At 48.2% G+C, this 70957-nt stretch overlaps 4 protein-coding genes across 4 annotated transcripts in view; all 4 read left to right on the top strand.

Moving 5' to 3' along the window:
• The first annotated feature begins 11047 nt into the window (after window positions 1–11047).
• Window positions 11048–23110, top strand: LOC149350791 (uncharacterized). The gene is made up of 9 exons (XM_089576933.1): window positions 11048–11264; window positions 12267–12390; window positions 13244–13386; window positions 14155–14341; window positions 14644–14822; window positions 16040–16169; window positions 18133–18272; window positions 21044–21255; window positions 22673–23110. The coding sequence occupies exons 1-9, from the start codon at window positions 11048–11050 to the stop codon at window positions 23108–23110; spliced, it is 1770 nt and encodes a 589-aa protein (XP_089433059.1).
• A 5630-nt stretch (window positions 23111–28740) lies between these two features.
• LOC149350790 (uncharacterized) lies at window positions 28741–48415 on the top strand. Its single transcript, XM_089575565.1, has 16 exons — window positions 28741–28840; window positions 30571–30679; window positions 31087–31229; window positions 31314–31473; window positions 32090–32268; window positions 32345–32459; window positions 33980–34342; window positions 38872–39026; window positions 39103–39232; window positions 40125–40264; window positions 41093–41207; window positions 41285–41445; window positions 42678–42840; window positions 43901–44079; window positions 44893–45031; window positions 48199–48415. The coding sequence occupies exons 1-16, from the start codon at window positions 28741–28743 to the stop codon at window positions 48413–48415; spliced, it is 2568 nt and encodes an 855-aa protein (XP_089431691.1).
• A 1217-nt stretch (window positions 48416–49632) lies between these two features.
• Window positions 49633–61409, top strand: LOC149350789 (uncharacterized). Its single transcript, XM_089576934.1, has 7 exons — window positions 49633–49720; window positions 51727–51841; window positions 55514–55656; window positions 56307–56436; window positions 56581–56729; window positions 57523–57658; window positions 61268–61409. Exons 1-7 carry the CDS (start codon window positions 49633–49635, stop codon window positions 61407–61409), a joined length of 903 nt encoding a protein of 300 aa, XP_089433060.1.
• An 8574-nt stretch (window positions 61410–69983) lies between these two features.
• The window catches only part of LOC149350788 (uncharacterized), an 18665-nt gene continuing 17691 nt past the window's right edge, over window positions 69984–70957 (top strand). The window contains exon 1 of the mRNA XM_089576932.1: window positions 69984–70050. Coding sequence (XP_089433058.1) covers window positions 69999–70050 — 52 coding nt within the window. The 5' untranslated portion in view covers window positions 69984–69998. The remainder of the gene's footprint in view (window positions 70051–70957) is intronic.

Raw genomic sequence — 70957 nt, 5'->3', positions numbered from 1 at the left:
AAAAAAACATCACAAGCTTTTGCGGGAAAAAAGAGCGCAAAAGACGTTTTTTCTTCGATTTCGTCTCATACCACCGCAAATCGCGGCCTCCCCTGGAAGCTGCCGATGCGACGTGAAAACACTACACCCTGCTCCCGCACGAGAGATTCAAATCGCTACACGACCGTGGTGGACGGCTATACCTCTCTGTGTACACGCTTTGTCTAACTCTCCACTTTCCCTCGGTTCATTGTGGAAATGAAGCATTCAGTGCGGCGAAACAAACAGACAAACTACTGCTACGCCCATGACCCTAACAACATCTTGAATCGATACACAGGTTCGCATCCGTTTTTGAGAGATGAGAAGCCCCGAAGACTGTGAAAGCGTGCTGCGCAGCCATCCCGGTTAAACTGAACGCCTTTGATTGGTGAATTATTTCGGAGTTCGGAGCTTTTAACCCGACGGTGTAATGCATCCATGTCGGAAAAAAATTGTCTGGCGTCGGCGTTGGCGATCGTTTGAAGCCCCGTAGCTGTAGCAGCCGGAGCACGCAGATGGAATGTGGCGCCTGCCATATAAGTCACGTGACCTTCTCACGTCATCACAACTTGCCCGCCATGGCAGGTGACGACCTGCCCACCATATTGGCGCAGTGAAATCAATGATTGATCGCGAGGGAAAGAACAACCTGGGTCGAACAATCCCCATCGGTGGCTGTGCTTTAAACCGCCACCTGCCGGGGCAGTGGCGCATCGCTTAACCACTGCACCACTGCGCCAGGAGTGGTATGAGGAACCACAGCGGCCTATGAATATAACGCAGACAATGAGAAATTCCGCATATATGGGCATTAATCCATTAACTCTATCCCGTCATACCCTTAAGGCGGAACTTTAGCGTCCCCTCCAGTTTTTTTTCTCCGCTTGGATTGCGCACCTAGTGGTGCTGCGTTTAGAATGCTTGCAAATGGCGCCCGGAAGACAACGCCCAAAGCCTGGTGCTGCTCTATTGGTCTTCTGAAGAAAACACAAAGCAGAGAGGACCAGGTACGCGTTTCAGATGAGGAGGGGAAGGTAGGTTGCCGTGTTGTGTTACTCAGGCAGCGCTAAGAAAGAAAAGTGCGTTTTAACGGGTATAACGCGCATAGCAGTAAATAAATGCCGATTCATTGCTGCGATTTGTCACTGCCGGCGGTTAGACCCTGGTCCGCAACAATACGGCAAATTTCTTGTTGTTGCCCCAGTCTTGTACATGCCGCATAGTAAGACTGCTGAGCTGAAAGGACAACGATGCTGCCCGAAAGAGAGGCTCATTACTCATATCTGGGCTTATGCGCTACTACCGTGAGAAAGCACAGTGCTTAGCTTACTGTAATGCTTGATTCAACGAAGCGTTGAGTTGTGTGCGTTCGCATTCTCGTTCGCTTAGCCCCGTGTAGCGCTTAGCCCTCCATGGACAGTACAGTGAACGATTACCGGTGCTCTCGCATTCGGGTTTGCTAACTGGCAAGAAATTGCAGTTTCCCCCCGTTCCCGAGCGGTGTGAGGCGGTAAACGTTGGGTGATCTTCCAATCGTGCAGGACGACACAAAGCGACGAACGGTCTATTGACGCTTTGGTAGAGCCGTAATGGGTGCCTTTCTGTCTCAACTCCACACGTGAACCCGTGTGCACAGCGCCTGACGTTACGTTATTTTAACCGATGGCGCCACTGTAGTTAAAGCATGCGAATTAAAAAGATTCGAGGTGTGGCTAGCCCGGACATGTCTGACCGGCAAGTCCACTGCCCTCGCTTGTTCGTCGTCGCTAACGGCTCGTAGCCATGAGTCCTTGATTTCTTTTATGCCCATCAGTGAAAAGACATGATCGTCAAAGACGTATTCCTCGCCTGTGTAAGTAATTTTGACGTTTCATGTTACACAGCTGCGCGACGGCGCGCTTCAAATACCACAGCTTGCCACCAGCCCGAAATCGGTGTTATTACGTCACACTCTTCGCGTCGCGTTTGATGATCCGGCTTGATACGCACTCATAAAATGTGAAAAATAAAACAATCAACTAAAAAATACGCAAAGTGGTGACACGGTTTTTCATTTTCAGAGTTTTCTTCAAATTCCAAATTCTGCTTCAGTACCACTTTAAACCATACAATTTATAATTTACAGCTGCTGCTTCCTCTTCTGTCGAATGGGTATTCATCTGCTTGGAATGTAATGCTACAAATACTTTTACCGCTGTGTTCTACCATCCACCCGGCACGTATGATGGGTTTTCAGCTGCATTTCATCGCATACTGGCCAATGTGTGCACGTGTTATCATAATCCTGTCTTGTTAATCTTAGGCGATTTTAACCTTTCAAGTATGAAATGGGACACTGTTCGTCTCAGCAAGAGACAAGAATGCGCAAGTCTTCCTGCAGGCTTAACCAGATTTTTCGCCTAATTAGCTCATCAAAAAGCACACATGATCCGTGGCTAGCACTGCTAACAATCTATATTTAATTTTATCCATAACCTTGAAGCATGTTTTGAAATAAAGTAATCTTAATGGTCTTTCTGACCGTTACGTTACTACTGGACGTATCACACATTTTTTAAACGAAAGACCTCCAGACAGATAAGGTCATACAACAGACCTGCTTTCGACTGAATTAACCCCGAATTAACCTCGAATAAACCTCTTTTTGTACGTGGTTCTTGGCTGAATGTGCTGTTCGCTGCGTGGAAGAGAACCGAACATTTTTTTAAAACCACCCCAAATAACCTTATTAAAAACACGTACCTGTTATCAAGTCAGGTGCAGTAAAACCGTGCCTTGGTTCTGTCAGCGGCGACGAAGAGCTATAAAGAATAAACATCATGTAGGCAAACCATTGCTAATTGTTATCCAGCTTCATGGGAAACGTACAACAAAGTGACAAAGAATTTCAAAAAATGCTTAACGACTGGTCGTCTGTTTTAGAGTAACGTCTATGCAACTATGCCAGCAAATAGGTACCCCCGAAGATTCTGGCTCATAACATATCCGATTCACGCATTTATTCTGATGATATCCAACTTCATGACGCCGGTTCGACGCAACAGCTTAATCACGCTTTCTCATCTGTATTCAGGCATAAAGGCATTACTTCTTTTACGGTCCTTAACGGACATAACTAATTTTCTATCCCTCCAGCGCTCATTAGTGAAGCCTGCATTCTTTCTTTGCTATCTAACCTCTACATTACAACCAGCTCTCATCTTCTTGACTTTAGTAACAAGATACTCGAAAACACGTCTCAGAGCATTTAGGAATTATTGCCCGCACTCTTTCCTCGGTCCTTATCGTCTGGTTTAATTCCTCAAGACTGGTGTGTAGCCCAACTAATACCCATATGCAAAACTGGTGGTCGCTTTCATCCCTTCAACTATCGACCTCATTCATTGACTTGGACCACCTCTAAGTTCCTTACTTCAACAAGCTATGGTATGCAAAATGGCGCTTCGTTTCTTCATTTTTCCAATGCCTTTCACCGAGTTTCTTACGACAAGCTTCTGCCTAAGACAACGCTCTTAATATTCACACTCGCCTTCTAGCATATATTAAGGTGGCGGTTCCACTGCCGCCATCTTGCGAGTAGTTCATATTCTGCCACCAGGCTACGACACTGATCCATCACTGAGAAAGTGTCTACCCGTCTTGCCCCCAGCGACCCGAGACTGGTTTTGGTTGAGATGTTGAGATACGTGTCCGGTCCTTTCTTGACCCGTGCACCCGTGCTGCGTGAAGGCTTTTCTTTTGTTGCTGCGCCTGCCTTCAGAGGATTACAAACGAACCATGGAAAGCCCGGCTGCTAGTCCCCGTCGTGCGTGGGGGGAGGTGTTGGTGGGGTGGTTCCGCATGCTTCTTTCTCTGCCTGTCCCTCGCCAAAGCCAAAGAGAGTGGGGCTTCCTTTATTCGGTCTATGGTTCCGGAAGGGTGAAGGGAAAAAGTTGGAGAGCCGGGGCAAAGAGGGTACCGTCTTTGTCCAAACGGCGTCAGAGGTGAGGTGATCCTTGTTCGGGATAAGGATGCCAGCACGGGAACAGAGGACCGTTTCCTTCTCTCTCTTGTTTAGCCTTGGCTAAATAGCCGCAGAAAGCTGTACCGTCGATGTTACTATCTGGAGGGCCTCCATTGAGGGAACGTGTCGTTTCGTTCTTGAGTTTTACGCGACTACAGACTTTCCAGTTTTCAATGTCGTGACATATATTAGTGGGAGCAAAGAAAAAGAAAAAAATAATGCTGCCCAGCCCGCATCGCAAAAGGCACAACGTCGACACAGTGGAAACCTGGGAGAGTTAGTGATAATTGTCGACATAATTGCACAGAGCAAATTAGTAAGTAAGCGAAAAGAGGAAGCGGACGCCAAAAATAAGGAAGGTGTGAAATAAAGAAAATTAATTATGTTTATGTCCCATGTATATATTTCTAGCGTTCTTTTTTTTCAATGAACCTTATAGTTGAAATCGGTGCCCTTCTTGTGTCCTTCCTTCTGCCCTCGTCTTTTGCGCGTTCAATCGCTTCGTCACTGTTGATGCATAGTAATATTAGTAGTAGTCGGAACACTCCTGGTCTAGAGTGTAACCTGCTAACTATAGCGCTGAAAAAAATATATTTTTTTATCAAATGATATTGCATCTATGATAAGAAAACTATAACAAAGACAGCTATACAATTTAGTCAACGCTCAGCGTATGCCTGTCCAACCTTATAAACTATGGTTGGTAAAGAAAAAGGCAGAGAGAAGTGGGCAATTGTCAATTTCTGTTTACCCTTGAGATGAATCGACATTGCGCAAGAGACGTGAAATTGCTATTGAGAGGGTTAGCACCGCAGGGTGTCGGAATGTGTTTACCTCAGAAGCAAATATTCGTCGTACATGCGGCGGCACCTTGCAACCAATTCCGATCAACTTCGACGGAATTTTGCCAAGGCTCACAAAAATGCAGAATACAGATGCATACCATTCACGAGGCGGACTCGAGACTTTTTTATAGACATTGTACGAAGAAGAACGGGGGGGGGGGGGGGGGGGGGGGGCGAGGTGTGCAGGAATGCTGCCGAAAAAAAGGGGTCGGCTACAAAGCGATAGTTCTGTAGGCACTTAGGGCGACCCCCTCCCCTCTCTCCTTTGGACCCTCAACTGCGTGCTCTTATTCATTTTAGACGTACGTCTTTCTTGTATCCAGTTTGCATCATTAGGTTGCTTATTCCCTCCAGAATTTTCCATCGCGTGCTGAAATGTATATCTTTCTAACCTTGCGTCGATTTGCCTCGATTTGGTTGGATCAAAGATTGAAAAAGTGCGCCCGCGTATGTGTGTGTGTATGCGTGCGTGTCCACGCGCGCGTACCTGGAAACTGTAGGAACAGCTGCTATTTTCACACCGTCTATTGTCAGGAAACTATAGCCTCGTTTACATGAACCCGACTTCGGCGGGTCGAGCCAGGAGATCGAGTTGAGCAAGGTCAGCCCAACTTGACTGCATGTTTACATGAACTCGATTTTAGCGAGTCGCGACCGGTTCAACAGCAGTGGCACCAAGCGCCGAACGGCGCAGCGGGAAAGGGCAGTGGCAGCCGGGAAGATTGCGGCATGCACGGCTGCCTCGCAGGCGCTACGGCGCAAGCGAATAACAGGTTCGCATTTATCACCCCTCCTTCCACTAACCCGACTCAGACCGGTTTACGTGCTATCTGCTGTTGGGGTCGAGTGAGTCAACCCACCCCCTGCAGCGGAGTTGACTGGACTCGCTCCCTCGACTCCCGGACCCGACTCGTTTACATGAACCCAGTAACCGGTTTTCAGCTCAAATCCTCCACTCAACCCGTCATGTAAACACCGCTTATAACGTGCTTGTAATCATTTTCCGAGAATTCCTTTTCCTGCGGCGCTAGTCTACCCCGCCTGCAGGAGGGGCGCGCAGCAAGGGGAGGGGGCGGTCCTTTGTGCCAGTTCCTGAAAAGGGGACTTCTCAGCACTATAGTCGGTTACAACAAAAGAACGAAGCGGCACACGCAACTCAGACGGAGCTCTCCAGCCAATCACGTCGATTTGTGTGGCTGTGCATGCAGCCAAGTCTGCGAAAGAGAACGAAGGAGTCGGCGCTGTGTCCCCGTGTCGCCGACGGTGGATGTCCTTTGTTCGGGATAAGGCTAAAAGAATAATAACGCAAAAAGAAAGGAAAAGATTTTGCTGCCCCGGCATCCGCCATCGTCTTTAGGAGCACCTGAGAGCAGGAGCAGGGGAAAAGACAGGGAGAAAGGCGAAGGTACTAGTAGGTGTGGTGCCCCCGTTTATTGTCTCAGCTACACTGGCCACTAAAGGGGGAGGGGGGGGAGAGGGCTGGGCTGCTCACCTTTCGCATAGATCCGCGCGAGAGCGTCTTTTTCGCAAAAGCGCTGAATGTTACAGGTGGGGTCATATTCGGCAACAGACGGTCGTGGCAGCTTCAGTCTCCACTGCTGTCGCGGCGCACCTGTGGAGACCGAACAGAAAACTGTTCGGTCGACGCGCTTGGCTGGGCGGTCTCCTTTGATGGGCATGTGCTGCTTCATTCTTGAGTTGTACCCGACTTATATACCACATGAATTCATTTCAGCGGTGGAACATGGCGCCCTCTGAACCACGGCATTCGTTTGAAAGAAGTGCGAGTCTAGTTCAGGAAAACCTGCTCCATGGTTAGTGCTGATATAGTGCAGCTGCAGCCGCCATGGAAGCAGATGATGGTTTGCGGGTTGTGATAAACGGCGGAGACTCAAGTAACTTTCACTCGTCGACAAGCTAGAACGCTGCTCGAGTTCTCCAAAGAAACGGATCGAGGCTGGTTCATGGCAACATGTTATTGTGATGTGCGGTTTGCACATTTCTTCATGAGGTACGAGAGGTTGGCTGCCGCTGATGTAGGCTGTAAACAGCTGGCTACAATTCATTGGCATCTCAAAGGCTAGCGACGGCCAGGCCTGCACTCGACCATCCGTTTTGGAAGCAGACAGTGCCAAACTGCGCTCAAAGTGCCGGAACTAGCGGTACACACCCGCCGCTGCCGCAGAACTTTGCCGAACTGGTGCATTGAGTGAAGGCGAATCGAGCGCTCTCCAACTCCCCTCCACAGCGCTAGCCGGAACAACGAACAACCGGCAGCACGAGGCGAAAGCCTGTCTCTTCCCTTTCCTGTCGCTTTAGCAATGCCAAAGTTGTCCTCGAAAAATAATACGACGCCCAGAATGCGTTTCGTAGCGTCAGGTGAAAAAAATTGGCAGTGGCTTAGCTCTGCTATGCCTGGGTATACGTAGCGTAAAGTGATCCGGTGTTTCGGCCGCACGTTTCGCCTTGGCTGCTCGACAGCAAACTGCCAGGCGACAACCTCGGGATCGGAAGAATTTACATTTTCCAGTCTTCTGCGCCGTTTGGCAGCGGCTCGACTCTCCTTAGCTTACCAGAGCTTACATGTTGAGCGCGACCGTCATTTCTCCGCGCACCCTCCTCGCTCATGCGCAGTAGCGCGCGGCGCAACTGTCGTAAACACGAGGTCACGCGTCGGAGAGGAGCGCACGCCGGTGGCGCCGGCAGCGAGGTGGCGACGCATCTGCGGACCTGCGCCTCTCGTGATGTCACGCGGTTCTCGCGAATGCGCATAACACTCGCGCAAAACTCGGCTCTGACCCGTGCAGTTTGGCTTTACTAGCTTTACGCTACAAAACAATCCAGCAAAGCAATATGACGGAAATCTGCTTGGAAGTTCGACACACACTACATAGGGCAAAATCGAGGGAAACGTGCGAACATCGTAGAGGTATCGTTCCCTCTCGTGAACACCTCCTGATTGGAAATGTTTAGCAGCGCCACACTCGTTATTTTTTTGAACTGTGATTATTTAGTACACGTGCATGTGTGTAGATGGCGCTACTTACTAAATTTATCTACATTTATCGCATGTCGCTGCGTTATTGCTATTATTGTTTGTATTCTGTGGACTTTGTTCTTGGCAATTGTTAGAAGTTGATTAAAGGAATGAGAGACCGACATTTTAAGAGTATATTTGCCAGAAAAAAAGAAGCCGTGGTACGTTTCAAGAGCTTGTGTCCTTCATGAGGAGAACAAAAATGTAGCTAAAATCAACTAGACATTGCGCATTCCCCAAAAGCCGTAGAGTAAAGGCGATGCTTAGCCGCGTAGAGCGAAGTATTAAGTTTATTCACGCAAAATCTCAAAACTGCCACGCGCTGGTTACCTGAACAGTTTTGCATTCCGTTTTTAACTATTTCGAAAAAACGCTAACTTTGATCATGAATAACTTTTAAACTAAACAAGGCAGACGGATGAAATTTTCAGAATGGAAGGGCAATTAGACGGTCTCAAACTGTGCAAAAAAGCGCCGCAGTGCAATGCATATCCCAAAAGTTATTGCAGATTACATTGTTCTGTTTTCTATGCTTTTCAAACATGCGTGGCTAATAAACTAATCTATACACGTACTTCTAAATGCTTAAATATGTTGATTAGCATCCGATCTCAAAGTATCTCGAAAGATATTTCTCTAGGTGCAAGAGGTTTTTCACAATTTTGCATTTCCTGAGACAAGTTGAGCTCAACTGCCAGTTTTCATCTTTGCGTTTTCTTTTACAGTTGAAACAAATTTGCAGCTACCGTTAAACAAAATGCATCTTTTGAAAGCAGAGAAAAGTAGCTTTTCGGAGATATCTGAACCATATTTATGAAGTGAACGAGCGAGGTACAGTCGACGTACAAATATCACCAAAAATGGTTCCGGCTCACCGTCAGAGTGGGACCGCCACCTTAATGTCTTCTTCTCATCTCGCGTGTAGTTCACCTCCATTAATGATTCTAGATATTCCATCGCTCAAGTCACGTCTGGCGTACCAGAGGGTAGTGTGCTTGGTTCCGTGCTCTTTCTAATGTTTATTGATGACTTACCCAATTGCATGATGTTCGCTATAGACTATTTGAGCGACGACTCTTTAATACATTGCACCATAATTAGCGACACTGACCGCTAATCCTTACAAACTTACCTGAATTAGATCAAACATTTGGTGTCCATCGTGGCTGATGGCATCATGGCTAGTGGAAGTAATAAAGCACAGAATCTTGTCACGCAGTGCATAAGGTGCTACAAAATTTGCCGGCTGTCTTCACCTTGGGATGAAGTTGCACAACGCGTAAAGCCCAATCACTCACGTAACACAAGGACGCGCATTTTACGGTGGAACTGCGTTAAAGGGGCTGCGAAACACTGCCTGGGGGAATACCGGCTATACTTCAGGTGGGTTCTTTATGTCACACAGATGCTGACTTAAAAAGAATTACAGGAATCGATGCACAGGAACGGGAGTTTTTCAGTGAAGAAATTTCAAAATACAAGCAAACAAAACGCTGCCCTCAACTCGATTTTGGCGGGGCTTCCCACTCCTATTTCGCTCTCCCAATGACGGCACGTGGCGCAACCAATCAAAACAGCCAGCCAGAGCACGTCGCGGAAGTTTGTACTCCATGGTTGCCTGCTCTCTGTGAGACTGGCAGCGTTGTTTCCATGCCAGAGCGCCCCTGGTGGTGTATTTTTATTTTACTTGCCTTGCAGGGCTTTTATCTAAGACAAACAAATTGTCTTTGTTGATATAATATAAAACGCAGACAGGTGACAAAATGTTTCTCTATTTATTCACACAATTTGCAGTATATTTACTGTTTGTCCGGTCATCAAGCTCGCGCAAGGTGATGTCATATCCGCTGCTAAAAACCCGCCACTGTGTGGCGACACCATCAGAGCCATGAAGTTGTTTTTGGGAGGACATTAAAATATTAAAAAACGGAATATACGCGGTGTTACCGACGCTAATAGCACCATTATAACTCACTGTATGCAATCAACAGGCAAAACAGTTAACTAAGATTGTGTTTATGGGCCCCTTTAAGGTCGGCGGAACCGAAACACAACAACTGTAGCTGCCCTAACGCTTTAGCTCAATCCTGAAATCCTCCTTGTTTCCCATTTCTTGCTGAGGCGTGCAGCGCCTTTCTCTCCTCGACTCGGGGCGCCACCATTTCCTTATTTTCTTTAATACACGAGTGTGCAATTAGATTAAAGTGCAGAAAGGGCAATGCGGATGTAGGACCTGAGAAGTTTTAAGAAGGAATGCACCACAGTTTCAAGAACAACGTCGCAGATAGTCTACTTATTAGTTGTCCAATGTGCACTTCCTAAAGGCCTGGTTCCAGCACAATTCATCCTCTCAGAGGGAGCGCATACGCGCAGAAACCTTCGCTGGACACACGTGCAACGGGGGTCGCACACTACAGATGTCCGGTGAGGCGCTATGATGTAACTTGCCAGTTGGTAGAACATCTATTTGTCGGTAGGAAATGTCACATCGGAAGCGCAGCCGTTCAACAAGAATTTTCTACGGCCGATTTAGAAACCCGAATCCTTTAGCACTGCCAGCAGTGCGAAGCCACTGGGTTTTTGAAAGCGGGAAAAGCTGCTTGAGCTGCGCCTGGTTCTCCCCGTATCTGACTGTATCCGTCGTTTTGTTCGCCTGGCGTGTTTAATGTAGGTATGACCTAGAAGGCGGCGCTCCTGCGACAGCGCCGCCTTCTTCTTCTTCCTCCTCTTTGTAATGGCACATACCCACGTGGGTAGATTGGCCAAGGTATAGTGGTATAAATAAGAAAATTTCCATAGGATTACGACAAAATATCGGAGCCAAACGCGCAAATCCTAAATGCACTGTATGCAACAAAAAAAAAGTCAGATGTAAAGGAAATTTGCGCGCCTTGCAAGGCAACCTCCTCCTCCTTCTCTTCGGGGAGTCTAGAATAACTAAAAGGCCGAATCTAGAAGCACCGCTGAAAAGTGCCACGCCACCGCATGCTTTGGTTCACTGCAGTCATCATCATTATGAGGCGCGGTCAACGCGCCCTAGCGCGCTCGCTTGAGCACCAGCGCACGAGCACGTGAGACCGAGCTCGCGCAGCCGTCCGTGGAATCACAGCTTCTGACGACCGGGCTCCTTCCACCGGCACCATGTTGTTCAGCCTGGTCGGCCCCCGGAGAACCGGGCTGGTCTTGCTACTTCTCGTGGCTCTGGCGACCGCCCGCAGGCCCTACCGTAGCACCGAGGACGACGACGAAGATGAGGAGGAAGACCAGGGCTGGGGTGGCGACCGCGGGGAGCGCCGTCGCCATGATCCCAAGCCGGCCCAAGAAAGCAGCGGCCACTCGGGGTTCAGCTACGAGGACCGTAAGTGTTGCCAGCATGTCACACAGCCGGGCGGCCCCAGGGCGCTGGCTAGTGGCGCGCCTCAGTGCTACGCAGTAGTGGCCCTGCACCGCGCACACGGCGCCGCGATTGTTGGATTCTTTGTCAGCGGTTACAGCCGCTTGTGTCCGCCTAAACGTGACAACATTCTGCGGGAGGAGAGAGAAGAGTCTCGTTCACAGAGTTCTGCATACTGCGCCCGCTGTAGCTCAGCTACGCAGATGCACGCCAATGGCGCGGACTCATGCGTCGAACGATGGCACGTAGGTCTGCTAAACCGCCACGCTGAAGGCAGCGCCTCTTGCCAGCTAGAATATGCTCTACGACGCTTCTGTCCATGCGAGAGTTTTAACGCAGCTTAACTGCGGCCGAGCATTACTCGGTGAGATTGCGACCGCAGCCTTCCGCTCTCGAGTAATATGGTTTAATCTCCGTGGGACTTGCCTGATGGCTCAAGTGCACCCTTACTTCCCCTCGAGAATTTGGCACGCAACATGCACTCGTGTTACTTACAACCTTTCAGCATGATTTCCAGTACCAAATAACTCGCACCAAGAAAAAAAAACGTGGGCCTAGCCCACAAAGCCTGCGGTTGTATGTTCACTCCGAGACATGTCGGCTCGATAGTGCTGGACCATGGCGGTGGCCTACGAGAGTACGAAAGAATAACAATGGCGCACACTGATCACATGGAAAAAAAAAATTAATCCTCCCCCTCTCCCTCATTATTTCTTTTTGAGTCTAACTTTACATCTGACTTTTTTTGTTGCATATAGTGCATTTAGGATTTGCGAATTTCAATTCACGCAACCATCCTAATCTAAGTCGTACCGTACTCAATAATGTGGTGCCAAAGGAAACAAAACTGGCGAAGAGTCACCAAAGGAAGCGACCTGGAAACTGTATGTGCCGACAGAGCGCGGCGCTAGCAGAAGCATGATCTGTAAGTCTGAAACACTATTCTTTGCCCACCGCTCTCCCCAGAAGACCAGTCCCCACCCAAGGCAGAGTGTGAGGTGGACAGCTTCCGGAGGGGCCAATCCGAGTGTGACCGCATCTTGCGAATGAACCTCCCTCATCATCACGGCAGCCACGACTACGTTTGCTAGTGAGTCTCTCGCTCTGCTTGCCTTTTTGTTGTTTTTCTCTTTAATTCAGAGCGCCACGTACATGGAGTCTTCCCAGAAAAACTTCTCGACTGCGTTTTCTTGACCACCAAAAGAGTCTACATCAAATAACTAAAAAAAAGTAATCCTTAGTCCTATTATTTTACTTTTTCGCCTCCATGGTTTGGAAATTACTCGCCAAAAGGAAAAGGGGCGATGGAGGTTGCTCGCGACAAAGCGATGCTACAAAACCCGCATACTAGCGTACACATCCCCCCGTTTATCGTTCACTGTTGTCCGCTATCGAGTGGCAAATGTTTTCGGGGTCCCCACCGTTTCTTCACTCCCCATCAAGTTTGCTTGCTGCTTGGCGTGAGTCCCTGGTGCCGGTTATCCTTTTTGAATGAAGCTTATCTAGAAGGGCCCATGTGCGTGCTCTGGGCCGCGAGAGCAGAGGAGGCAACTCCGGCAATGTGGCCGTGCGTGCTCACATTAAGCCTGTCTCGAACCAGGCGTAATCGCCGGATGTCGCACGTGCTATCCGGAGGAGGCAGCTCGGGTGCTTTAGACAAGTGTTATGCCCTCTGTACTTCCACGCTACGGTAAAATGAAGTGAATTAGCTCGCGAATAGCATAAAGTAACGTTTTGATAGTGTTGAAAGGGAAGGGGAACAATCCATCAGCCGTGCATGTTTTCTACTGTGATAGCTCAAGAAAATGTTTCTTAAGAGTGCCGCCGTGCAGTCAGAATAAACTTGATATTACAAAATGCGGTATCCGCATGCACGCCTCGGAAATGCCTAGTCTGGCAGTGAGTTTCCAATAAAAATATCGGCGTTTTTGTTTGCTTGCTAGCTCCTTGCGCAAGTACAAGATGTGCGTTGCCAGTGTGATGATCCAGTCGAGTTGCTACGAAAGGACATTCATATCTCAAGAGCTGCACAAGATTCGCGGCATCATACAAGGCTACAGCGTCGACTGCTTCAACATAACAAAAGGTATGACTGTCGCTATACGCGCATTTAGCGCTTCAAAAACATGTCCTGTTAGGTCTTTACGGAAATAAATCGCTGTAAAGGGAAAGACCGCTAGACACCCCCGCTTTGCATGACGCCTTACGAGCAGCGTAATCGAGCCGGCTGATGTTTTAAAATAATGGCAGCCCTGCAGCAGGACCACCTGCTACCTTTAGCAAGGCCGCTGAGCGAACAGTCACGCCACTCAGTAACAGGCTCTACAGAAGCTGCGTAAACCTCGTTCAAAACCTCACTTCCAAGCGATTGACTGCGATGCCAGCCCACGACTTGAGCAAAAAATTTTGTGAAAGGTAGCGCGCAAGTTCCGGCATCGTGGCATACACGCAGCCATCCTGAAACATCAGTCACTCTCCTCATTGCAGCTGAACGTAGGAAGCGAAATGTTGTTTACTCGGATTCTGTACACCTAACAATTCGTCGGACTGCAGGTTTTTGTTGGTCTTGTTCAGCGCTCGGTTTCCTTCCTTCCGTTTATTTGCCACTTGGCCTGATGACAGTGATGAAGTGCGAAAGAGCAGCTCTTATGGGTATGGGCAGCTATGTAGGTCCGTCATCTGGTGTTCATCCTCAAGAACACGGCTTGAAGTGCAGTGAGCCTGTACTCTGCCTCATGAAGGCCGATCAGCGCTATGAAATCCACAGCAGGCGTCGGCTGTATGGCGGGGTCATTTTCGCGTGGTAGCTGTACACGTCCACTGCCCCTGACGCGCGCTGACGTTCTCGGCGCAGAGACCAACCGGCGAGGTCTGAAAGTACGCCGCCTCCGGTTCCGCATGGCCAAAGTGAAGCTCTCGTCGGAATGCAGCCCCGCCGCTGCCTGGGCCGTGGAACTGACATGCACCAAGGACTTTGAGCACGACATGAAGGCCCTCGGGCAGCTCAACGAGCCGTCCAGAGCCGTCAAAAAATCATGCAGGTGAGAGATCTTTCTTATGGCCTATCTTCACGGAAACTTGAGGCTTTTTCTAATATGCAGCAAAATATCGTGCCATCTAGAGTAACACTCAATAATTTTGCCCTCTCTCATTCATTTTCCTGGTTTCGAAGCAATTCGCCAAACTTTTGGAGAGCGAAACCTTGCTTGGGTCTTCACTGGCTTGAGCCGGCGCACAGACATGTTATTCGCAACGCCTACAGAGGCAAAAGCTAAAGTGTTCACAAATCACAAATCGATCATTTTAACTAAGATGCACGAACTTGTTTCCTTTGATGTTTCAGAACCATCCTTCGCTACTATCACTGTTTGACACCTGTGACGGAATCAACTAGTTGCCAGAAAAATCCCGAATTCATCAAGCATTTGGAGTATTTCCCGAAAGCCATCACTGCCCGATACAAAGAAGTGTGTCTCAAGGAGCTTGACATCAGCCCATCTCTTTTCAAGGAGAAAGTGAACAGTAAGCACATTTGAAACGATACTGCTGCCGTTTACACACTCTTGCGTATGACACAAGAAAGCTCTGGTATCTGAAACCATGAATGCTGACATTTAGGGCTGCGACCAGAAACCAAACAGGCGTCTGCTAGCTATGCTGGAGGAAAGGGGTGTCACAGAACAAAGGCGTGCTAAAGCATCCACATCAGCTGTTTACTTTTATCCCTGACACTATGCATCCTCCAGATTCCTTAGCACCCATTTCTCCGAATTTTTCGCAGATTGTGTGTAACTGCCCAGTGTTCCCACGAGCTACGATGTTTTCATTGAGCCAGCTCATCTGGGAGTAAGCGCAGCCTAGACCACTCCTTTGACAGTTAACTAGCATTGCATTCATAATACTATAATCACGTGGAAGAGAGGTGTATTTCACATAAACAGTGGATGACGATTGCTAAACGTACGAAAAAAAATCGCAGCACGATCACCGCTGTGTAACGCGAGATTATGCGGTAGTGGGGAGGTGTTTTCATTTCACGATATATTGAGGTTAAGAATTTGAGAGCAACATAGATATATTTATAGTTATAGAGCATTCTTCTTAGTTTTGCACTACTACTACCGCTACTACCATTACTACTACTACGACTACTACTACTACTACTACCACCACCACCACCACTACTACTACTACTACTACTACTACTACTACTACTACTACTACTACTACTACTACTACTACTACTACTACTACTACTACTGCCACTACAACTACTGCTACTACTACTACTACTACTACCACTACTAGTACTACTACTACTACTACCACCACCTCCACTACTAGTACTAGTACTACTACTACCACCACCACTACTACCACTAATAATATACTACTACTGCTACTATCACTACTACTGCTACTACCATTACCACTATACTGCTGCTACTACTACTACTACTACTAATACTACAACGACGACCATGCCGATGCGAAACCCAGTTAACGGGCATTTTACAGCTCTCTCTATAAAAATAAAATGCGCTGATCGACGCATCGAAAGTTATTGGCAGAGAAACCTATCTGCGCTGAACTGCTGCCTGTGACCATGAATCAATAACGGCAAAGCAGGCAGTCGCGTTATTTCTAGCATTTATGGAGAACGCAAGCTATGGTGCTCCAACGCAAGAAGTACGCAAGAAAGGGCTTCGAAATAAATCCCTCGTCTTCTTCGTCAACAGCTTCAATGGCCGCTGTAAAACAACAGTCCGATGGGTGCAAGGAGGAAGAGGCATCTCGGGAGTTCTTGGCATGCGCCTTGGTCTTCAACGAAGTAGTATCGCACTCAGCGGATAAGTTCCCACAGTGCGAGTAAGTGCTTCACCTTGTTATTCCCGAGCGCGCTGACGCGTCCGGAAAGAAGCAAACAGAGCACGATTCGTGGTTCTGACCGTATTTACACCCGATTTAGCAGGAATTCGCAACGTATCGCGCGTTCACGTTAAACCGCATTAACAATGTTGCCATGTGTCCACACATCAAACCTTCCATATTTAGCTCGAGCCCATGATTGCGGTTACGAAGCCACAACGTTGTTGGTTTACGCCTGCCTACGTGTAGGCATGTTGTCGTTCCTGCGCTATGCCATCTACTTTGCTCTACTTCTCTTTTTTGATCTTGTTTTTGTCATCGACAGTTTTACTGCACCACGCCGACAGCGTACAGCTCACTGAGAGCAAAGCCGTCTAACTTTTAAACTAGCCATCGCACTATCCTAAGGGCTACACCTGAATCATTAACCGAGTAAATTAATACCTGTGCACAAGTGCAAAGACGCAAAACCGGGTACAGGCTGTAAAAAATTACTCTAGCCGTTACAGAAAATGACTGCCGCGCAAAAAAAAAAAGAAATTAAATACTGAGCATGAGCAGAGGAATGGGCGAGTGCTGAATTCCCAACATACTGTCCGCGTCTCTGCTGCGTCTTTCGTCCGTTTTTTTTTTTTCGCGCTGCAGTCATTATTCTTTTGTCATCCACAAACACGCCAAATCTGCCACATTAGTCAAGTCTGCGCTCTAATTTAATGTCATAGCGGGACAGATGCCGGAACTTTTAATCTCATAGGGACAGTCGACTTGCTCTTCTCACTGCTTTTCCTTTCTGTCTGCAGAGGCATATTTAATATACCGGACTTTGCAGCACCGCGTCTGGCGCAACACAAAGCTGAATCTGCAAAACTGATTTTGCACGGGATGCATCGAATTGCAATGGCTAAGCGATAAAAGCACATCCGTTATTTGGGGAGGGGGGGCGTTTTCAGAAGATAGATTGCTGTTAAGGCGAAAGGGCGAAGAGAAGCCGCGATAATGAAACATTAGGCATTACGGGGGTACCACAGGTATGAAGTACTGAGAGGTATTCCGAAAGGAATAATGGCGCCGGGGCTTACTTTCTGGAGTGCCGTTTTGTGCCTAAGGGTAGAAATTCAGTCGAGACCAGAAATAAAACATAACTATTGGAATGCAAGCGCAAGGTGCTCAAGGCAAAACCACAAAGGAGGCAATAAAGGGAGATATGGTCTGGACATCAGTTAAGTCCTTTCTCCTTACTCCAAGTGACCATGTTTGCTTTACCTGTTTTTATTGTATATGTACTGATGTTATGTCAACCAGACGAGTGAATTGTAGTTGACTGTTTTCTCTTGCCTGAATGCAGATAACTGTGTATGTGTTTTTATTTTTATTTATTCAGTTGATTTGTCCTACCATTGTATTCTGCCTTATATCACGATAATATCGATGTTCTATCCACTCTCTGAGTGTGGCATTTCATTTATCAGGGTGTATCATGCACTGTATTATATTGTATTTACTTCAACTAAGTAATACCGCCGTACCGCTGTCTAGTGCATGGGGGCCTGCGGCTCTGTCAAGCTGTCATTTATGACAGCTTTTACTGCCGGCCTCTAGTGTTGTGCACCCTATATGACACAAATAAAGGCATTATTATTATTATTATTATTATTATTATTATTATTATTATTATTATTATTATTATTATTATTATTATTATTATTATTATTATTATTATTATTATTATTATTATTATTATTATTATTATTATTATTATTATTATTATTATTATTATTATTATTATTATTATTATTATTATTAGGGAAACGGAGCATCGTCTTTTGCCGGTAGTGCGTTTTGGAAGAAAAAACAAAACGAGTTGCATCATGTTAGAAGAACGAACCAAAGCAAGCGTGCCAGTAATTGGAGCTCGAATAACAAGGTAATACATTTTAATTTTGTGTTCTTGTTTGCCTCGCAGGGCTTACAAGAACTTCATACAATGCACAGAGATGATCGCCAAAACCCTTAACTGTGGACAAAACTCGGAGTTCCATTACCACGCCGTGCACGTACTGCAGGTCCTCCTCTACGATTACCAGGAGAAGTGCAAGAGCCGATGTATGTCTACTTTACTGCTTTATTCGGGGAGAATGAGCATGGTTCGGGGATGAGCACCGTCGCGAAACGAGCGCACGCTACCTAGTCCGAGCATCCGTTTCGGGAAGTCGTCCTGCTTCGAAAGGAGTGCTCACTGAAAGCGCCGATTTCTCTATTTCTTGCGCTTATTTCTCTCTCTCTTCCGGTTGTCGCTCCTGTAATTCCCACTCGCTCTACTGTACCACCGTGGACAATCGCGTCATTTTTTAAAGGGCAACTGCATAGGCATCAGAAATCAACGAGCTTATAAAGGTATAATGTGTGAAACTTGCAGGTAAAGCATGCGAAGTCTTTTTGGGCGAGCATTTAAAATAGAATGTAATCGCCAATTAAAATCGCGACGTCCTTCAAGCTTCTCCGCAGCGCACAACGCCGAGTGGGGGGCGCATGGTGACGTCATCGAAGGTATGCGTACATTTTCAACACATAAACACCTGCTTTGAAGGAAAAAAACCAATGCCCCCGAAGACAAATCCCGCCGAGCGTTGTTTGGCAGCGTCCAACGAGGCACGGCAGGGTGTGGCTGACGACAGCGGCAGTTTGAAATCCTACCTTCCGTGACGTCACACAGAACTTCCCGCAGTCCTACGGTGCTTTTAAGAGAAGCTCAAAATTCAATCGTCGATTACGTCACTATTTTAAATGGTAGTGCAGAAACACTTGGCATGCTTTACCTACAGCCTATATAGATTTGAATCCTTGAATATCGCGAAATTCTCGAAAAGTGGTGCAGTTGCCCTTTAGGGCGAAAACCTTTAATGGCTCATGCTCGCGGCCATGACTCTGTCCGTCCGTCCGTTACATCTGAAGTGAAAATCATAACTAGTCATTACTAGTCACAAGTCATTAACCAGACTAACTAGTCATTAACCTAACTAGTCATTAACCAGAAAAAAAAAATCCTAAAATATTGTGCATGGCGAGAATCCAGCCACCATCCTTCCGTTCCACAGCCGAGCGTGCCAACGACTATGCTACGCCGACTTCCTCCTAACGCATATGCAGTTCTCTTGTCTAGTGTAAGGACGCTGGAGAGCGTTAATTGCGGGAAAGGCTTTCGCCTCATCGCGGTTTAGACCACCAAAGTGCCCCCTAGAAATTTTTGCCTTCGCCACCACCAATTTTCTAAAGCTGCTAACCCGGTAGCAGGATCAACCGGAGTAACGGTACGCACCGAGCACCTGGATTTGCTCGCTAGGACGTTCGACACTGGATGCTTACGCCCTCATGATAGAAGGCTGCCCACAATGGATAAATATTTACTCATTCTAGTCGCGACGTTTATTTCCACGCAATATGATAATCTAAATTTGGTATCTCAGAAGAATGACGAGAACTGCAGGCTGCCACATCAAAGTGCGAAGTTCAATGACACTATGTGCAACGGTGTGATTGTAGCAATGCGTCCTCGAAGCAGCATAATGGGCGTTCGATCCACGATCTAGGCCACTAAATGAATGCGAAGTTCAGCCAGCCAGGGATTAAGCACCGATGCCTGTTTTCCGTAATATTCTTGCGCGCATCTTTGAAAACACCGCGTTTTTAACTTGATCTGTCGAAAGAACCGCAGCGCGAATGCCATCCCTGTTCCTTTGTCTGGCTGGACACCTTACCTGCTGGAGGAAACTCCAGATAAGCCAGCGAAAGCACGACTGATTGCACGTGACATTTGGAAGGATGCAACAGTCAGACGTGTTCCGAGTGAGGTGTTATACTTGTTGCACATCTTATGTTAAATATTTCTTCCACGCGTTATGAGTAATGAGCTGCCAGAGGTGCTGCTATCTGGCTACAAGAATTTTTCCGCGATGTGTGCTCACTTCGGGTATGAAACACGTTCCCTGCATTATCTAGTTTATCCAGTGTTCTATTGAAAGGCCTTGACACTTTCCTAGAGCAGTGCTCCGAGATGTGCGTTCATTTTTAATATAAACTATGCAGTCTAGTTTATGTACACATCGAGGGACAACGTTCTAGCACCGAAGCACTGCCTTTGAAAAATCATTACTGATAACGCGCTACAGAAATGGGTAGCATAAGATGTGCAACAGATGTAACATTTGACACAGCATACTTAAACAGCCGACTGCTGCTTCTTTCCAAATGTCGCTCGCGATCGGTGTTGCTTTAATCGGCCTTCATGGCATTTCATTCAGGAAACATTGCACTTTCTACGGACGGCGCGCAGGGGACACGACCGACTCGAAGGACGCCATATTTGCGAGTCGCGGCGCACCACTTCTCAGGTGGCCTCAGCAGAGCTGTGTCCATGCTGGCTTTCTCTGTTAATTTAATCAGTGATTGAAACGAACGCTGTATTTGAAAAAAGCCAGCCCGAACTACCTTACTGTATTAACTGTTCGAAAATCGCTCCACACTGTTAAGATATTCGAGGGTCTATTTGCTGCGTTCCTTCAGCCCTGATTGGACGACAAATCTGTAGGCTCCACGATGCAGCACAGTGGCGCAGGGAGAGGCGTCCATATATGTTAGCTTCGCCCTTCAGTCAGCCTGTCAGGAAGCCAAAAACGCAAGCAACTTAATGCGTTGAAGGAAGTCACCGGGGCGCGTTGTGGGGCGCTCCACTGCAGCCCTGATGCCTATTATGCGGAACGCCACTTATGTCATTTTTTTACAGATAAGATTCGTGAGTGTATGACAGGCGTACGCGGAGTGTGTATAGCCCCTTATTCGACTGACCTGTCACCTGGTCACATCCGCGCCTTCTGCAGTGAAGCGCGGGAGGAGCAACGAAAGACAGATTCCCAGCGGCGAAGGGCGCCCCAGTGACTCGGACAACAGCGGTCGAGGGGGCGGCGCAGGCGGACGCTCGTCCGACGAACGGCCGAGCGGCAATCGCTACGCATCGACAGACCGCCCGCCGCAACCTGAAGGGGTCTACACGCGTCGAAGGTTCTTCAAGCACACAGAACAAGTCTTCAGGGTACGGCAGTTCATCACTCGCCACACCTTGCGGCTAGAATGAGGCGTGGTGCTGTAAACACCTCATGCCTAAACCACGCACAGCTTCTTGGAAAGACATTGTTGCGCACAACGTACCCCAATTGAACTCGCGCCTGTACAGCCGGCGATCTGCTGAGTGTGACGGATATGTTACCAATGGAAAGAATGCTGTTCGCAAGTCTGAGCTCAATGTAGATATCCCCTTTTGTTCGTCAATAAGTGGGTACGGTGTGGTGCAGTCTCATTACAGCTCCCTCTAGGAATGCAAGATACTTTGTTTTCATTCTTCTTAGCTGCAGCATAACTTCGGCTCGTTATTATGCTCATTTTAGAAATGGGGTTTGCGTTAATCATAGACGGAATACGTAGGAGACGATGGCCAACAGCTGTTTACTCTTACAGACGCTCACATATACATATAGGCCACATCAATGGTCAAAGAAAGCATCGGTAACGCTAATTCCAATAAGAGATATGAGACACGCATTCAAGTATCAGGCTCGGCTGTACAAACAGTTGTCGTAGTGATCGAAATTTCCGGAGCCCTTCACTACGGCGTCTCTCATAACCTCAGTCGCTTTGGGACGTTAAACCCCAATAAACCAAACCAACCAAACCAGTTATTTTTTTTAATTTGGGAAGCTTTTTATTAAAAACAGCCGCGCGTGTTGATTTCTCTGTCTGTCAAAACACATTTTCCGTCATTATGGTACACAACCACAAGACTTAACATGTCATTAAATATGTACCTCTGTCTCTTTTAGCGTTTCGAGCATACTCTCCCAGTCTCTTGTCGACGCATCGCCCAGTGAACCCTATATGCATTGTCCGGCGGGAGAGTGGAGTGGCGAACACCGCTTGAGTGGAATACTTGCCGCGGGGGCTCTCGTGGTTCTTCTGGCAGCCAACGCTTACTGTCATCGCTAATCTGGGGGCGAGGCTTTGCAAGCTTGCTAGATGCACAAACCGGAACGCCAGAGGAAGGACAGCATGTCTGCTTGTAGCTGTCTTCGGGTGATTTGTTCGAGTGTCGTTTCCTTTCGAGTTGTTTCGAGATGCCAACACTGACATAGAGAAACCCGCTGCCGAGGAAAACTCCCGCAGCTATTTAGTGCTACTTCACAAGCATTGCGGGGTGGTAATTGTCTTGTATTCTAGCATCATTATGGTCAGGCCGAGGAACCGCAAGGCCATAAGCTGCACCGGTAACATGGTCTGTGATGGGCTTGGATTCAGTTCTTGCCCTGTCCTTGACGACTGCTGCGTTTGTGGGAGCTCAGAACTTGGAACCATCCAGATGCGCGCTGCCACAAACGGCTGTTTGCTAAAATGCCTCCACTTTGCAACCGCTTAGGACCACTAAAATCAATGTTCGAAATGATTTTTTTTTTTCGCAGATAACCACCGAAAACCCATTCTACCCTCCACTACGCAAACTGCCGTTCGAGCCCCGCGTTCCTCAGGCTGAGGACTACCCCCGAAGCCACGGCGAGTCCGGCGTGGAGTTGGAGCGAAACCGGCCGCAAAGCGAGAACGACGACGAGCGTGGCGGTCGGAACAACAGGCGAGCCAAGCCCGGACGGAGAGGGGGCTCGCGCCACGCCGGCGATGAAGAAAGCGACAACGGCCAAGGAGGTGCCAGGACTGCCTACAGGGACTCCCAGGGTGACAGCGGAGGCCACCGCAACCGGTTCAACAACCGGAACATCAAGAGAGACGAGCCGGAGAAGAAAGATGATGGCTACCAGCCTGACCCCAACGATGGCTTTCTTGAAGACTCCGAGGACGTAGAAGCCATCCGGCGGCGCAAAAAGAAGCTGATTGAACGGCTCTGAATTCTTCCCTTTGGAACAACCTCTCGATCTTACTCTTTCTTTTCCTTCCTAAGATTTTCCACCTTGTATGTACTTTTATTTTCAGTGTGAAATGAAGCTGTGTGTTCTAAAGATGTTGCCGAAGATGGGCAAGACCAATGCGAAAATAGCGAACTAGGAAAGCCGGTTGGTTTATTGGTTTATTGAGGTTTAACGTCCCAAAGCAACTCAGGCTATGAGGGACGCCGTAGTGAAAGGCTTCGGAAATTCCGACCACCTGGGGTTCTTTAACGTGCACTGACATCGCACAGCACACGGGCCTCTAGAGTTTCACCTTCATCGAAATTCAGCTGTCGCGGCCGGGATCGAACCCGCATCTTTCGGGTCAGCAGCCGAGCGCCGTAAACACTGATCCACCGCGGCGGGGCACGAGGAAAGCCCTGAAGTGCTTCAAATTACTCGTGCCTGCGCAGCCTGAGTATGTTACGGCAGGTCATTACACCCACAGTTGTGCTACAGAAATAAGGCAAGCTCGGGTAAGGCCAGATCACCGGCACCTCACTACCGTATAGGTCTGAATTTTGATGCTTTTAAAGACTGCTAGGTAGCCAGTAAGTTGGGAGTACGACTAGGTGCGCTGAATTCTAAGCAGCTAATATGCGGATTTTAATAATCACTAAAGTCCTCGAACATAGGCAGAGTCATTGAGGGTACAGAGTGCCAGCAGAAGTCGTGACCTTCCACTGACAAATATTTTATCAAAGCTGGGGCCTTGGACACAACCTCCTTTACAAAGGAAAGCGGTGAAAGCGCTCCTGAGATTCTTAAGGGACTCGGGGTTGTATTCCCGTCTATAATCTAAGTTTTCAGTGCGCGCCCTCTGCCCCCGTGACATAGTGGTCGCTGGACACTTGGAAAATTGCTGCTCTTTTTCCTTTTTTCCCCTTTGTTCCCCTCCCCAAGTGTGGGGTAGCCAACTGGGCATCGCCTGGTTAACCTCCCTGCCTTACCGTCCTTTTCTCTCTCTCTCTCTTTATCAAAGCTGGCAGCGGCTAAGCGCTCGTGAAGCCAAGTGTGCTGCAAAAGAAACAGCTTGGTGGCACCCTGCGGAGCCTCCTTTAGAACCACGACATCAGGTGTAACTCGTACGTTACCAGGAAGAAGTCTTCATTTTGCGTTATACGGCACATTGTGCGATAACCTGCTCTGTGAACCACGGACACCCTCCACTTGGGTTGGACACCCTCCACTTGGGTATGCGGCGGGCTATTGTTCTAAGAAGCCTTCACTTATGAGTACAATAGAGGACTCGCATACCTGTGCGGCCCTGCACACTGGCACTAGTTCAAACCACACCCCCAAATCCAATGGTGCTTTCCGTAAGAAGGTAGTACAAATTCTTGCAACACAGAGCAAAAAGGACCATGGGCAATGCACAATAAAAAAAAAAAAACAGGACTGACACTGATGAAATTGATTTCTTTCGTTGACAGTAAGAGACCAAACAGATATGCGACACACTTGTGAATCTGGCCACAGGCGGCGAGAGTTTAGGCGACACTAGATTGGTACCAACCTGCGAGGTAATATTTCACAAACCGTGGTAAAAGGTTCAAAATTGTTGATTAACGCTATAAAATTGGCACCCAGTAATTTGTCCTTTACACTACATTCTGTGAAGACTCTGCGCGACTTTATCACGTGGTAAACACGTAGCTAACACGCAATAAAGTATTGTTCGTCATTCCTAAAATTTAGACCTCGGTTCGGCCGCTTGAGTCCATCATTGTCTGAATTTTCCGGTTCCTGGTATTGCGCGAACTTATTACTTTCCAAAAGCACGAGTGCTTCGTCGCAACACTTAATTCCGGCAGCAAAAGACGTCGTTTTCCCCTCACTTCCAGTACAGCGTCCCTTTAGAAAGACTTCGACGTTTGAAGGCGTTCGAAGGCGCCCATGACGTCCTTTGTATTTCTGACGGGCACAAGAATGGGCTGTAATGTTGCATGGCTGAACATAGGCGCCGCTCAAAAGAAGCAAGCAGGGATAATAGGGTGATCTTCGTCTTCGCTCTTCAACCGATTCGCACCGCGAGCATGCAGACCATCTCATGCGCTGGACAGCGGCATGGTCATCGTCAGCGCGCAGTACCATCCAGTGCGGCTGCGAGGCACGTTCTCGCTGCGCACGGGCGCGTGCCCTCGAATGCCTTCCAAGAGCACCGGCCTCTCGGACGCTGCTCCCGGGCGGGCCATGTAAACGACGCCAGCGACCGCCATCCGAGGAAGCCCGCTCAGCAGCCTGTTCCAGGTACGGCAGCAGCTGCGTTTTTCACGCTCTTGTCGGCCCCAGAAACGCGCCTCATGTGCGCCGGCGCGGGGTGCACTGCCTGTGAGGCTTACCGTCGTGCAGCGACTCCCGCGGGCACCTTCACGCAAGTCCGTTCATACCACCAGCATGTGTCGCTGTGTTAGCGGGCAGGGCTCAAAATTTCTTAGTGGTCCCGATGCGGGGCCATTTGTTGCACCGCAATGCGCTCGGCGCGATAGGGATCGCATGCTGTGCCGCCTGTGGTGCTGCGTCCGGACGCTCCAGAGCCGATGAACGCGTCAACACTGGCGCAGCTTAGGCACTGCATGATTCTGAAGCAGCAGGGCCAACGATATTAATTTTCAGGAAACGCGACGCCAATGGGTAGAGCTCGCTGACTTAGTGCGGTAGACAATGAGCGTCGCGTTGAGCTGCTTTCGTGAAGCTTTCTGCTCGGCACGACGATCTAGGTCGCACTGACCTCGCATTTTGTTCGCGTAACGCAGATTCAAGCGTGCGCTTTGCAAACGGTATCCGCCGCCCGATTTAGGGCGTAGTATATGACAGCCAATGTAGCCTGAGAAATAAGAAGCTGATATTTAGTCAGCCTATTTTCTCCACGCGTCTTTAGAAAAAAAAAACAGACATGGAAGAACTAAGGAAGTGGCCATATTGCCGGCAGTGTCGTCTTTTTGGCTCAGTGTAGTCACATTACGTGCGCAGCCCCCCCCCCCCCCCCCCTTTGTTTTCGAGAAGGTATTTTTGTTTTTGTTTGTATAAATGGAAAAAGAAGACACGGCAAATCAATATTTGTTTCCCCTGGGAGTGTGTCGCCTTTGGTAGCATTCTGAGATTTTTTGGGTTAGAGTTGGTTGCCGGCTGCTGGCAGCTTTTTCTGCAGAGCATCCTGCTGGCAAAACAGCTGATAAAGAAAATGCCGGCAATTTAGTTTCATTGGCTGTGCGCCGTGATGTGAACGGAATCAGCCAATGAGGTCAAACTGCCGGCAAAGTTCTCTGCGGGTTATTCTGCCGGCGGCCGCCACGCCCCGTAATTTTGTTCAAGAACTAAAGTGGAGCTTAACGTATGAATGATCTCTGAGTGGGCGCGGTGTGGTGGTGCGGCTTAACGGCCCCAAGCAGCATGTGGAGATGAGTGAAAGTGACAGACAGCATAGTGGAGGGCTCTGGATTTATTTGGGTCAACTGGTGTTCTTTTTCGCGCGCTAGCGCCACACTGGCGCACAGCTGAGCGTGCAATTTGGCCTGCATCGAAATGGGGGCAGCACCGGACGAGATTCTATCCCGCGACCTCCCAGCAGCCGAACGTCATAGCCACCGACCCATCGCGCCGGGTTGACACGAACAGGACACATGTATGGGTCAGGACACAGGGTGACAAGGTGGAGTGATCGCCGGAAACCTCCAGCTTAGCCCGTTAACTTTCCGGCACTTGCTCATCATCGAAAGGAGTAGCGTGCTCGTTTCAAAGGCGTCGATCTGGACGGCCGCAAAAATGCTACTGCAGCTCAACATCCCGAGGAAGCGAGCAGAGTGTCTGAATAGAGTGAACCGCTGGTGCATATTCGATGACCAGGATACTTACTCGCGACTCGGCAGCGATAAGCAATGGAGATATGTTGTTGCGAAAGCAACACTACACGAGCCGCCGAGCCATTTCGCGGAGCTGACGAAAGGCCATACTGCGCATGCGCGAGGAGCAGTAACGTCACACGGCGCACAGCTGGCGCGCCGCCACCGTCGCTGCGCGGGTGACTCAGAGGTGCCGCCGCCGCGCTCGCCAGTTGCGCATGCGCAGTAGCAGTGCATAGCTAGCGTGCCGGGGCCACCGCCGCTGCCGCGCGCTCTCCATCACCTTTCTCTCTCTCCTCGTTGCTTTCGCAATCCTCCAGGCTTAACCAGAGCTAAACCACTGCCAATTTTCCCGCTATTTCTCGCTGCCTGTTTTCTTCATATCCTAATGAAAATCGAGGGTGCAGCAAATGTGTTTGGTTGAATTTCTCCTTGTGGACTGAATAAACGCCGTCAACATACGGTGCGTACTGCTAGATGTGGTAACAGGACAAGATGAAGATAAGATAAAATTAGGAAAAAAAGATATGTCAGAACCGGTAACTATGAGAAAAGCAAGTGACATTCGAAAGCACAGTATGAAGTATAAGCGCTAAGGCATAGACGAGAAGTCTGAAAGCAGCAAATAAGAATAGAGGTTGACAGGAATCAGTGATACACAATGAATGACAATGACAGCAACACCATTACCGACCTGGATAAGATATAATTCAGATAACAAAGGAATTGTGCACAGAGTTATACAGCAGCCAAAGCAACCAGCAACCACCTTACGCGTGATGCCTCACTGTCTCAAGTTCGCCTGAAAACTCAATGAATGCTAGCGCGATTCTATAGCCTGATACAACTCCAGAACACAACGGAAAAAACACCTCAAAGGACCCCTTCAGGCAATGGAGTCGACCGATTGTCAGGACGTCGCGGTTAATCCCATTTAAAGGAGGTACTTGCCAGTCACCTGCGATTTCACGCAAGGGGATTAACTGCGACGTCATGAGGACCTGCCGGCGCCATTAGCTGGAAGGCCTCCTTTGAGGGGCACTCGCCACTGTGTTCTTGAGTTGTATCCAACTGTAGTCGAGGAGACAGTCGACGTCTGGTCAGTATCAAATATTGGCACTGATATTCAGAAATCGAATCAAGGCGACACTGGAGTTTTGTTCTCCAAGAACCGGCTGGATTTTCAAAGGGCTACTTGACAAGCGGCCATATTTAGAGCATCATTGATGTTACAGAGGAACCTGCAAAATAAACGTTCCTCTGCATGTGGTCTTCATAGGATATGAAACAGCGTTTTATCGAGTGCGCACGTCGACAATCATGCAGACACTGTAAAATGAAGTTATTGAGGAATCACAACTTAATACATTGAAAATCCTCCGCAGAGACCCTTAATGAACAGAGAAGCGTTGCAGTTTGGGCGAGTTGTTGCTTCATACTTTTGTAAATAATTGCGCTCACACAAGACAAGACATGAAAATGGACACATACAGACGCAAGTTCGCACCTGTGTGTGTCCCTTCTCATGTCCGGTCTCGTGTGTGCGGAATTATTTCCAAAACCCTTAATGAAAGCCAGCTATAATGCTTCATGACGGAAGTGAGAACAGTGCAATTCGGAAACGCTTAGGCAAGGAGACGCAAGTGGTTAGCAGGCGAACTCCAGCAGCTACGGATGGGCTGTAATCACTGATGTGATTTTTTTTGTCTCCCTTTGTCTTTAGTAAGTCCCGCAGGTCTCAGACTGGAAATGAAGGCCTTCGTTCCCCTGTTGGGCGTCGCGCTCTATTTTGTTGCCTGCGATGGACTCGAAGTTGCCCTACAGTCAGTACAACATCAAGGGCCAAAATGTAAGATCAACCACGTATTGAAGCATCTTCGCTCTTAAGATGTCAGAACTTTTTTTTTACTGTCTGAAATCCGTCTTCACATTACGTCATACCTCCGGTTGAACAAGAGAACAAGGGTCATACACGAACAAGGGTTGAGGTGGCACATTCCAGTTTTTTTAAAAGAGCTTTTTTCTTTCTCGAAGCCACGGCCCCGAAGCAGATCGAGGCACCCCCATTCATTCTCTGCTCTTATTAGGCTTCATCTTCCAGTGGCTTTCTTTGGTAAAACCTGGCGGTTGTGACTGTGCACGTTAACTAGCCACATCGCAAGTAGCTTATAGTTCAGTAACAGCACGGCATTACTATAACACAACGTCGCGCATTTGGGCTAAGAGGTAGTGTCAGTATTGCTAACAACTGCCTTAGCTCGAAGTTTTGTTCCGGCCTGCCGTTTTGCTTTTCCTTCAACTTAATCTATGCGACTCCAACTGCGATGAACAAAAATAGGAGTGATTAAAATACCTTGATATGCCTAGTAGCGGTTGTCTAGTTAGGTACCCAGGTTCTTGTGCGTCGTCGTCAGCATTGGTCGATCAACTCATAGCACCGCGTACTCTTTTCGCGCACGAAACTAGATATACCACGAAAAAAAGCATTTCGCGCAATTTTACGACGAACGCGTTCATTTGCGCTTTAGCTTGCTGTTAGGAGAAAACGCAGTTGGATATTTTTTGCATGCGCTTTCGTGTTCCCAAGAAAAACGAATGTTTTAGTTAAAATAAGTTTGAAGCCTGATGCTGCCCCATGCCCAGTGCATGGCTTGCCTTCGTGCGCAGACCCCTACTTCGTGACAAATGGCGGCTCTCCAACGTCAGGCGCGACCTGCGTCACCCACAAAACAATTTCATGCACTAATTTTAGATTTTTCAGGATATATTATTGCTTTTGGCTTTAATAGCAGACAATAGCTATGTCGTCTTCGTCAAAGCTGTTCCCTATACCGCCCAGAATTGAGCAATTAACCCCGGTGGTTGATGATACCAGAACGACCACAGACAGCCCACTTTGCGGTCGCTACTGTTTACAATAACCTTCCAACAGCGGCGTACTCGTAGTAAAACTCAGACATGTCCAGCCTTCTTGGACAAATATTTTACATACTGGAATATTGTGAGGTACTAGTATGCAAATATTCTTCCGATTCGTAGCAAAATCTTTATTTTAAAGTTTCCATCGCTAGCATCGAGCAGTTAAGACTGCTCGGGCGAACGTTTTTGACGATACCAAAGACGTTAATAGCAAATATGCGCAAGCCTACAGAGGGGAGATCTGTGGATATGTGATTGTGATAGTGAAATATTACAATATGTGAAAAAAAATCGCGTTCCTAAACTCATAACCGTTGAAAAATGCTTTTGTCCAGAAATGTTGGGTATGCTTAGGCGGTATTCAGGGGCAGATTCCACAGAGTCGTTAGCATGGCTCAGGCAGGGGACAAACGCGAACCTATGGCACGTTTGAAATCTTTGCGCATCTGACCCCAAACTGACATAGGCTTGCACTAACGAGAGGCTTCTCATGTGGGACGGCGGTGTGAAGGCCACCACGTGCAAGGAATATAAACAGTGCGTCCTATGACAGTAGCATTGTTTTTCTCGCGGACAGCCACAAAATAAAGCGCTGTCGATACGCGTTCCCAGGGAATTTTGCTGCGCTTCATTTTGTTCACCTTGGTTCCTTGATTACAGATGACAGCGGTTGCGACGAGGCGCGTTTCACGCCCCAGCGGGAGCTATGCGATGCCACGTTCAAACTGAACATCCCTCATAACCACGGGGATATGAAGTTTGTATGCTCGTAAGTAGATCATAATACCGCATTGAAAAAAATGCGGTTGCTGCAGAATGAGAAATTAAGCGCTTCTCTAATAGCCTCAATGCTTCCACTGAACCTTTTTCAAGCGCAACTAGGGACCCTGCATTGTAAACTCGAGTTCCAGTTAAAACCGCTTTAAAATACTGCCTAATCAAGACATTGAATTACTAGCGTCTCTGATAGTGAAGCACACGCGACGTTATAGATAACGCAGATAACGCAAAAAAAATTTCATTTACAAATGGCGCCACTGTCCCGGCTCACATAGCGGAGTCATGCCGTCAACAGTACCGAATCACGCGGAACGGAGCCGGCTCATGAGATGCTGTGTCCGAGGACCGAAGTAACGATTAGTTCGCTGTTTTGATAACGTGAATGCCTCTTTGCAGGGTTATCGGCAAATATAAAATGTGCCTGGCCAACGTGATCCAAGCGACTGGATGCGACAATAAGGAGTTTCTTGTAGAGCAGCTGCAACCAATGCAGCAATACATTCAGCAGAACCGGATCGAATGCATTCCAGACGTAAACTGTACGTAAATACAAAGCACAATAGCTGCCCAACGATGAGCGATGAACGGGCAGTAAAATTTTGCACCTCTGGTATTCCTTTCAGCGTCGTCGGTGGCACGCATACCCACAGGCTATCGGGCCAAGCTAGACCTGTGCACAAGAGACAAGGCATGGGAGACACAGTTCTTGTGTGCCAAAAAATTCCATACAAAATTGCGAAAGATCGAAGACGACAAAGAAGTTGAATCTCACCAAATTTGCAGGTCAGATTTTTTTTCTAATCCGCACTATTGGTGTGTGGCACCTGATGCACCCTTTGGCCGAAATTAGGGCAGATCGACCTGCACCTCTTTCCAAAACAACACAGCCCATCGGATAGGATACACTTGTGGGCTCTGCAGCGCGGCTCGTTTTAATCGGTTAGTGCTCCAAATCTCACGAGTTTCGGCCTCTCCACTCGGCAGGATGACAATTCTAGCGGCACTGAAAGAGCCCCTTTACTCCTTGGCCCACCGCAGACCCGGTGGCCTGTGCATTTCTGACAGACTGCACTTCAAAATGACAACAGCATCAAGAAAATTTCCCTCGCCAGAACAAATGAATTCAAATTTGAGTGTTTTCTTGCAACGTTACGTAACCTAAGGCGAATCGTGATGACAGCGCCTTACTCCTTACATGCCAAAGCAACACAAAATATACGACGACAGGAGCAGCGCGGTACAAGTGCTGGCTACAAAGTATAATGGTTGTCGGTTATAACACTGCTCTATCTGTCGTCTCTCCGAAGCCCGCCAAAAGTAAAAACTCATCGACGAAAATGCAAAAGTGCGCTAGCGTTTGGCTTCGAAGGGCATGTATGGGTTTTATTTCTTTTCCTAGGTCTTTAAGCCGGTACTACAGCTGCTTGAACACAGTCCTCCACAGCGAATCCTGCGAAGAAGACACAGAACTGATGATGCACATGGAGTACTTTCCCAAGGTGCTGACCCAGAAGTACCGCGAGATGTGCTTTGCTGAGCTTAAGCTTACGGCCATGAACGTTGCCAAAAGACTAGAGGGTAAGAGCATGTCAGTTTGCACGCACGCGTGACCGCCTCACGTAGATTCTCCGTACCAATGGAAGCTCTTACGCAGGCTATACAATGGACCAGACGTGCCAGGAAGAAGACGCCACAAAGCAGTTCTTCGCCTGCGGCCTCTTGTTTAATGAGATCATTAGCCACAGCCCTCCTCAAGACAGGATATGCATGTAAGTGCCCGCTCCTCACGTGACTATGGCACCTTAGTGCCGCCAAAAACTGGACATTCCTGTGCCATTCCAATGCAACTAATCAGAGCCAAACCCTGTCCAGACGCATCGAAGCCCACTTCGGACAATACGGCTTCCGTAAGGATACACACCTCCACATAATAAGTGAACTTGGCTGCACAAAGCCGTGATGCTTGTTCCGGCGTTTTTCTTCTCTTTTGTTCGGTTGAGGTAAAAGTGAAAGCGATTCGACAAGACCGAGTACTGAGAAGCGTATCAATAAAAGCTCATCTGAGAGTTGTGCCTCGACGGCATTCAGCCGCATTAGCGAACACCGGACGCCTAGTATTTTGTCTGTAAACCATTTTGTAAACCATTTTCCGAACTGGACGGAATGATTTGCAGTTTTTTTTTATTAGTAAGCACATTTGTCACATGCACTCCTTCCTATTAAGCTGTTCATGCCAAAGATCACCTGATGGTCAAAATTAATATGCAGTAATCCACTACGACGCCTCTCATAACCCATGTGAAGCTTTGGGACGTTAATCCACACATGCCATACCATGCATCGAAAAAAAATTATATATAGACGATCAATCAGACTGATGTGGGAGATTATGCGTTAACATCAATGTTCCTCCGTGCGGAGCAGCCCCTGTCGCTGCCGCGTTCAGATCGTGCGAGCGAGTGTCGTGATCCAGTCCGTCAACCACCGTGCGACAAGCCTACACCCGCTCTACTCTCTCAATCCCATCCAGCAATTAGTGTGACGCGCCGTACCCTTCTCCACTATCCTCCACCTGCTACACGTCGCCTCCAACTCTGTCTTCCCTCCCACTTTCCCTACCCCTCCTATGCTCTTAAAATAGAGGAGGGAAATTTCCTTTTCTCTTGTTTACCACCCGTTGCCTCCCACATTCTCTTTGGTTTCCCTCTTCTCTGCAAGGGGACAGGAAATTTACTCCCTCTCAGCTTTTACACCTGCCAACGAGGCCTCAAACGGACAGACGGATAGACTTTTCCGACATTGGAGTTCTAATACTGCTAACATAATGCTAACACACTGAATAATGCTAACACACTGAAAGCAAAGGTTAAGGCATGAAGAAATGTACTGACTAGAAGGCAGCCATTTGTCGCCAAGTTCACAACGCTCGTTCCATTGATTCACGTTCTGACCTGCTGCGCGTTCCGAGTTCTCATTAGTAGTAAATCAGCCGGTCACTGGACCTTTTTTGTTTTTGTACAGTAGGCGCTGTCCCGCAGCGCGTCTGTCGCGACGTCGTTGGGAGGCATTAGTAGTCTGTCCTATATTCTCCACTTCCCACGGGGTAAGCGCCTGAGCGTAGCTTCGCACATGTGATTTACGGTAATGAGTTCGTAGCAAGCACAAAATTAATGTGGCGATGCATTGTCCTGCCGAGGCAGCTCTAGCCAGTATAACCAGCACAGACCATACTGCTTTATTATATTCGCACACTCCCGCTTTTTTTCCTTTTTGCGTTCTTTTTTTTCAGGGCCTACAGGGACTTCGAAAACTGCACGAATGTGATCGCGAGAGATCTGCACTGCAACGTTGGTTCGGAGTTCAGCAGGCATTCCATGCACGTGATGAACGTGCTGGTGAGCCAGTACGAGGGCTATTGCCGCACTTTTGAGCCGACAAAGAAAGTAGATGAGACTGGCGAACCTGGAGTCGTCACCCCAAACCCCGGACCGGGGCCTGGACCCGGACCCGGACCCGTAACAGCGCAACCTCCTGTCGGCTGCGACGGTGACCTCTACATGGAGAAGTACTTTGAGTGCGGCCTCACTTACATATTCAGCCTTCGTGACGCCATGTTTGGAGACAACCCGCACCACCAAGACCAGATTTGCGAGTGAGTGTAACGTTTCCTTCCGTACGCTACGGCGCCAAAGCAGTGCTAGACGCCACAAGCCCTGTCCCGATACCGCTTGGCCAAGGGCGGTCTTTTGTAATTGTAATTTTGCCCTTTTGAGGATGCCAAGCGTCGCCTTATACAGGGTGTTTCACGTAACTTGAACCAAGCATTTAAAAACAGCGGTAAACCGCAGCCCGCTGAAACCAACGATACATTGTTTGCCATCATGTGGCGCTCCTCAGAATATTTTTTATCGCGCTTAAATTAGTTAATTGACTAAGATGAATTATGCAAATTTTCAAATATTCATTTTAGTGCAAGACCGTTACGTTAGGTTGTAGAGCAGGTTTATAAACAACCAATCCAATTTATTGGAGCATCGTATCTCCTACGGGCCGCCGCGGTGGCTTAGTGGTTATGGTGCTCGGCTGCTGACCCAAAAGACGCGGGTTCGATCCCGGCCGTGGCGGCTAGAATTTCTTTGGAGGAGAAATTCTAGAGGCCCGTGTACTGTGCGATGTCAGTGCACGTTAAAGAACCCCAGGTGGTCGAAATTTCCGGAGCCCTCCACTACGGCGTCTCTCATAGCCTGAGTCGCTTTGGGACGTTAAACCCCATAAACCAAACCAACCATCTCCTACGGGGTCCTTTTTTCCGGCATCTAAAGAAAGCCCGCGAAATGTGAAAAAATGCCACGTGACTGCGCTCGTGCGCTACCAAATTGCAGCGCTCTCAACGGCGTTTCGAGCAAGCGGAGCGTGCCCGCTCACCGTGGCGAAGTGAACGGCAGCCGCGCCGCTGCGGAAAGTGCTGACGCGCTGTCAAGCCGCTACCAAGAGCGGCGGCCGTTCACTTCGCCACGGTCAGCGGGCTCGCTCCGTTTGCTCGAATCGCCGTTGAGAGCGCTGCAATTTGGTAGCGCACGAGCGCAGTCACGTGGTATTTTTTTTACATTTCGCGGGCTTTCTTTAGATGCCGGAAAAAAGGACCCCGTAGGAGATACAATGCTACAATAAACTGGATCGGTTGTTTATAAACCTGCTCTACAACCTAACGTAACGGTCTTGGCACTAAAATGAATATTTGAAAATTTGCATAATTCATCTCAGTTAATTAACCAATTAAGCGCAATAAAAAAAATATTCTGAGGAGCGCCACATGATGACGAACAATGTGTCGTTGGTTTCAGCGGGCTGCGATTTACCGCTTTTTTAAATCCTTGGTTCAAGTTACGTGAAACACCCTGTATGCCGGAACATGCGGCTGACATTCGCTACTGGCTATTAGCCCTGAGGATGAAGACTGCAGCCACCGCTAACTCAGGGAAAAAATAATGTATAGGGAGAGAACGAAAGCAAAATACGGTCCTAGATCAAAATCGTTAAAACGCTTGACTGCATCAGTCGACACTAATTCAACAAGGCGATGATTCGGGGTAGTGGGTATACGTTATGTTCCATAGAGCTGCAAGAACTCCCCTGAGTTCTTGCTGCGCTATGGAACATGACACCAATTCGCTGTCCACTTTTCGTCACCGCCAACAGAGAGAGGTCCGCTCGATACCCCGCTGAAACTGCCAGCACTAAAAGGGCAAGCGGTAAAGCCTGGCGGTAGTTTGAACGCCTTCGCAGTGCTTGATGCGGCAGCTCGTCACAGACACGCAAGCTATAGAGAACAGAATATCCCGAGAACGGGTTGCCTAGCCAGCTGAAGAAAAACTTCTTCATCTGGTCAACCAACATTTTCTCCTGCGCCTGAAATTCGAACGACTGAGCAACAGCCTCACATAATGTGAGCCAGGACGCACAAGCAATATGCTAGCCGCCTATTGAAATCGGCAGTCCGCAAAGCGCGTTTAAAAAGCGAAATGTAGTGTCAGCCACTGGTAAATAGCCGGCTCACTGTGACATTAGCTTATAACAAAGGTACTACACAATATGGCTACCATGATATTACACGCAGAATTATGTTCCTGAAGCAAAAAACTGTGGAGACACTTAAGACGCCATAGGAGCAAAATGCGCTAGCGTTAAAATTTACATTATTGGCATCTTCTGTTGCAACCTTTGTGTGTGTTTGCGTCAGTTTCTTTGCAATTGTCCGTCCATCAAACGCCATACTCACACTGCTAGGTACAGTAGCAGGTGTCCGCTATGATGAGACGGTGGCGACATTTGCACATAATAATGCACGTCGCGGAGAAATTGAAGCCCTAGATGTAGCCCTAGCAATGATGCCCTGATTGTGAGCAAACTGCCCGCCGTGGCAGTTGGCAGTTAAATTAATGATTGGCAGCGAGAGGTTGCCCGGGAAGAGCGACCTGCGTCGAGCAAGACACACTGATGGCAGCACCTGCCATCACAGGGCAATGGCGCATCGCTTAATGGCTGCACCACTGCGCCAGGAGAGGAGGAGCCCCGGAGATCTATATGAATGCAAGGAGAGAATGACCTATGTTGCGGAGCTAAAAGAAGATGAGTACGAAGACGCCATGAACGAAAAAAAAAATTAAAAGGAATCGGTGTGTGCGGTCAGTGAGCGTAGTTCGTAACGGCGATCGCTCACGCATTTTCCTCCTGTCACCCAAGCGAGCAACACTGAGTTTTAGTGCGAAAGAACTACTTCAACACGGTCCCAGCCAAGAATCTTGTGTGAAACTCGGCGTAACTCGGGTAAGCTCGGGTTAGATCGGAGGAGCGTCGCGCAAGCTGCAGCCAATGGGAGGGTGACCTTGAGGGCGACCTAGGCCAAACCTAGCATAGCAACAGCGCCTGCAGAAATAAAATAAATATTGTCGCGACTCGGTTTCGAACCCGCGGCGCGCGAACAGATCAGGTTCGCTACACACTGCACGAAACCGATTATTTATTCCCACCTGCCACGGTATGCAGGTTGCTCATAATCCGGCGCCCAGGTTGCAGTATGCCACGGTAGGCTGGTTGTGATGACGTCACGAGATGTCGTGACATCCCTCGTGAACAATCAGTGAATTTCGTCCACGACATCGGCAGGGGTTTGGTGTGACAACTCCAATACTATCGCATCAAAATGTAAATGAAACGCGTACCTACAACACCTTACTACTGCCGGGCTATCATGCAGATATCAGCCCCGGTACCAGGCACTGCGGTTGTAGTCGCAGAAAGGGATAAGGCTTCTAAGAAAGACAACGTACAAAGTGCAAATACGCAGGGACGTCGAGTCACACCCGAGCAGTTATCCGAACTTAAGGCGGGGACACATGTGCGGAGGTACGGAGTTCTGAGCACTGCGCACCGGCGATCGCCGCCTGCGCCAAACCGAGTAGATATGACCGGCCCGCCGCATGCGGCGGCCGCACCGGCGGGCGTCAGCAGCCAATGAGAGCGCGGACAGCGCCAACGTCATTATGACGTAGGGGCGCGCTTCTCTGGCCGGTCGACCAGTCTGGATCCGGTCAGCCGGCGTCAGAAAACTAAGCGAAAATTTGTTGACGTAAATAATAAACCTAGAATAAAGAAATGAGAAGAATAAAATCAATTTTGAGGATCACGGACCAATAAAGAGTTGTTGGCGAAAGCGACAGCTGCTATACAAGCAAATTGCTTGCCAAAGCTGCCTCGCAGCTCCCGCTTGCCCACTGCTGCGGTGCAGCTCTCCTGGTGTCCGCTAGCTCCGCTACTGAAGGCGTCGCGGAAGTCGACTGTATCTTGATTGTATTATGGGATGATGCGATTTACAGTAAAGCAATGGCAAGAGCAGCCCTTTAATATATAGCGCAGGAGACTTCCGAAGCGCCGTCCGCTGCGTCTTCGATGCGAAACAGGCAACGCCTAGCGACGACTAGGGCAGCCAAGGAGCATCGCAGTTCGTCATCCGGCACGCCAGTGGGCGGCGCCGTTGAGAATATCTCGGCACTTGCGCAGGCATGTTTTGACCTTGCTCCTTTGGCTGTTTTGTCTTTTCTGGTGCGGACGTTAATGCACCCAGCCAGGCAGAGCTGGCCCATCCGTTCAAGCGCTCCGTTCAAGCTCCGGCCCATCGGCCGGAGCTTGAACGGAGCGCCGCACTGGGTGCTTGCCGATGGATGTGTTCCTGCATGCTTGCTGTGTGCCGGTGAACAGCTTGCGGTGCGCCGCGCATCGCGCCGGACCTTTTTTCGCACATGTGTCTCCTGCTTTATTGTCACGCCCTATGAAGCCGTTCCCACGTACTGCACGGTTCGAGTAATTCAAGAGAGCACCGCGCATCACTGTCTAGAGCTGCGGAGCTCCAGCAGCGTGACAAAAATCCACGAAACGAACTACTCGTGCATGCGCGAAGTGGTCGGGGCAGTTGTCACACAGGGTGTTCGCAAACGCGTCAGCTTGCTGCGAAGGGCAATTTTCGAGTCTGCGATCTTCACGAGGACTGAATGTTGCCTAATTTGCTGATGCCGCTTTTGATGCCTTAATTGGCATTGCTCATGGCACTGATTTTTCACACAGCACCCGAAAAACACGGCAGTGCGACGTTTTTCAGCTTCCTCCCTTTCTTGTCACTTGCAGAACTATAAACATGCACAAGACGTGCCTAGAGGGTAACAAGAAAACCTCGCTCTGTTCAGATCTGCCGGATATAAAAGCGAGCCTTGACCATATTAACAATGAACTCTGGAGTGCTCCCGGTGCCAAATGTAATTCCGCACAGTACAAGCGCTCCGGTAAGTGAACCCTAAGATTTGAAGACCTTGATCATGGCCACTGAAATCCTGCTCTTATCACTGTCGCTCTTAATAGGAAGAATACGGTTTCGGACGTCGGAGCAGCAGTGCGTTGTTCGTGAATATGCAGCAACATTCTTCACGTGCGGAACAATTTTCCTCAAGAACACGTTCCCTCAAGCTGTGTCCAAGGACGAAGACTGCAGGTAAGCTTAAAGCCCTTGAAGGAGCTCGCAGGCCAGGCGAATGAGCCGAATGCGCTTTAGAGCCAGGCGATCGCCAGCTGGAAGTGTGCGGAGTTCGGGTATAGTACGGGTGGCGCCAAGTAAAAGGGCGCCACACCTCAAGGCGCGTTCCCATCGGCGAGTCGCAGAGGTCGCGCCGCGCGACCAGTTGTGCGCAAATCGGTATAGCCGCGGAGTAGCAACGCGACTTAACGTCGCAAATCTCCTCATTTAAACAGCGGCGCCCCAAGAAATTACGCCACGACGCGTCGCATTTGTCAACATCCGGCTTCCAGTAATGCTCCTGATGGCACAGCGGATGTTCGAAAATAATCAAGGGAATATTTTGGAGTAAATTTGCGACGTTCTTAGTGCGTTGCGCTTGTGTTTTTGCCTTGGAACAAGCGCACGCACATATGCATGAAGTTAAAATACGTTGCCGCTTTGTGAAATGTGGGCCTTCAGGACAGCCATTATGTCCATGAGCATTTTGCTTAGCTGTGGCGCTAGTATTAGACAGTACTACATATTGTTTAGCACCGGATGTTCGCTTGCAAACTGCGCCTCCCTACGCGACTCTCTGGTCGCAAGGCACGGTCTCCTGTTGTTCGCCCTCAAGCCTGAGCTAGTGCCAAGTAGTGGAGTCCGCATAAGGCTGGCCAGGCTGGGAGCCACCTTGTCGGAACGTGGGATGCGCGATCACCTGCATGGACAATGCCACCATGAAGGCAAGTGGCTCCGAGGCTAAGCAGAGAAAGACCGGTCTTTAAGGGAACTCTCCTTAATGCTTCTCTCCATTGGGAAAGTTTAGAGATGATTCCCTGCATATTGTGGGCAAACAACGCCAACACTGATACCAAGGTTGTTCCAACAGGTTTTACAGGGAGTTTCTCAGATGCAAGGAGTACCTTATCCCATGCAAGTCACAGAGTGACATTTCGTCATCACTTGATCATTTTAGCACAGTTCTGACGGAAGGTTATGAAAGCAAGTGCACGGGCTACAACATAACCGGTGAGTCCTAGTGCGTCCGTCTTTCGCGCTTCTCTATTTGTTGCCATATTCTGGCAAGGACCCTGGACCGGCAGCAGGCGCAGCAGAATAGCTTCAACACCAGCGGCGGTGCTTCAGTGGCGATAGCGCTCGGCTACCGAGCCCAAGAGCGGGTTGCAGCCTTGGCCGCGACGTCTGCTGCTATACAAAAACGCCCGTGCGCTGTGCGATGTCCCCAGGCGGTCAGAATTAATATAGGATCCTCCAGTACCGCGCCCCCCATAGCCCTCGTGAAAGACGTTAATAACTTCAAAATTGGTTCCTACGGGTTTCATCTACACTTTACCTCTTAAGGGCATCATCTAAACCTGGCGTCAGGCTAAAGGGGTTTGTCTTATCGTGCACACCTAACATTAATACAGTGCAATACATGAGGCTTCAAACGAGTTTCCTTACTTGTGCATCTTGTCCTTATCAATTAGTAAGGTAGTAGTGTCGCATCCACCGCAGCCGAGTTATTCTCGGACCTTGTACAAACGAGGCGGGTGTAGTAGATGTTTATTAAGGCCAAAAAGTCATTCCGCGGGAGCAAGATACGCTGCATATTCTCACCGGTAGCGCGCAGTGGCCTATGAGTGACATACCGGCTCGAATGCGCCCTGCGTCGAAAAATGAGTTGCGTATGTTCACAAGGCGTTCAGCAGCTTAACTCGCCCGGCGCTGCACTAGAACGGCGCGGCAAGTTCTAGTCGAAGCGTGTGTCGCAGATTGTGCGCAGCATTTATTTGCTTGCCCTTCATATCTCTGGCAGATGCTCTGCCACTAACTCATGACCCCTCATTGATGCAGATACATGCAACAAGCTGGTTTTGATAAAGAACTTCTTCTCTTGCGGCCTGACCTACTACCAGTCCTACAACGAGTTTGGCGCGACATACCTCGTCGCTGAGCCCCACGCTTGCAAGTATGTCGCACGAGTCGTGATGGAGGCTCTGGGAACCATATATTCAAATTCGTCTCTTTGGTGTTTCCATCCCACAGGTTGCTGTACGATTTCCACAACTGCAGCTATGAGTCAGTCCTGAAGAACAAACCGAATTGCAAGGAGACCACAGAGCTTTTCGACAACATCAAGAAGGTCAAGGACTACATAAACGGCATGTTCAACACCAAACACAAGTCGGACTGCAGAACTCCTGCAGGTGAGGCATAGTACGCTGCATAGCAGAAGCGCCCTCAAATCGCCTACGCTTGCTGCTTGATAGTATTCGTAGCGTAGCTCTCGCAAAGCACTCGGCGGCTGTATTCAGAGTTTGCACTTTCAAAGGTCAGCGTCGGAAGTAGCCCACTCGCGCCATGCCGGGTGTGTTTCGGCGTAGACTTTCCGTAATATTAAAAAAAAAGTGTTGAGATCAAATATTTTTCTAGCGCAGTACCGTCAATGGTGGCGGACGCTTCTAGCTTTCTTCTATGTTTCTAGCTGACCGTTTGTAATTTACATATCAATTTTCAGTTTTTGGTGCGAAAGCACGATTTCGATGAGTAAATTCCGAGCAATATGTTGCCATTCTTGTCAGTTTGCTTTATGAGGGTTTAACGTTTAAAGCGAGTCAGGCTATAAGGGATGCCGCAGCGAAGGGCTCCGGAAATTTCGACCCCATGGGGCTCTTTAACGTGCACTGACATCGCACATACACGGGCCTCAAGAATTTTGCCTCAATCGAAATTCCACCGCCGCTGCCGGGATCTAATCTGCGCCTTACCTAGCAGCCAAGCGCCATAACCACAGAGCCACCGCGGCGGCTAGTTCGTCAGTTTGTGTCCAGTACCTTGCGATGTTTGTGGGTTGTGCCAAGTAAAATAAATTAAAATAAATCAAACAAATATTGCCACGACTGGGATCCGAACCCATGGCGATGCGAGCAGATCAGCTTCGCTGGCCAGTGCTTGAGAGAACTAGGCTATCGCCGAAGCAAAGCACGCTTGGTGTTAAACTGCAGCACACACTCGCGCTGTACATTGCACATCGTCTTCATCAACTTACATCTGCGGCGCGAAAACACAGATAATTTTCTTTGTCGTCCTCGTTATCGTTCATGGAATTCTGTTTTTTGCACGTTCATAAAATTCAGGCAAAAATTGCCTGGTATTTTTTTTTTTTACTCGAACCTATTCAGCGCTACGTTGCAAATGATCCTGGCCGTCCTAGCATGTTAAACTGAAACCGAGCGGTCAGAGTGGAATTTCTGCCAACAAGGCTCCTCTGAAAAATCTCTCAGCAGCGTTGCGTTCATTGCACTCCAAAACCGTTTGTGACGGTCACGTCCTGGGGTAAGGCCAGCAATTGTCTGAACTATATGGCGTGGCAGCATTCACATCTGGGTGCATTCGTATTGTACATCTGCCTGCGCATTTCGCGGCTACAACTGCGCAGGGATGGAGAAGCGGCGCGTCTACTTGGGGCTGGAGAGGCAGAGCTCCTGCAACCAATTCAAGGCCATCAAGAAACTCGTGCTGTGCGGAGTCACCTTCCACCGGATGCTCTTGACCATCGAGAATGGCACGAACGCGAAGGACAACCGATCTCGAGTGTGCCCGTAAGCCATCACTGCAGCGTGAATCAGCGGTCTGTACACTGTACACTGTACACTGCACACTGTGTGCGTTGCGCGCTGCACCTCTAGCTTTCACTTCGCTTTGGCGGTGCCAAGTCAAGGAAAAGCCTGGCAGATGAGGGAACTGCAGTCAACACATACTCTACTGCAATATGCCAATTCCCTCTTCGCTACCTTTTCACGGAAAACAAAGAATATATACAGGGTGTTTCACCTAAAATTTTACACAATTTTAGAAAACACGCTTCTTGAGTTAGAATAGTGTTTTTTTTTTTGCATAGCATTGTCAGCAGCGTAGTACGTAAGAATACAACTAAGACGTGCTAACTAGAAGGCTGGTTAACCAATATTGAATAGTTAAATTTTTTTAGCTATCACTGCTAGGCTCCTTAGTTTTAAGAGGCGTGTAGCCCACCGTAAGTAATAACCACACGAGTTTTTTGGCGGGCTTTCTTTGGAGTTCGGAAAAAAGATACACGCGAGGCTTTCTTTATCGCAAATAAATGGAATGGGTGTTCCTGAAGGTGCTCTCCAACTTTGCTATTCACATTTGCTGTCTAAAGTCAATATTTACGCATTTAGGAAAATTGCCTTAATTGTTAATTAATTGCAAAACAAAAAATGCCTGTGATGCGTAAGTCGGTTGGTAGATGTACGCAAGTGGTTTCCCTGGCCTACCTCAAATATCTCATTTTTTAACCCTTGGCTAAAGTTACAAATCCATCAGGACGAGGCGTCAAGTGGCACTCACTTGACGCCTCGTCCTGATGGATTTGTAGCTTTTAGGCCCGTGGCAAACTAAGTTTCAAGCGAAAAAAAAAACAGTTCTCGATCCAGCAGCGGCATCGTGGGGCCGTCGTTTGAGGCCATTCGTGGCCAATGGTCCGATGCGGCGTCGCTTGGGGACAAAGTTCCGAAAATTGTACGACGCACGCTTTAAAATTACTTTACCTTACATCGTATGCGAGGGCCGCAATATCTGACACTTACAGTCGATTGGTTGTTTCTGAGTGTCTATTTGTTTGTTTTCTTCTCCCTGAAGGCTCGTGAAGGAAATGAAGTATTGCATGTACGCGGCAACGCACGACTCCGGATGCTCTGATGCCCTGTTTCTCAACACCGAGATATCAGTGCTTAAGAAGCACCTACTGATGGAGTATGAAGACAGCTGTAACGTGCTACCATCGGGTGATGACCAGGAGTTCAAGGCGTACCGGCAAGGTGAGCATCTGAGAAAAACAATGCGTTACATTCGTGTGGTAATTTCCTGCCCGACCTCTGGCGGCAGTGATATATGAATATTTTCTATGCGCACGTACGAGAGACATATTGGTGTACCTGCCTATTTCTTGTGCTTAACCCCATGGGCAATGTTTAGCAGTGCCAAGAACGGTCGGTCACAACAATTTTGATTTACCTGGAACTTGGAGGCAGAACTCCTAGCAACATATACTCCTCGGCGCGACCGATTTCTTCGTGTGATTGTGGTAACAGCGTTAACTTTCCGACTTGATGTGTTTTTATTCCCTCAGGCGTGGTGAGACGATTGTCTTCAACATTGCAAATACAGTTTTGCTAACATACGTTATCTATTTAGCATTAAATTCACTTTTAACCATATACGAGAGATTAAGTCACGGAAAAACAGTGCGTACACCCGTCTGGGTGGTTTAAGAGTGCACCAGCTACGGCGTTCTGGCACTCAGCCGGAGTTCGCGGATTCGATTCCCTGCTCAGACAAAGGTGAAGGCCTGTGTACTGAGATTTTGGTGCATGCTTGAAAGCATCGCGAAGTCAAAGTTAATCCCGAGCCCTGCGCTACAACATAATGGATACACCATTCTTGATGATATAATCTGCCGAGCTTTGCGCAACGTCACGGCAGCAGGACTAATCCAAGGCCTTCATAAAGAACCACAAATACGCTCATCAATAAAGCGGCGTATGGCCTTCACAAAAAAAAAAAACTTTTAAAACACGCAGTGGCTTTCAGCTTAATACTGTCGCTTCTTTCTTTTTCCTTTTTGTGAACAGCGTGCGAGCTGAAGGAGTTTACCCAGGAATGGGAATCTTGTGACGCGGCAATGGAGGATGACATCGGCATTTTCTACCGCAATGGCTCCACGTTTCGAAAAAATTCCCTGACCAATCGTGTGCGGCGAAGACTTTGCAGGTGAGCACACTCTACGCACTTTTAACGCTACAGGGTTGAGAGCCACGTGACGGCGTCGTCGTCTGCGTCGGTGGCGGCGTCCGCGTCGCCGGCCGTGAGCGCAAAATCCAGAAAAAATCCCCAGAGAAGCAACCTAGGAGCAAACTGCCCACTGTGGCAGGTGGCAGCTAAAGTAATGACTGGTCACGAGGGGTTGCTCGCGGAGGGCAACCTCGGTCGCACAAGCCCCACGGGTGGCAGCCGGGTCATTCCACGCGAAACGTCCCAGACCCAAAATGCGGCAACCAGCGATTCCGTGTAAAAAAATTCGGCTATTTGGCGATTGTGTGAATGGAGTTTCAACGAAGTATTTTTCCCGAAAAAAAAAATTTTGCTCAAGTAAGCGCTCTTAGAAGTTCACGCGAAGAAGCAATAGTTGGTTGGAGTTTAAAATTTTGAAATCAAATTTGAAACACGGTACCGTGACAAATCCTATTTTTTGAATATTTCACTTTAGTTGTTCTGTGATCTTACTTGATTAATGAAGCCACGCAAGAATTTTCCGCGTTTTCTTGGTTCAGTAAAAAAAAAGTGGCGTTTTAAGAAATTTTTTACTTAGGAGTCGTTAACGTTTCAGCCACAATAATTTTTCCTTTCACCTGTTTTGCTGTAGCTAATGCTAAAATAAATTAAAATTGTTAAATAGAATACTTATTAAGAATATTACTTGCAACGTTGGCGAAAAGAGACTTTTCCCCGAGATTCAGACCTAAATTAAGGATCAAGGCCCTCTAGATAAAAATGCATCAGATGGCTCATAATGCCCGCCAACTTTATTGCTTGTAAACTGGGAATTTTGATTCGAGCAAATTTCGTTAGAGGGGAGAAATAACTTTTTGAATCCCGAACAGATGCGAGGAGAATGGAGCTAGAGTAGTTAGCTGTCGATGCAAACAACAAAGGTCGCTGAATGTATGTGCATGTCAGGTGCTCTTTGACATGAGGTATTGATTCCCCATAAAGCTGAAACCTAGGTTAGTCTCCACCGGACGCGTTGCGAGCTATACTGAGCGCAGTAGTCGCCGCCTATGTTTATGGCACTAATATGCACTTTGGCTCTCTGTCAAGCGAACATGTGTTGTCACATCTAGTGAGTTGCTGTTCATACTGAGTACGACAGTACGTGCTCTGCAGTGAAGACACAATTCCGCAGTATCTACCAAGGAGGCTGGTTAAACAGTCACTTTTTGCGAACTTTGGAAGTAATTTACTTAAAAAGCACTCTGCTTAACAATTAAGAATGGTGCGTGAAATATTCTAAAATAATATCAGTCATTGTACCCTGTTTCACGTTTGATTTAAAAATTTGTTACACCAACCAAATTTGCATCTCCGCGGAAACTTCAAATCACGCTTACGAGAACAAAATTTTCAAAAAGAAAAACACTTCGTAAAAACTCAGTTGACATAATCGCCTACCACCTCAATTTTTTTATTTTTTTCCGAAAGGAATCGGCGGTGGTCGCTTACGCGTTCTGGGACGGTTCTCGTCGAGTGACCCAGTACGCATGCATCGCAGGGCAGTGGCCCATCGCTTAACCGTTGCACCACTGCTCCAGGAGTGGTATGGGACTCCCGGGAATCTATGAATGTAGACAATGACCAATTCCGCACATATGTTCGTTAGCCCATTAACGCTATCATGTCGTACCCTTAAAGCAGAGCTTAAAAGTATGGTGAAGAGGGAAATAAAAAGGGAGAGTGAGAAAGCGGCTGGCAGCCTGTTTTGCACATCGCTTTAGACCAAGGGGTGTAGTTATAGTACACAAGCAACTGCATACGTACACAATGAAAATAAACAAAAAGTAGTGCAAGCTAGAAAACATGACTCATCTTTTCCGGGAGGTGGGAAAGAGAAAGAAAGAAAAAAGATTATAAAGGGCTTAGAGCTGTTTTGGGAAGGCCTGAAGCTTTCTTTACCCGTGAACGTCGCCGGGGGAGACATTGCACTGTGTTTCCCAGTTTTGCGTAGCCTTGGAGCTGGGTGGCCAGTTCTGTACCGACTCATGATGTGAGATCGCAGGTTTCGCTTTTTCGTCCAGCCTATGTGTAGTGCGGCCGACCTTTCATTTTACTCCGTCTCAGGTTTTAAAATAGAAATCATGCTGAAATTTTCAAAGCAATAAAAAAGATATTTCGACCCTCACTGACTAGAATAAAAATGGTTCCCTGCTTCTGATTCATGCAGTCCGTGCATTGTAGCGCGGGGGATCCCAGATCCCTTGTCAGTGCTGGTGGGAGGTCCCCCTCCGAGGCCCCCCTGACTTAACCCCCTGCTTAAAGCGGAGCTTAAGTGTCCCCTGCAGTGTTTATTTGTAGAAAAGTACTAAAAAAATCGGTTTCCATTTTCGGAATGTACGGCCAAACCAGATCGCCTCCGACTTTGTACGAAGATGATGCATTCACTACTCACCACGTACTCAGACGTGCACAACAGCAGCTCTAATATTTGCCCCGCAGTCGAGCTGACACCGCTAGTCCAGTCATTTCTTCTAATTCAGTCTACAACAGCAAGCAATTTTTCAGAGGCAGCGCGCAATCGTGACATGAGAATGCTGCCCTTATTTTTCATTTGCGCTCCACATCGCAAGTGGCGGACACTTGCACACCCGGCCAATTCTTTAAACAGCATCGCTCAACCATTGATGCTCCAGCTTGTCAGCGCCTTATCGCGGCGCGGAGTGGCGAAAGAAGCGAGAATAAGCGCATGTGTAACGCGCTGACAAGCCGGCGGGTACGGCGCTCGCGCGACAGTGTTAAAAGGATTGGTCTGGTGCGCGCTAACATCCCTCCTAAACTGATCCAAACTGTCATTGATTGGCGCGCCTTGCATCATTCGACAGTTGCTGAACACAGCATAACAACGGAAAACAAAAAAATGCCGCGATGCGTCGGTCCTTTCGACTTGCCAAGTCACTCGAAATCACCCTCCTGCAAACGTCAGGGGAAAGCGACCTCTGTTGCATTCGTTTTCTCCTTGTCAACCTGCGAGCCCTTGGCACTTGCAAACAACTACGTACTCTGATGACCCTTCGCAATGTCAGAGCAAGTAGTCGATTTGTCAGAGACCAATGCGTAAAAACCGGCACCCCAGAGCTGTTCTTTTCTCCTTTCCCCATTCTGTGCAGAGATCTCATCGGCTACCGCAAGTGCCTGAACGACTCGGCTGACAAGCACCACTGCTCCGCGCTAGCCCCCCAGGTCTCTGAAATGAGCAACGAGCTGTTCGATCGGCTGGGCCTAATCTACTGCTCGGGCGGCACTCGCCATGCTGGCCTCTGGAGCCTGATCGTCGCCCTCGCCGCCAGCTGGCTCATGCGCCAGTCCGCGGACCGACCGATCTAGAACAGCGCTGGACACTCACCGAAGGCAGAGCAAAGCAATAAAATTGAAAGCTGGTTCATGGCTACACGGCGTTTCCTTTCTTGCGCTGGGCAGTGGCGCAGCATGTACCGAGAAGGAAGAGGTTCGCGGGGCTCTAAAATGTGGACGCCACGTATGCTACTCAAGGCTTGCCGTTACTTCGAACGTGGTTAACTGAGCATGCTCTCTACTCGACGGCTTGGCGAGTTGGGTGTGCAATGGCTTACACTTCAGTGCACGCCATAGATGGGACGTGGTCTGTGCGTACTCATATTCACGTCCATTCGTGTGTCCGCTAAAGTGTGTGTGCGCTTACAGTGAAAGCGAGGCACGAAGTGGCGCCGAGCTCTAGAGATGGACGGCAGCTCGAGGTGCTGCTGCGTGCTATGAAAGTATGAGTACTCGAATACTCCCTGAGGAACACCTGACGGTGGACAAGCGACCAGCGTATTCAATTGGCGCTTGAAGGCAGGCCTGAGATATTTGCCCAAAGAGCGGTGCGCCCAGGCCTTCATGAACGTGAAGCCGAGAACACTCAATGTCAGCGGTTACAACCTTCAGTTATGAAAAAAAAAACATTCTGTTGCCCCATAAGCTACCCGCAGTTCAGTAGCAGGTGCTTCAGCCATGTCTTCTTCAGCCACGTCACCTTTTTGGAGTGCAGGATACAATCAAGCTGGAGTGAATCTAGAACACCACCTGTGAGCGAAACACATTTTGTCGTTATGCGTTATGCTATAGCAAGCAACCAGTACGATTATTGTATCTAAGCAAAACGGTCCCCCGAGGAGTGCATTCATCAACCGGTTATGAACGGATGTTCCGCTACAGAGTGCTGAAAAACGGCGTGTTCGCATCTGGATTTGGTCCGTTAGTACAAAGGCTTGACGCTGACTTAAATAGACTGAACCGAGTAGAAATGCACGGTGGACGTCTATCAGGTCGAAGAAAAAGTTGTATGAAGACAGAGAGGAATAAACGACAGGCAGCGCCGTCGAGCGGCGAGCAATGAGAGAAACTAGCGTCAAAACAGGCCTTGCAAATTTAGGATACCCTGCAGCCTGCTGGGAGCAGTGAGAGCAGGGGGTAGGTGCAGCCGACACTTGGGCGACCGCGCTTACGCGTGCAGTTTAGCCGGTACGGCAGCGAGGAGCATTCTAATCGGTTTCAGTTCCCTGTGATTGATTCCAGTGATAGGCATGTGGGAGAGGTTTCCTGTCTACGTGCTGCTGGTGGTGTGCTCAATCAACGCGGAAAGTGAACCGATCCGAAGACGACCCTTTGCCTGTGAGTTTCTCCTTGACTTATCTTCAGCAGTAGCTAGGAAAGCGCAGGTGCCTGCCGCCTCATCGCTGATGCGGTACGGTGACACCGCTGTCGTAGCGAGCTGGGCCTTTTAAGTGTCATTCGGTAGGCATATCTCGAGGACTGTTCGCATCGAAGCACTTGCCGTTGATGCCTATATTTCAGCGTTTGTTTCGGCTCACAGCAGGTGTTCAAGTTACTGTTCTTCGTATAAGCTGAGCCGAAAGCCACTCGAGGACATTACGCAAATAACGCGTTCCTATTTAAAAGCAGCGCAATTTCTTTCAGGGAATCCACATCAAAATGATGGCCCTCTTTCTTTTTCACCGGAACAGCGCGCACTAAGACACGGACACGAAGGGAGACACGACACACACGAGCGCTGCAAGGAAAACAACCATCCATTCATAGATTCATAGTCAGTTCATGCATGTCGCACTGAACAAAGACGATAACAACATTATCATTTTCCCTTCGCTAAAAATGCCAATTCTTTTGAACTGATCGATAAAGAGGGGCTACTGACGCATGCGTCTTTAGACCAGGCGATGTGCGCTGCTTCGATTATTTCGCGTGTTAATTGGTCACTGTGTTTACTTAAAATTTGTGTGCTAGCGAAGTCAGGGTGGCAAGTTTTGTTTTCACAGTCTCTACAATGTATCCTGAGATGCCCTTTTACTGTGTTGTGCACGTTATTATTGTGCTCCTTCAGGCGTTCATTGAGGCATCTCCCCGTCTGACCCACATACAGCTTGCCGCATGACAAGGGAATGGCATACACTACACCTTCTTCACATGACACGAATCGATTTTCATGCTTGATGTCGCAATCTCTGGGAACGAAATCAGTGTTAACCATTTTGCACAGCGCTCGTGTGTGTCGTGTCTCCCTTCGTGTCCGTGTCTTAGTGCGCGCTGTTCCGGTGAAAATGAGTTACCAACTTGCCCAAGCATTTGTTTTAACCCTCTTTCTTGCCGTGCAGTAAGCTCTAGAAAAGAAGCATGTGATGGAAATGCGGGGAAAGACTAGGATGTGCAATAAAGGTGTGTGTATGTTAGGAGGGGGACGGGGGGGGGGGGGGTTCTTACAGGCCTGGTGCATGTGGATTTTTGTATTTTGTATTGAAGTCTTTATTTTTTTAAGCTTCCCGACAAGCGTTCCTATAGTCGGATACAACTCAAGAACGAAGCGGCTTTTCCCCGTCAAAGGGCCCGTTCCAGCCAATGGCGTCGGCCGATTCTCGTGAGCCTGCTAGCGCGACAATGCAGGGAGCGGACTATCTCCGACCATCGAGGGACGGGACTATCCCCTTTCATCTGCCGCTCCCTGCATTGCTACACCAGCAGGTTCATGGGAAGCGGCCACCGCCATTGGCTGGAAGGGGGTCCTTTGGCGGGGGGGGGGGAAGCCGCTTCGTTCTTGAGTTGTGTCCGACTACAGTGGTACGTATTTGGCCAAGGCTTTTGAAGAACCGCGCGTGGTTCTGTCAACATCTAACATTATTGTCTCACCCCACATTCCAACAGATTATCTCCTCCTCCTGAGAGGCTACATTCAGCAGTTAGAAAAGCAAAGAACCGGAGCAAGTTTCCTATCGCAGGATGCATCTGTTTGTTCTCAGACGGGGTGCTGTGCTGCGGAGCATGAATCACTATTATTCGAAATGTTCAGCTGGCCCGAGTAAAGTCCCCCTCTCGACCGCTTAAAGCTTAACGACGGGATTCAAAACAGAGATGGTTGGGTTTTCGAAGCAACAAATGTTTGTCTTCGTGCTGAACTCAGCCCTGCTGAGTTTATACCAAATGCAGACACGTGTCCTTAACCTTCTATTTGGAGTTGGTGAACATACGCTAGTTAGCTATCCCAAAAACCTGCTCGTGAATTCCGTCTTCCGTTTAGGGTTAGTCAACTTATCACTCTTCAATTTATCCTAACTGCATACACGTGCGTACTGTGTTATTTTCGGTGTGGTGTCATTCTTGCGCAGCACCTGCCACAGGCTGCCTAGAAAATCGGCTTCTACGGCTCAGGCTGGAATGCGAGGGTGGGCTTGACGAAGTGGCGAGACTACGGATGAAGAGGGACCAGTCAGAATCATGCCGGTAAGAGCAGAAGCTGTAATTCTCTGGCTGGGTGTGTAGAGTAAGCCTCGCGCGCGCAAAACAACAAAGTGACAGAGAAAAAGCCCACCTTGTGTTGACCCCAACCCCATTCTGCAGTATATGTGTCGGGAAATCTATTTTATAAGCAAAAAAAAAAGTGATTTTATTTTAAAGAAGGCGGCCAACTGCTGCGTGCATTCCGCATTCACCGCATGCTCCTCAAGCGCGGAAAACATTAGACAGGCGAGTAACATGCAAAGCCCCAAGGTTAATTAACTAAAACTGACACACATGCCTTTAATCAATGAATTTAAACTTTGTTTCAACAACACTTATTAAAAGGGCCACTGCAGCAGGCTAAAACATTTGACGAATTTTGGAAAAGTCAGTTGTCCTTGGTTCATATGGTTTGTGGGGTTTAACATCCCAAAGCGACTCAGTCAGGGGCGCCGTAGTGGAGGGCTCCGGACAATTTCGACCACCTGGGGGTCTTTAACGTGCACTGACATCGCACAGCACACGGGCGCCCTCTGCGTTTCGCCTTTATAGACATGCGACCGCCGCAGCCGGGGTCGAGCCCGCGTCTTTCAGGTCAGCAGCCGAGCTCGACTGCCACTCAGCCACCGCGGTGGCTCAGCTGTCCTTGGGATATTTGTTCACAGTTGCTTTTTCCTTCTTCCCCTTCAATTCCGAAACTGGTAACAGAAGGAACATCTGTCTGCATGATGTTCGAAAGCATGTTGCTGTCACAACGTTTAAACTTACCACCTCGCCCTAAGCTGGCCAGCATTGCTGGCGCATCTAAACGGCAATACTGCACTCGAAGTCCCGGTGGCGATTGTCTCACTGGAACGTATCAGATTTGCGGCACCAGACGTTTAACGTTCCCGTCAGAAGCAAAAAGTCGCTTCTTGGGTTTGTTTGCCCTGTCGGATTGTATGCGCTGGCGCTGGAGGTCAGCACTGTGGACTGCCCATCTAGGACAGCTACGAGATGAAGACGAGTTTCATGTTACGAGGCGTCACTTTAGAATGGCACTCAGACAGCGCTTCCGGCGCTTTTTACATGCTCAGTTTTGGAATCAGAGCGGAGGAATAAAAAATAATGTCGCCAACTATCTCGAAAACGGCTGGTTCTTTTGAAGCGTTGTAATATTGCGTTAGCCTGTTGCGATCACCTTTTTCAAAACTGCTATTGCAACAGTCACACTAAATTCATAAGTATAGAGTTAACCAACGAATCACGGTTGATTGACGGGCACACTGGGAAAGCTACCGGCCCTGTAATGTTCGCGGAGGTTAAGATACATATTGCAAAGCTTGACTGCTGCCATCATTTAAGTCTGCCTGTGAAGAATAACTGGGGAACTGCAACATTTCTTAGGGAAGCTGCCCTTATTACCGCAGCTTGCTCGCCATCATCCTCTCATAGTTTGTTATTCCATATACTATTAGTTTTTAGTCGTCTGCTTGGGAAACAATCAGAGCGCCACTGGCGACCGGGTTCAGTGGCGCGCCTCGGTGTACTGTTTGATAGATACTTTCTGGCAAGCAAACATCAAAAACGTTTTTTGAGAGTCATAGTATTTTAGCGAAACATGATAACCGGTCGTAGTACGATGTGTAATAAATATATCCGCTTTGCCTCTGTACCAGAAGCCGTCAGTGCTACCGGAACCTTTGGCAAAAGCCTAGCAAATGGCGATAACGAATCCACCTCCTTCTTTTTAAATGTTCAAGAATGACTTATAATGAATGTTAAAGTTACCTGGTGAAAGCAAGCAGAGAAACGAATTTCGAAGCATGCTGTGGCACATTCCAGATTGAACCACCACGACCGCAAAGCAACCGGTCGAGTGGTGGCACCTGTCAAAGCAGACTTCACCCTTTTCGCAATACGGCTCCTCCTAGTAACATCGCATTTGTCAATAGAGGTTCGAGGGTCTTTCCAGCGCACTGCTGAGCCATGATGTATGTGCACGTCACACGATCTCCTTCTCAGTAGCGACAACGATAGCGCCGCTTCAGGCGCGCGAAAGCTTCGCGTTGAAATTATTGTGAGGCAGAGCGAAATCATTTCCGTTATCAGAACCTGAAGCAAACCTTATTGAGTATTTAAGTATTCTTTTCCACTGGCTTCCAGCTTTCTTGTCTTTCGCTTGATGGCTGGGTATAATGTCAGAGACCGGTAAAATCCGTACTGCACCTGACCCCTCAGCTGACCGGTGCCATCGAGCGAGCTGGCCAGAAACTGACTGGGGTGCGGTGAGCACAGGTTTTATCAAGCAGTATAACAGCAGTCGTGAAGGAACCTGACAGGCTTATCATGGTACGCCAATTAAACCAGAACTGAGCGTCCACTATGAGCACACAACTGGGTTAGTTGGTGGCTTTAGACGCGCTGAGACATGGCACCAGCGCGAGGACGCAAGAGACGAAGGACGAGTAAAAACCAGCGGAACACGAGCGTTGGAGGTCCAGCGTTCGTGTTGTGTCCTCGTTCTTCGTCCGTTGTCTACGCGCTGGTATCTCTTATCGGGCTTCAGTTTCCAAAGACATTTTGAGGCATGGACAAGCAGACGCTCGTTTAAGTGCGTATCCGTCCGTCTTTGCTTCAACAGACTTGCATTAGGAATCGCAACAGCGTTTTACGCCTCAGAAAAGCAAGTAATTTTACGTTTAGCGGCCACAACAAGGGTATATTTTGTTTGTATGACCCACTGTATGACCCACTGTATGTTTGTATGGCCCACTGTTTGTATTATTGCGCATTCATTCACACTGCAGCTTGATGAGCAGCTGCTTTGTTAAACAGCCATAGCTGTTGAGGGTCACTTGATAGGACTTTGGCCGACAATGAGGCCCGGAAACATGACCACGTGGTAATTGTATCACGTGACCGGTTTATCACTACTTCTACAAATTGTAGCGAGAAAGACATGTGCTGGTAGCGTCTCTTCTTCTATTGGAATACCTGATATCAAAATCAATGTGATGAATTGCTCCGTTTTCTTTACAACACCACCGCCTTTAGAGGGAGTCAGCAGGTTACCAAGCCACACCCTCGTTGATTATGATTAATCGAAGTCCCAGACGGATTAAGAGTAGCGGCAGCTGTCCTGATGCTCGACTTACGCGACAGTGTAAACGTCGGATCGTTTCCGCGCCGTAGCCAAACAGTATACGGTTGCCAAAGCGCAATGCCAGGGCTTGTTACGACGGAAGAGAAATTTAATGCGTCACATTTCCAACACTTGTTTCGCCGTTTCCCGTCTTGAAATATCAATCATTTTTTACTGACTGACAACTCAAATATACTGGCTTACGATTGTTCCTTGAATAAATGTGCCATCCTGTAAGAAACAACTGAAGGAATCATTTGACTCAGTACGAAACTGGAGTTTTCCTGTGCTGGGTTGCCACATATGGAGAAACAAAGCACGTCTGTGTGGTGATCGATGCATCATCTACCAGATGGCGTTCATTTTCACAACTCCTTCCTGTCGATACGGCTCCTTCATAGCGGTACAAAGAGAAAGACGAGTTACCACCGGTAGTTGCGAAGAAGCATGCGATACGTTATAATCGTGAACGAAACAGCAGCGCAGTGCCCCGTTACTAATACTTAAGATACTGTCAGCGGCTCATTATGAAACAAACACCTGCCTTGCAGAAAACTTCGCAAGTACATCACATGCATCGACATTGCGTTGACCTCAACCAAGTGTCGCCGAGACCGGTATGTTTTCGGCCGCGAAGTTGAACGCCGCAAACGACAAGTAAATACTTACAACTGGGACTGCAGCTTACAGATGCGTAAGTTCTTCACGCTTTGTCGAGAATTTCTTTTGCCTCCTCTTGCAGTGCTGTTGGTGATCCAGGTTATCAGCTTTTCTGAAAGGATAAAAATGAAGCTGTGTTCATTTAAAAGCATTAACAGCGCGTGTGTGCGAAAGTAATCATCATGCCACGCAACACTACGAGGCTCTGGCGCACTGAAGTTCGTTAAAGAAACCTAGACAAGGTGCTGTCCTGCGAAGAAGCCCTACAGCAATGGCGACGAGAACTCGTAATAGAAATAAATCAAGTAGGCACGCCATCACACCACTGTGATGTCGAAAGCAGTGGTTAAAAATGCGAATGAAATGATTTGTTCATCACGTCATAACGGTGCTCAGAAAACGTCCAACATCTCACCAGAGTTAATGCATACGATAAATTTCTACTCTACTTGGCCCCGTAATGCGAGTTGGAACATATCAAAAGCAAGCTAAATGGATTATTGAAGCTGCAGTAGTAACACAATGACAACATTTTGACATATATGGCGGAGTTACGCACCCTGACGAAACACCGCCTTTCCTACGTTTTTGCATTCAATTTAAAATTATAGTACAAAATATCAGCAAAAAAAGAGACTGAGAGATACATTAGCTCGAACAGTCCGATGCATTCTTGCTTTTCAGAAAACTACGACTACGTGATGTGCGACAGCAAGACACTCATCAACCGTCATCTTGCTTGCGGCACAACCTTTGACAGGTCGATTGTGAATCTAAACTTTGAGCTGGATGAGGACAAGGAAAAACTTTGCAGGTATAGTGGAGACTATGTTCGTAAGAGCACGCATGTATGGCTATTTCTGTCAGAGATTATGAGCCAGTCAAAGTCGCCTTATGCTGAAATACTGTCAAGTAACCCCCATGTGTGTGCTTGTTTTCTCAATGCTTTCAAGAACAGCTCGCTGACAGACTACAAGCACTGTGTAACACCTCTGATAAAGAACGATGCCTGCTCGAGCAACAAGAACCTGATTTCCAGATTACTGCACTTCTCAAGAGCCGTGGTTGGGGAGTATCAGACATCCTGCAAAACAATAGCCATGAAGCGTGAGTCCCTTTGAGCCTGTCGGGAGAAGTGAATTTCACCGCCCTCTGGGAGACAGAGCCAGGAACGATCAGAACTTGTGTCAGGAGACTTGTCAGGGAACTTGTGTCAGTCTCTTTCTTTCTGAAGAAAAAGCTAACTTAACTAACATCAACTGCTTCTTTTTCTAGTAAAAGGGGGGGGGGGGGGGGGGGGGCAAAGGAGCGGTGGCGCTAACCGTTACTCTTGTCGAAGTTGCAATACTAAGGAATGCTTCAACTGCTGTAAATGTCTTTTTGTCTCGTATACAACCCACGGCTCGACGGAATACTGTCTGGTGAGGGGCCAAGATATGAGGAAATAGCAGTGAGAAAAGACGACGTTTCGGAGACCGAACGCTACTTCACTGTGTTCGCAATCTGTGCGCATGTTTGTTTAGAACATTTTATTTTTTTGTTCTTTTAAACGCAAGTGCACGTTTATTGTTTCTGCATTGCTTGTCATATATACGCAAGCACAGACCACACGTACAGCTGTTTCTTCCATGGCGGTGACAGCGGGAAAGTGCTCGAGAGAAACATGACCACAGGCCAATCGCCTCAATTTGCCTATGAGCACAAGCACTATGCCTTTTATTTCCACGAACTCCCAACGTCCGGGAACAAAGGTTATCACTACTGTGCAGTACAGATTAGGTTTCGAGCACGACAGTTTCGCGAAGAAAAGCATGCGACGTAGCCGACTTCTCTGCGCTCTTCTGCACAAAACCGACGCCCGAGCGGGCGCATTCATTTTTCCCTGCGGCGCATCCTGCAGATATCATGGAAGCCCGACAGGTTGAAGACACCGCGTGCCTTCCCGAGGACCTGAGAGAGAAAGTGCTCTCCTGCCAGCAGAGCGCCTACCGGACGATTCGCGCGCGGGATGTGCACAGCGAGACGGACATTTGCGAGTGAGTTGGCCCGCTGCGGAGGCAAATGCGCGCATGCCACAGCGCCATCCTGCAGCTGCGTCTCAGGCACACAGAAACGAACTAAGAAGCGGTGAGCCGAGCAAGGCTAAATTTTAATTCCCTTCTATGAACAAGTTAATAGTCCCGCCAGGTATACGGTCATTCATCCAGATTCTTCAGTTCACAAAATCGTCCTTTTTTAGATTGAGATATAGCAGCTAGCTTGCGTTGTCATATCATTTTTAACATGGCGAAGTTCATATTTCGACATTTTTGTAAGCTCATTGGTGAGATAAGTAGGGTAATGATGCAGAAAGTTCGATATGGCCTAAAATAAAAGGTATACTTTTCTTGTTGCTTGAAACATTCTCGCAAGGGACAGCAGTTTACAATTGGTAGCGAGGCTCTGGAAGTGGTTAGTGAATACGTCTACGTAGGGCAGTTAGTGACCGCAGATCCGGATCACGAGAGTGAGATAACCAGAAGAATAAGAATGGGGTAGAGCGCATTTGGCCGGTTTTCTAAGATAATGAATGGCAGCTTACCAATATCCCTTGAGAGGAAGGTATATAACACCTGCATCTTACCGGTACTCACGGATAGGGCTGAAACGTGGAGGCTAACGAAAAATAGTTCAACTTAAACTGAAGACAACGCAGCTAGCTATGAAAAAGAAAATGATAGGTGTAAAGTTAAGAAACAGGAAGAGGGCAGAGTGGGTAAGATAACAAACGCGGGTTTATGACATCCTAGTCGAAATCAAGAACAAGTAATGGGCTTAAGCAGGGCATCTAATGCGAAGGCAAGATAACCGATGGTGGTTAAGGGTAACGGACTGATACCGAGAGAAGGCAAGCGTAGCAGGGGGCAGCAGAAAGTCAGGTGTGCAGACGAGATAAAGACGCTAGCGGGGATACGGTAGCCGCAACTGGCGAAGGACAGGGTTAATTGCAGAGACATGGGAGAGGCCTCAGTCCTGCAGTGGACGTAGTCAGGGTGCTGATTATGATGATGGTGTCTCCCACTTACTGAGCAAATTACGCTTTCTTCAGTTATACGTTAAAACTTAAATCTGATGAAACGACACATTCAATTTTGGGCTATTTACTAACGTCCTTTGGATTTTTTTTTTCCACCTGCGTTCGCTTCAAGTACATGCAGAAGCTACACAGATTGCGATGACAGACGCATGCGATTAGGTATCCCATATTTGTAGAAATAAACATCATTTCAATTCAAAAGCGAAATATTATGTGAATAAAGTAAATATTTTGAACGTTTATAGTTGCTTGATATTAAATAAGTGCCAGAGCTCTCAGCACAGGCTAGTAAAATTCTGTGGCTCTAATGTCTCATTCTTGATACAGAGGGTGTTTCACCTAAGTCTTTATATAATTTTTAAAAATGGCCTTTTTCAGTTAGAAGAGCGCTTTTTTCGGCATAGAATTTTCAGCGCTTTAGTACATCACAGTACAGCTAAGACGTGCTAACTAGCAGGCTCGTTAACTAATATTCAAAGGCAACTTTTTAACCATTACTGTTAAGCTCCTTAATTATTGAGAGGAGGGCAGCCCACCGTAAGTAATGTCCATATTGATTTTTCGAATTTCGAAAACGCGATTACCACTGGCTTTGTTGACCAACAAATTTTGACTATTTCGACGAGTTACGTGCACTGGAGAGGTTGCCTTTTGCCGCAAGCTTCTCGCTCGAAAGCGCATGTATTTTGGCGCTATGTAGCCAAAATTTGTTGGGCCACAGTGCCGAGGGTAACCATGCTTTCTAAATTCTAATAACTGATATCGATGTTACTTACGTTTGGCTATACGCAGCTCAGTAATTATGGAGCCTAACGGTAATAGATAAAAAGTTAACTATTCAATATTAGTTAATCACGCTGCTAGTTAGAACGTTTTAGCTGTATTATAATGCGCTACACCGCTGTGAATGATATACCTGAAAAAAAAAAACGCCCTTCTAGATAAAGAAGCCTATTTTTGAAAATTGTGTAAAGACTTACGTGAAACACCCTGTATATTAGCAGCATTTGAAAGGCAGAAAATTGCTTCCAGAACAACGCAAATGATACAAAATCTTCAAATTCTACAAACAAGTAAAGGATTACAGTTAGCGCGACCCGAAGCGTGGTTACACGACCAGACAGAAATGAAGTAGCACTTTCTTAAATTTCCGCCGCGAGTAAAGTTCGTCTGGCACCAAGTTTCAACCCGGCACCACTGCCAGTTTTTGGCGCATGAGATTAAGAAGCGGGGATAGGATGGCCGCAGTTGGCACAGGACAAGGTTAATTGGAGAGATACGGGAAAGGCATTTGCCCTGCATGGACGTAGTCAGGCTGATGATGATGATGACAAACTGAGCTGGTTATGAGGATAAACCACGTTTAGGAATTAAAGGCGCAACCACAAAAATCTTCAAGATTCTGATTGAACAAGGCCAATCTGTGCTACATGAGATCGTATCTAGTAAGCTGTTGCAAGTTAACTGTTTTGGCGCAGGGCCGCCACAACGGTGGCTAAATGGTGATGGTGCTCGGCTGCTGACCGAAAAGACGCGGGTTGGATTCCGGCCGCGGCAGTCGGATTTCGATGGAGGCGAAATTCTAGAGGCCCGTGCACTGTGCGATGTCAGTGCACGTTAAAGAACCTTAGGTGATCTAAATTATCCGTAGCCCTCCACTACGGCCACCTCGTAGCCTGAGACCACCATCTTTAGGCGGAGGCCAAGCCTAAAGTTCTGAAATCACAGCGTAGTATCTAATACTACTAAGCGTTCTGTCGAACACGCGTCCAGTCGCAACAACGTTTGAACATTTCTTGAAATTTCTTTAATGCACGCCTTGCGCAATAATCAATTCTGCATGTTTCCTTAACAAATGCCAAGAGCTCCCAACGCAACGAGCGCAGTATCGCATGTTTCAATCAGCTGATCCGCGGCTTCACAGCGTGAGCTTAAACAACAGCAAAGAAACAAGCAAATAAAAGAATCAACGAGTCCGGCTATCTAGCGTGAAGTTAAATATCCATCCACAAAAATGACTTTTAGAGCATTCAGGCCACCGTCCTTACTAAATGACATTCTAGCCCTGCGGAAGTGCACGGGGTCAATCCGTTAACACATGCGGCTAATCTATGAATCAAAATATTACATGCATCACTAATATGAAAGCAGCTTTGTCATTAGTCGTGTGCTTTGTGGCTATTTCTCGCACAGCAGTGATAACAATTGAGCTTTCAATTCTACTTTTTCAAGCAGAAAATTACTCATATCACGAAATATTCCGCAAAGAGAGGCGGACGACGCGACAAAGCGTCTTACGGAATTGAAGTATCCAAGGATGAAATTATCAGCAAACAAGATTTGCCTCTCACAAAGTTATGAAGTCGAGCATCCGCGAACAGAGTAGTTAACCATCAACTAAGGTTCGATCAGTCGGTCCTTCGATCTGAATAAGTGACACTGTTATGTAGAAAGCGTTCTGGTGCCAAAATACAAAATAATGAAACATTGGCTTTGCATCCAGAGTATATTAACAACAGCGGCAGCAAAGGCATGCGCAGTGATCACTTTTTATTCCTTCTATTTCTAGGGAACTTGACCTCATGAAAGAGTGCATCGACAACGCTCTCAAAGAAACAAGCTGCTCACGTGATGCAGCTTCAAGGCGAGTCGCGAACGACACAACGGCAGAATCATACGCTCGGTACAACGTCAAGTGCCGCAGATTCTGATAAAAGCCAGCATGTTTGCTACCGGTCAGCTGAGCCTCGTCGACTCAAACTGCTTCATGTCATGAAATAAAGAGAGTAAATGTCCCGTCGGCGCGTCGTGCACCACGCACTTGCTCACAGGTGCAGAAATACAAGACCAGCTATTTCGCGTGGCGATCCTAGAACGCTGTTTTACGTAAAGGTCTAGTCAACTTGCTTGTTGCTGCGGGTAGACCACACGTGTAACGAAGAACGTTTAGAGATGAGCCTAAGAAACGTAGCTATACTACTTTCCTATGGCTATTCAGAGGCAGAAAAAAGTTGAAATGTCATGCTTGTACGCGTGCGCACTTGCCAACAGCATGTGAACGCGACAACGACGAACATGGAGAGCAAGACAGCGCTCGCCGCGCCAGCCTGTGGAGCACCCTGCGTTTTTGAGCATGATGGCCTGATTTGCCCCCTCCCCATTAACCCCCAATCAACACGGAGTTTTAATACTGAGCCTTATTCGAGAATTCCAAACTTTCAGGCACAAGCAACGGTAAGTCATGATTCAGTAATTTCAGATACAGCTTTTTTTTTTCTTTGGCTTCACTGTGCAGTATACCTGCATCCATAGGAAATGGTTCTTCGGTCCTCGAGTTTTCTTGAGCCCATGACTTCGATGCTGTGAGGTGGTCGCAATGGCGGGATGCGATTTCAGATGTGAGCTAGAGTTTCCAAATTGTCATTTTCGAAATAAACTTCGGGGCGTGCATATGCCGCAGCGGTGTCGCCGCGCAGTCTACAGTACTCCTTGCAGCCCATGACACGGCTGCGCAAGAGAAAGGCGATGGGGCCGGTTGTAGCGCAACAGAGTAGTCGAGAGGCGTGGGGAGGACAACCTGCAGAAAAAATCATGTAGTGCGCATTACAAGGATAGTGGCGCGTTTTATAAATAACCGCGTAGAGGTGGCATAGATCGCATAAGAGGGTTCTCGCACTACTTCCGCCCTCACCGTTCGATCCCGTTACGCGTAACACTCGCGGTAATACAGGACGTACTACACCCGCGCTATGGACGAGGGAAGCGCTGGTGAATACTCTCAAGGTTAGGGTTAGGGCAGATGGCTAGGCAGCCGTCGCCGTAGCTCAGTTGGTAGAGCACCGGACGCGACATGCTGAGATCAAGAGTTTGGACCGGACCGCCGGCATATGAATGTGTTCTCTTCCACTTTCTAATCAATTATTGATCACTTATTACAAATAAAAAACAACATTCGCCTATGCTTTCCTTGACTTCATTGACTGTTGTTTCCTTCATATACACGTACAGACTAGAGCAGCGAGAAAACGATGGACGCCGACAATTCGCGAGGTCTCTAGTGTCATGTGTTGGACGCGGAGAGAAGCGCAAGTTCCGGGCTGAGACGCTAGGCAACACGACGCAGGGCACATAAAGTATAGCAGCGGCCAATCGGTACTTTGCGAACACTACACGATGCCGTAATTATCGCCGTAATTATCGGCATACTTTCCAGTGATCGAGTTTACCCATCTGGCGACTTTCAGTGAGGCCGTTGCCTTCGGTAAACGCAAGAACTTCCCATCACGACCCTCTTTCTTCTCTTACACTTCCACAGTGGAGAGTAGCAGGCCAGACATCCATTTTTCCGGCCGACCTCGTTGCTCTTTCAATCATTAAATTTATCTCTCTCTCTCTTCGCATGCGATTTTTGTCAAATCACGTTTTGTTAGAAGACTGCGAAACTATTAGGCATGCTTCAGTAATTCGGCGAGCATTGCTACAAACCTTTCATATCGAAGCCGAATCTTTGCGCGACGGAATCCCTGTGCAGATAGCAGGTCCTGCACAAATAGCAGATAGCTTGCACCGATTGTAAACCGGGCTTCCATGGCGTGAGAGTCCCAGGCAAAAGTAGGCAAAAACCGCTCGTGAAACATTAAGAAGTTTTTATGCGAAGCATACTAAAATAGCCCAACCCAGCTCCTCGAGCGCGGCGGTGTCGTTACCATTGACCTTTCGTGACCTCCATGTCATACCACGTGATGCGTGACGTCACAGCAGATGAAAAACGGGGGCCCAACTCGCGCCGTCGCGCGAGGCGTCGTGACCAAGGATGACCACGTGGTGCGTGACGTCACAGCAGATGAAAAACGGGGGCCCAACTCGCGCCGTGGTGCGTGACGTGGTGCGTGACGTCACAGCAGATGAGAAACGGGGGCCCAGCTCGCGCCGTCGCGCGAGGCGTCGCGACCAAGGAGGACCACGTGATGCGTGACGTAACGACATAGGAGAAACGGGGCCCCAGCTCGCGCCGTCGCGCGAGGCGTCGCGACCAATGTGTTTCCTGCTTCTGCCGCTAGGTGCGCTGTAGTGAACATGTGATGCTGGAGCGGCGGTATACAAGGGGGTGCGCCTGCCTCTGCTAGGCGTACACGGGATAGAGATGCCTCCTGGAGACAGGGCTGCTCGTTGGAATGAGAAGCAAAAGTTGCGGCGTGCTACAGAGACTGATGAAGAGCGTGAAGAACGTCTAGCCAAGCGGCGTGCTCGATATGCAACTCGGCGACAATATGCTTCGCATCTGACTAGGCTTAACCTAAGCTAAGCCTCAGCCATTTTTTTTTATCAGAAAAGAGGGACAAGATTGTGTTAGTGACACATCAATTGTGCTGTACAATCCAGACATTAAGTTCCTTTCTCACATGGTATGATAACTTCCTGCTCGCCAGTTTACAAGGTTCCTTGTGAGGTTGCGTCTGTGCAGTCCTGTGGATATACCAGGTGTTTCAGGGATGCTGGTCACTAATTTTTAAACATTGGGCTTTTGAGATAAATTGAAGCTTTTGGGGGCATAGTAGTACCAGCGTTAGCTAACTACTAAAGCTAACTACTACTTTAGCTAACTACTAAAGTGGTTAATTAGTTTCTAATAATTAATTTTTTAACTATTGCTGATAGGCGCTTGACTGCTTTAGAGGTTGGCAGCTGGACGTTAGTAATATCCATATCAGTTTTTAGAATTTCAACAACGCGATTATCCTTGACGCTGTGGCTCAAGCAATTTTGGCTACATCGCGCCAAAATACAGGCGCTTTCGAAAAACATGCGGGCAAAGCAACCCCTCCAGTGCACGTAACTAGTAAAAATAGCCAAATTTTATCGAACCACAGCGCACAGGGTATTCGCGTTGTCTAAATTCTAGAAACTGATATGGCTATTACTAACGACCGGCTACAAATCTCTAATTGCAGCCATATGCCTATCGGTAACAGTGAAAAAGTTAAATATTAGAATTTGGTTAATCACTTTACTGGTTAACATGATTCGCCTCTTTTGACATCCGCCAGCACAGTATTACTATGCCGCAAATAGCTTCTCTTTACCTGAAAAACCCTATTTTAAAAATTAGTGATGGCCTTCCCTGAAACACCTGGTACATACGTATGTGCATGGTTCAACCCTTCAATAAATCAGTTGTCAGTAGCATCCGTGTTCACCTTGTCTTTTCCTTCGCCCTGCCATTTGCAGCTAAGTAACACGAATGTGAGATAACAGGTCTGATACTGTTTTTTGGAAGCCACTAACTAAAACACTCCGAGGCTGGCACCTCTTGCGAGCAACGAATTACGAGCGCTCCTAGCCACGAGGTTACGAAATCCGTGGCATACGATAGTCCGGGAACGCTGACGACGCGTTAACCACTTATATAACACTTGAGCACTCGAACTACAAATGCAATCAAGGTGATTCCAACGGCCAAAATGGGCCCATGGCACATCACCCCACTAGACCAAATTCGATGGCTTCTATCGGTCATACTGCCAGCCACCATGCTACTTCAGCGCCACCACACAGATCGATGCCACTAAATTGTAAAAAAAAAAATGTAAACCAACGCTGAAGCTGCGGCTACACTTGTCTTTCTTGTGTAGCCCAGAAGCAGCATATATGTACACAGTACCTACTCGTTTATTGGGGTTTAACGTCCCAAAGCAACTCAGGCTATGAGGGACGCGTACACAGTACCTACGCACTGTACCAGTGTCCTTACTCGTGCGTTCATACCTGCCTCGTAACCCAAGCAGCAAAGGTAAGCAGCCCTTGTGTTGCAAACGGATGGTTCCGCCCTCGTCCTTTGTAGGGCAGGCCTTTGCCAATACGTTTTCAATACTGGGCCGATTATGAGTGCTGCTTAGGAATTCGTCTCTGCAGCGCAGCGATCCATCTCTGACGTAGGTTGGCATTTGTAACGCCTGATGGGAAGCGATGCAGGCCCAACAGTCCGCAGCGGCGGAGCACTCGACACACGTCGTGCACATCGCACACGGCGCTAAACAATCGAGGTGCTTCTTTTTCCTGTGGTAGTTAATGCACCCGTAGACAACGTTGTGGTGCCCAGATGACATTTTTAGTTCCAGGAGGATGACACGGGCATGTTTAAGCACTCACAGAGGTTATAAAGCCCGCTTGTTATGCATGGCGCGAAGGCACTTCGTAGCGTATTGTTGCAACTTTTTGGCACCCCAGGTAAAAATGGCGCCTAATAGCTGGCTTTGAGACTACGCGCGAGCCTGCCTGTGTGCGAGAGTACCGTCTCCTGGGCTTGCACCGTCTCCTGGTCTTGAAGAACCACATGTTCAGTAGTGTGTCTCGTTAAAGAAGTATCTGACGCAGTTTCGTTCATCGCGATCAACGACTGCAACTTTCCATTTCATTATTGCTGCTGCCGTTCTGTATTACAAACGAATGAAGCAGTCATGCTTGTATTTCACTGCTCTTTAGAATAATACCTGGCGTGCGTTTTAGCGAAACTTGCCGGCAGGGTTTTACAATACGAGATGTCATTTCTTTTTCACAGCATTTGGCTTTGATCTGGCCAAATTCAACCATGTGACCTCCTCTCTAATGTTACCTTAGCTGCCGGGTTTGTTGCTGGGCCTTGTAGCGTAGTTCTAGTAGTCCCTTTAAAGTTTAAAATTCGAAATTTCGAAATGTGATGGTATATGGGGGTTTAACATCCCAAAGTGACTCAGGCTATGAGAGACGTTGTAGTGAAGGCCTCCGGAAATTTCGACCACCTGGAGTTCTTTAACGTGCACTGACAGCGCACAGTACACGGGCCTCTATAATTTCGCCTCCATCGAAATGCGACCGCCGCGGCCGGCATCGAACCCACGTCATTGGGGTCAGCAGCCGAACGCCGTAACCACTGAGCCACCGCGGCGGCCCTTTTAAAGGGTGATTAAGAAAGCTAGTACGCTCATTTAGATTTGAAGTGATGTGTGTTCTATGCGATCCGCATTATACATGAACTCGGGAACAAATTCAAAGGCCTGTGAACTTTTGAAATGCCGGTACTTAGTATCTGTCGCAGAATTTGCTGGCCAAAGCATCCGCGTCTGCAACGGGTGAGAATAACATGCGGCAGCTCACGGATTTTTGCGTGGTTTTGAGAGTAAACATGACGAGAAGGTATTTCGCTAACCCGCTTTAATGCACATGAGCATGACGCAGCGGCTTCGCCACGAGGCGCATGTTATCCAGCTTTGGCAACAGGCCGGCTGGCCGAGGAACTTTGGCGACATCGATGTTGCACAGGAATCAGCAGCAGAAGCTGCCATACAGTGCTCGCCATCAGACATGTCACCCTCACCAGGGCGAGCCCTCATGAGGGCTTCACTTGGAGGGGTGAGAATGAGGGAGGACTGGCGCAGAAAAAATTGTGAGGGTGAGAGAGAGCAGAGGTGGTGAGGAACTTTTATGCATTTTTTTCGGTAGTTACGCCGGTATTACCAATGTGTCAATTTAACCATACCTTGTCTCTAGTATTACCAATGTAGCTATGTATTCGTAAGTGGTGCACGCTTCACTGCATTGCTTTTGGTTATTCTTAACCTCTGTGCCTGATAACGTTTTGTCACAGCTTGACTGAGAGCACTTTTCCTGTTTTACATTCTGCCTTTTACGCCGCCGCATGCCTTCAGTCAGCGGATAATCAGGCTTAACCCTTTCGCCGGTAAGCGCTTCGAATCTCAATTTTCCGCACATGGGGTGAAGTAGTTTGTGGCCCCCAACTCCTCCAAACGTACGGAGTGTGCAGCAGTGGGTAGGTCAGCCCGATTAATTACGGTAGTTTGTATCCGGCAGCCCATATAATTTCCTGGCTGAAGTTCTCCGGACACTCTCCACTGATTAGTTACTTAAGAAATCATGGTAAAAAATTTTCCGCGCCTATCACGGACGCCATTCTTTCGGCACAGGTCATTTTTGCAAGTTCTGCTGCTACCAGACTGGCACATCTATTACCAGTGACCGGCTACAGTCTGACCGTAGTCTCTGTGTAATTTCTGGCGGCAAATCTTGGCTACTTAGAACCTCTGAGTGCTAAGCAAGGTCCACGCTGCTTGATACAGAAGCTAACACAGTGAACAACAGCTGTTCAGATTACGCGTCACTCGACGCCGATTTCCTTGCGAATGGAAATGTGGAAGCTGCTCGCCTTCAAATACTAAAATCATACTAAATGACGTTCCACTGACTATCTTTGAATGAAGCTTGCTGGGTGGCACTTTATATTCTGAGGAAACAAACTTTATCCTTTGTCGATGTGGCAGATTTCGTCTCTCTACCCATCAAATAACTGGGAAGCACCTTGAGAATTCCTCATCATAAATTCGTACTTTTTCATATTGCCTAACAACGCAAGGTGACGAGATGATAAGGATAAGAGCGATACATCGCGTTCACCTCTTCGTCTTGTCCCTTCGCGTTGTTATGTAAATAATCTCAAACAACTAGTCCAAGAGAATCGTTTCTCCTTTCGCCCGAGTGACGGCAAAGCGCACATTGTCGACGTCAGCGACACAAAAAGCACACGGTTTGCGCACACGGTAGACGAGCTAAACCTATAAATACATTTAAAGGGCCATGTCCGGTTTGCCCACCCGGGTACAAAAGCGCCAATGCGTGCAGAGTGTGCAAGCACGCTTGACAGCGCCTTCTGCGAAAACGTGCCGAACGCGTTCGTGAATGTGGCGACTAAAATGAAAATTTTCAGTTCAGCTTTGCAAAAGCAAAAGCCGTGTCCATAATTTAAGAAAGCGATACCCCATCAACGGGCTTCAAGCGGACAGGCGCATAGGGTGCGCGCAAACCATTCGCCACCTTTTACGCGCGCAGAGAGGAAAGAATGGGAAGTGCCGAAGGGTACGGCGAAGCAGGACGTACCTAATTACGCAGTGGTCATGATTTTGCGAGCCCACTGACGCGGCGAGCCACGAACGGAAATTAGGTTCGTCCAAGAGGGCCCGCACCTGCTCGCAGTTCGCCGAAACAGACTGCGAGTTGCGAATGGGCGCGAGGAGACGTCGTGGCCGCCACCGAGGCTCAGCAGAGACGCTCCGCGGCGTGTTTTGTCCAAGGGTGCACTCAATAAACTAACACCGGCAGCTCTATCGCGCAAATCAATACGAGACGCAAACACGACTCGGCCACGACTCCGCGCGCTAAGGGTACGCGCAGGGATTAAAAACTGAAACTGCGTCCGAATGCCTGCCGCGCTGGTTTTCGTTGTGAGCGTACCCCAGCCGCCAAACGGTGATCGAAAACCATGTCGTGACTTCTCTCTTCGGCCGATATCAATGGCGGGCATTTAAAAGCGCTTCCACGGAGGCCATCTGGACCTGTAAACAAGATGGCCCCGGCACGATCGGGCCGATGGCTTGCCATTGAGAAAGAGACGATTTGAAAGTGACGCAAACGGCCGTCAAACGCGTGCGGAAACGAGCGGCGGCTGTGCTTTCTCTGGAAGTGGACAGCTCGCACGAGCGTGTCTGGGCTATATCTTCCCGAGACGGGGGTGCGGTCAGCCGAGAACGTGCTCCGACACTCCCTCGTATTCGTCGTGAGGCCGCGCTCAAAGCGAGCTGCAACCCGCTTTCCAGGTGACTGTGCATTACGCACTATCTTACAGCGCGTTTCGAGCTGGATAGTGCCCAAGTGAGGCGATTTACGAGCAAGTGCGTGTGAGTGGCGCAACGTTAAAAAAGGGGGGAAAAAAGTAAATTATCAAGCTTGTCTAGGTATATGACGTGCAGCTGCTGATCACATTAAGTTTGGTTTGATCAGTGCGTCCACGCTTATATTAATCTCCGATAAACATTGGAAGGGGTTCGGGTTACCTTTGTCGAAAACGATAGAGCATCTCAGGGTTGTTTGACAAAAAGTTGACCGAAACTTTTGGCTGGAAATTCTCAAAGTGCATAGCTGAGCCCTGCTCTGTCTCATTAACAGTTAAGTTACGACATGGCATGCTGAATTTTAGATAGGACGGCACGCGCTTCTGTCGACAATTTGAAGGCGTCGGTTTTTGTGTCCGCGATGAGGGGCTATCACATTTAAGCTATACTGAACGCTGAGTATCGAAATTTAGTTAGTAGCAGAGTTACTCGAAGACATATCACTCCGTCGAGACCAAGTGTCGGTTAAAAATAGGTCAAGTTACGGAAGTTCGTTGCAAACCGGTGCGGTGTGTCTCGCTTTACTTTCTGTGGAGTAAAGCTTTACCTTCTCCTACCCAGCGGAGCCACCGTGACAACAACATGAAGCTTCTTATGCTGACGGTGGTTGCCATAGCAACGTCCTTCGCTTTCGGTAAGTTTTTATATCACTCTTTTAAGGCACAAAGGCCATCTTGATTCTTCTAAGAAGGTAAAAATTATTCTTAACGGCTGGCGTACCCAGACTACACTAAGGACCATTTTCGATTGTTGTCATTAGCGTTGTCTCTCCGACTTCGCCGATCGACTCCTGTCGTTCAGCTGACGCTGTACCCCTGTTAGTTGCTGCAAGCACGCTATTTTATTTTGGTTCTTTTTTTTTATAAAAGATACATTATGCCTCATCTATATTAAAAATGCGCTTCATCGTTTCGGTATACAGCGCCCCGTGCACGCAAGTTCGTCACAACCATTAGCTGGCAGATACTCAGCAAACACTAGATGTCCACTCGCACCCGCGCTCTCTGCGGCCGCTGAAAAGCAAAGAAAAGAGCATCCGCTTTACTACCCAGAGTGGGAGCCGTCGAGGTGCACGCCGCCCTCAATCTCTACCACTGTGGCTGTTAACAGACGCTGTATTACATTCAGACGCAAATCCCGAGACTTTTGCGCGCAATAGATTAGTCCGGGGCCGCTCCCTCCCACTGCGACATCTCTGAAAACCCATGTGCAGCTTTGGGACACGCTAAACTCCACATACTATACCAATATTTCAACGCATTCACACACACGAACATATAAAAACGCCAACACACATGCATGTGCCCACAGATGGAATACACTGACACTGAAGAAAACTTGAGCGAAAAAATAAAAGCACAAATTCGGTTAATGAAGCCGAGTCTCTGGAGCAGGCAGCGATTGTTCGAAGCACCAGGTCACCGGTGTATCGAGCGCAGTGCTCGTTCTCCGTTTTATGGATAACTGAGTAGCATTTCGTTGCAGAGGCAACAACAGGAGAAGGAGATTAGACGAGCGCGAGCGGAAGAGGGGAGATATTC

The sequence above is a fragment of the Amblyomma mixtum genome, chromosome 3, assembly GCF_055824585.1.
Source record: "Amblyomma mixtum isolate Tamu chromosome 3, ASM5582458v1, whole genome shotgun sequence".
Taxonomy (NCBI): Eukaryota; Metazoa; Arthropoda; class Arachnida; order Ixodida; family Ixodidae; genus Amblyomma; species Amblyomma mixtum.
Note: the sequence above shows the minus strand (reverse complement) of the source record. Positions and strands in the feature narration are given on the sequence as shown.

Coding starts and splice junctions, on each gene's coding strand:
- LOC149350791 (XM_089576933.1), top strand. CDS start 11,048: ATGTTGTTCAGCCTGGTCGGCCCCCGGAGAACCGGGCTGGTCTTGCTA. Junction 12,391..13,243: donor AGCCACGACTACGTTTGCTA/GTGAGTCTCTCG, acceptor TTTGCTTGCTAG/CTCCTTGCGCAAGTACAAGA. Junction 13,387..14,154: donor CTGCTTCAACATAACAAAAG/GTATGACTGTCG, acceptor TTCTCGGCGCAG/AGACCAACCGGCGAGGTCTG.
- LOC149350790 (XM_089575565.1), top strand. CDS start 28,741: ATGAAGGCCTTCGTTCCCCTGTTGGGCGTCGCGCTCTATTTTGTTGCC. Junction 34,343..38,871: donor CACCAAGACCAGATTTGCGA/GTGAGTGTAACG, acceptor TGTCACTTGCAG/AACTATAAACATGCACAAGA. Junction 40,265..41,092: donor CACGGGCTACAACATAACCG/GTGAGTCCTAGT, acceptor TCATTGATGCAG/ATACATGCAACAAGCTGGTT.
- LOC149350789 (XM_089576934.1), top strand. CDS start 49,633: ATGTGGGAGAGGTTTCCTGTCTACGTGCTGCTGGTGGTGTGCTCAATC. Junction 51,842..55,513: donor GACCAGTCAGAATCATGCCG/GTAAGAGCAGAA, acceptor CCTGCCTTGCAG/AAAACTTCGCAAGTACATCA. Junction 55,657..56,306: donor GGACTGCAGCTTACAGATGC/GTAAGTTCTTCA, acceptor CTTGCTTTTCAG/AAAACTACGACTACGTGATG.